Source organism: Mercenaria mercenaria, chromosome 16, assembly GCF_021730395.1.
Source record: "Mercenaria mercenaria strain notata chromosome 16, MADL_Memer_1, whole genome shotgun sequence".
Lineage (NCBI taxonomy): Eukaryota > Metazoa > Mollusca > Bivalvia > Venerida > Veneridae > Mercenaria > Mercenaria mercenaria.
In genome coordinates this window covers 16,253,552-16,325,640 of record NC_069376.1, presented here as the reverse complement: position 1 = coordinate 16,325,640, position 72,089 = coordinate 16,253,552, and the positions used below count along the sequence as shown (strand labels likewise).

General features: G+C 35.0%; 3 protein-coding genes across 5 annotated transcripts; all 3 read left to right on the top strand.

Moving 5' to 3' along the window:
• The first annotated feature begins 9,040 nt into the window (after window positions 1-9,040).
• Window positions 9,041-14,028, top strand: LOC123540951 (integrin alpha-7-like). The gene is made up of 4 exons (XM_053525779.1): window positions 9,041-9,826; window positions 10,394-10,515; window positions 11,283-11,374; window positions 13,825-14,028. The coding sequence occupies exons 1-4, from the start codon at window positions 9,642-9,644 to the stop codon at window positions 14,026-14,028; spliced, it is 603 nt and encodes a 200-aa protein (XP_053381754.1). The 5' UTR covers window positions 9,041-9,641.
• A 5,158-nt stretch (window positions 14,029-19,186) lies between these two features.
• On the top strand, window positions 19,187-29,594 carry LOC123540952 (integrin alpha-7-like). The gene is made up of 5 exons (XM_053526196.1): window positions 19,187-20,456; window positions 20,995-21,114; window positions 21,457-21,525; window positions 26,609-26,734; window positions 26,923-29,594. Exons 1-5 carry the CDS (start codon window positions 20,406-20,408, stop codon window positions 27,244-27,246), a joined length of 690 nt encoding a protein of 229 aa, XP_053382171.1. The 5' UTR covers window positions 19,187-20,405; the 3' UTR covers window positions 27,247-29,594.
• Window positions 29,595-35,177: 5,583 nt separating this feature from the next.
• Window positions 35,178-70,733, top strand: LOC123539799 (integrin alpha-9-like). 3 transcript variants are annotated; one of them, XM_045324573.2, is made up of 20 exons: window positions 35,179-35,620; window positions 36,690-36,814; window positions 40,759-40,883; window positions 41,759-41,983; window positions 43,443-43,575; window positions 51,512-51,597; window positions 52,407-52,487; window positions 53,581-53,751; window positions 54,186-54,294; window positions 57,797-57,982; window positions 59,213-59,404; window positions 60,334-60,479; window positions 62,125-62,271; window positions 62,875-63,383; window positions 63,660-63,831; window positions 64,221-64,361; window positions 65,124-65,243; window positions 65,552-65,623; window positions 67,771-67,896; window positions 68,611-70,733. In XM_045324573.2, the coding sequence occupies exons 1-20, from the start codon at window positions 35,442-35,444 to the stop codon at window positions 68,824-68,826; spliced, it is 3,261 nt and encodes a 1,086-aa protein (XP_045180508.2). In that variant the 5' UTR covers window positions 35,179-35,441; the 3' UTR covers window positions 68,827-70,733. The 3 variants fall into 3 exon arrangements, with proteins under 3 accessions (XP_045180509.2, XP_045180508.2, XP_045180510.2); XM_045324574.2 differs by lacking the exon at window positions 52,407-52,487 and having other exon boundaries at window positions 35,178-35,620; XM_045324575.2 differs by lacking the exon at window positions 59,213-59,404.
• Window positions 70,734-72,089: the final 1,356 nt, after the last annotated feature.

The following is a 72,089-nucleotide window of genomic DNA, read 5'->3' as shown; positions in this document are numbered from 1 at the left end:
CCTGAACATTGAAAACCATTTCCGATCAATAACTAGAGAACCACTTCACCCAGAATGTTGAAACTTCATAGGATGATTGGTCATAAAGAGTAGATGACCCCTATTGATTTTGGGGTCACTCCGTCAAAGGTCAAGGTCACAGGGGCCTGAATATTGAAAACCATTTCCGATCAATAACTAGAGAACCACTTGACCCAGAATGTTGAAACTTCATAGGATGATTGGTCATGAAGAGTAAATGACCCCTATTGATTTTGGGGTCACTCCGTCAAAGGTCGAGGTCACAGGGGCCTGAAAATTGAAAACCATTTCCGATCAATAACTAGAGAACCACTCGACCCAGAATGTTGAAACTTCATAGAATGATTGGTCATGAAGAGTAGATGACTTCTATTGATTTTAGGGTCACTCCGTCAAAGGTCAAGGTCACAGGGGCCTGAAAATTGAAAACCATTTCCGATCAATAACTAGAAAACCACTTGACCCAGAATGTTGAAACTTCATAGGATGATTGGTCATGAAGAGTAGATGAACCCTATTGATTTTAGGGTCACTCCGTCAAAGGTCAAGGTCACAGGGGCCTGAACATTGAAAACCATTTCCGATCAATAACTAGAGAACCACTTGACTCAGAATGTTGAAACTTCATAGGATGATTGGTCATGAAGAGTAGATGACCCCTATTGATTTTGGGTCACTCCGTCAAAGGTCAAGGTCACAGGGGCCTGAACATTGAAAACCATTTCCGATCAAAAACTAGAGAACCACTTGACCCAGAATGTTGAAACTTCATAGGATGATTGGTCATCAAGAGTAGATGACTCCTATTGATTTTGGGGTCACTCCATTAAAGGTCAAGGTCACAGGGGCCTGAACATTGAAAACCATTTCCGGTCAGTAACTTGAGAACCACTTGACCCAGAATATTGAAACTTAATAGGATGATTGGTCATGCAAAGTAAATGACCCCTAACGATTTTGGGGTCACTCTGTGAAAGGTCAAGGTCACAGGGGCCTGAACATTGAAAACCATTTCCGGTCGGTAACTTGAGAACCACTTGACCCAGAATGATGATACTTCATAGGATGATTGGTCATGCAGAGTAGATGATCCCTAACGATTTTAGGGTCACTTTGTTAAAGGTCAAGGCCACAGGGGCCTGAACATGGAAAACCATTTCCAATCAATAACTTGAGAACCTCTCGACCCAGAATGTTGAAACTTCATAGGATGATTGTTCATGCAGAGTAAATGACTCCTATTGTTTTTGGGGTCACTCTGTGAAAGGTCAAGGTCACAGGGGCCTGAACATTGATAACCAGTTCCAATCATTAACTTGAGAACCACTTGACCCAGAATGTTGAAACTTCATAGGATGATTGAACATGCAGAGTAGATGACCGCTATTGATTTTGGAGACAGTCTATGAAAGGTCAAGGTCACAGTGACCTGTTCATGTAAAATCATTTTTTGGAAATAACTTGAGAACCACTTGACCTACAATGTTGAAACTTAATAGGATGATTGGACATGCAGAGTAGATGACCCCTATTTATTTTGAGGTCACTTGATCAAAGGTCAAGGTCACAGGAGCCTGAACAGTGACTTGAGAACCACTAGGCCAAGAGTGTTGAAATTTAGCGGGATGACTGGACATGCCAAGTAGATGATCCCTATTGCAGCCAACCATCGGTGTCTCTTTGACTTTCGCTCCTGACCCCTATTGACTTCTTGCCTATAGGACTTTGCATTGGGGGAGACATGCGCTTTTTTACAAAAGCATTTTCTAGTTACAAACATAAAATTACCAATAATTGTTCACATCACTTCACAATTTGGTGCACTCGAGAGCACAATTTCAAGAATAATAACTTTACATTCGAGTTATATTGAGTACGGACACAGTTTTGAGTACGGATGAGTACGAACGTAGTGTCAAGCTTCCAAGCTGTTTATATAAATTCTTCGAGAAATTAGATAAAAACATACAGACTGATACTTACCAAAATCATAAATATGATTCCTAAAAACAAAGAATCGCACAGGTTACACGCGATTCTTTATAATTCACGGTTGTCTACAAAATCTGAATCGACGCTTAGTTCTAAAAGGGGAGTAAACAAGGGAAGAAACGAGTACGAACATTGTTGGGGGCAGCGCATTTGGCGATAGTTACTAATACAGCAAAACAATCTATGGTTTAGTTTGCATCTTTTATGCTTCAAGAAGAGGTTTTCATGAAATAAACAAGACACAGATACCAGATGTCAATCTGCGCAGAAATACATACATGTCCCCGGGAAAGCATTCAAAAATAAAAATTGGGTATTAACAGCACGTGAATTGCCTTGTTTGTACACGATTTTTCTCCCGTTTATACTTGGGCGGATCCAGTGAAAAAAAGTAGTTTTTATGCAAGAATGTTCTTAATTCAACTTCTCTTAAGCAGACACCTGCCTTTAACAACCAGACAGCGTGCCTCCCTTTATTCGCTGCTTAAGGCAGAGTTGATAATAATTCTGCATAAAGGTAGTATGTATGCAGTCTAGTGAACAGATGTTCCTATATAAGTACTTGATTATAAATGAGCCGCACCATGAGAAAACCAACATAGTGAATTTGCGACCAGCATGGATCAAGACCAGCCTGAGCAGTCTTCTCGGGATTCATGCTGTTTGCTTATAGTTTCTGTAATTGCAATAGACTTTGAAAGCGAACACCATAGATCCTGACCAGACTACGCGAATCTACAGGTTGGTCTGGATTCATGCTGGTCACAAACACCCTATCTTGGTTTTCTCATGGCGCGGCTCAATTACTGATAATGCTTGAAATCAATAGTAGTAAATTTTTAAAGAATAAGTTTGAAAATTGTATAATCAAGTTACTGCGAAGCCATTTTATTATTTTTGTTATTACACAGGAAAACACAGATATCTAAATGTTAGTGCTAATGCCTTTAAAACTGTGTAAAGACAGAATATATATACATTATTTGTCGTAAAATATCTCCAGGAAAGATGTAAAAGAATAGACTAAGCTCAAAATTTACATTTAATTTAATCTAATTCATAGATACTTTAAAAAGGTCTTACCATTTTTTGTGTGTAGAATTTGGTTTATCCGATTTCCTGAACACATTAAACTATATTCAGAGATATAGCTAACGTTTGGATTTCAATTAAACCGTCTATCATAATGCATGGCGTTGCATATCCATTTCAGCGTATTAATCTTAATAAGCTTACACATATTTTTGATAGCCTATTAACAACTGACCTCCGCGGTTTTGATAGGGATTACAAAAAAATATTATTACAAAGAATTATAATTTTAAGAGTTGTAAAATATATTAGTCAAATCATAAAGCTGTTTGTTTGTTTTGTTTTTGTTCTGTTAAATAAGACGGCGTTCTGTTAAATAAGTCTTTCTGTCATATGTGACGTTATGCGACTTTCCGTTATATCCGACGTTCTTTTAAATAAAATGTTCTGCTATATCCGACGTTCTGTTACAAGTGACGTTCTGTTATATATCATGGAATTGTGATATATGTGACGTTCCGCTTTGTCCGGCGTTCTTTTAAATCAGACGTTCTGTTATATGCGGCGTTCCTCTATATCCGACGTTCTTTTAAATTAGACGTTGTGTTATGAATATGCGACGTTCCGCTATATCCGACGTTAGATTAATACGACATTCTGTATGCTCATCTCCCTTCAGATTTGTTTTTCAAATGATTATAATATGTGACATGCTTTGGGTAAAATAACTTTTCTAAGGAAATAGATATTCAGACCTATTTCATATTTTGTAACTGCTTATTCTTGATGTCTGTTTCTTTTTCGGTGAATAGTTGGCATTCGCTGCATATATATATACAATTATGCTTTAAACCAAGTTCAATGAACATGTTACAAAGCAAAGTCATCGACAATTATTTAAAGAAGTCCATCTTTGCAGCCAATCGCTTTAAAAGTCTGCTCTTATAGTATTATATATACCTACAATGATTGCTTTCTCATATGTCCCAGTCATAATGTCGCGTTTTGGCCGCCGCATATAGCTACGTTGAGAAACGTAACTACAACGTGAGGCAACGTAAAACATTGTGATCAAACAAGACAAAACGCGAACTGGAAAGTTTATTTTCTGACATGTTAAAAATATCTGCCGTTTTCAAAAAGACTTACTACAACATGGCAACAACGTGGGAAGGTACTACAATGTGGCAAAAACGTGGCGAGAACGTAGAACAACGTAGTATAACGTAGCAAAAACGTAACATAACGTGATTATAGCGTATTCGGCTGGTTGATATTGCTCTAGTTTTGGTAGGGTTAATTCAGCCTAAAAAGTGCCCCTCCCCCACCATTTTTATAGGACACATGCATTCCTTTTATCTCTCTATTTTGTACGTAATGTAAATATGAGTACACCCTCTGTTGTAGAAAAAAGTACCAAAATACGTTCCATTCCAAAATCCTTAACATATCATTATGTAACCTTGCAAAACATTTTCTCGCTACCAAAACACGGCCGATTTTTGATAGTGACTACCCTACCAAAATGCGTTGCTACCATTTTGAGGTGCAACAATGCTTGTATACCTATGACATAAATGGACACAAAAAAAATCTGCAGCACGTACGAATGGACTAGAAAAACTATTTCCCCATTGATAGGAAGATGGAAAAGAAATTAAACATTTCATTTTTATAGGAACAATCAATAGAAACTTAATTTATATTTCATGGAAATAATGCAAGCCGTTATAAAATTAACTGAAGAAAAGTCGTGTGGGATAAACTGGTGAATTTCTGTTGGAAAAGCATTTGCGTTCATTAAATATGAATGAAATGACATATTCTGAATCATTATTATATTTCTCACATCTGAGCGGTGTTTAAATAAAGCATTATTCACGATACTGTAAAAAGAGGATAGTCGGATTAAATCTACGTCGTTCACATCTATTTCAAAACTGTGCCAGGTCATGCATATCAATGAAAGTAGTCCGGCAACACATAATACAAAAGATACAATACGGACTTTTTTTCTGCCTATCAAATACAAGCTGAATCTTTTGCAGAGTTTACATAGGTAAATGTATATATATATATATATATCGCTGTAAATGGACGAACAGTTATGAAACATCAGGGTAACATCATGATTTCTTTGGTAAGCGAAAGGGAATTGCGAAAAGCGGAATCATATGAACATTATTTTATAATTGAGCCGCGCCATGAGAAAACCAACATAGTGGCTTTCCGACCAGCATGGATCCAGACCAGCCTGCGCATCCGCGCAGTCTGGTCAGGATCAATGCTGTTCGCTAACAGGTTCTTCAATTCCTATACGCTTCAAAAGCGAACAGCATAAAACCTGGCCAGACTGCGCGGATGCGCAGGCTGGTCTGGATCTATGCTGGTCGCAAAGCCACTATGTGGTTTTCTCATGGCACGGCTCATTTTATATGTTATATTTGACAAGCTTATCTAAACATGCTAAATAAAATGACGGAATTATTCGATCAATCTTCTTAATCTAGATTCTTTTGCGTAAATATCAAGATATATAAATATAATTATAAAAATTTTAATATAATTGTTATTAATTTAAACTTCATAGAAATAAAACATGTTTAAAGGGATACAACAACGATATTACATCTCCTTAAATATTGCATTTTATTCATCTTGGTTATAAATCGAAGTAAAAAGCACGCAATATGTGTTAAGTGAAATGTACGTTATCCCTTACTTTTAGTCACCTTTTTCAAAAATCGTTGGCATACTCTTATGATATAAATCCTCGGAACGACTTTTGACTGTCAGCTACTGCGTAGCAAACAATACTTATATGTTATTCTAGAGAAATATGCACGCTCTGCAGTGGAAAAAATGCGCGACTCTAGAAGCGCAACGTTCTTCCGCTAAAGAACGAGTGTTTATTTCCTGATGCAAACATAATAATCTTTTAATTACAAACGGATATACACGAAAAAATGTAAATATTATATATTTGTTCATGAACCTGAATAAGATTGAAAATACTGAACTAAATGGAAGAATTAATGCAACGACATACGTTTAATTACGCAACAAACCCGATATAAAATTCAGGCGTCAGTGTATATGGAAATACTGACGTTTCCGGTACAATTGTAACTGAACTGGGAATAGAAACGAATATGTATTGCCCGTTAGTATTGACCTGGCACTCATTAATCTTCATCTCGACAGCATATTGATAGAACGCCCGCTTCAAGTGCGGGAGGTCGTAGATTCAATCCCCGGCTGCGTCATACCAAAGACGTGAAAAATAGCTCCTTTGCTTGGCGCTCAGCATTAAAAAGGGAATCTTGCCTCTTCTTAGTGCCGGTGGATTCCACCAGGAATGAAATGTCGAGAGTGTCTAATATAAGTTGTATAACTTCACAATCGATAATTTATGTATAAAGATACTCTTCGCCAATATTTTCGTTGTTTTCGCGATATTTGTATCCTGAAAAATATCTAGATTTATCAAATGATCAATTTAGATAACCATGGCCTAAGTAGTGTAGTGGTAAGCTCTCCGCCTTGGAACCAGGTTTTCATGATCATTTTATTTTGTCATTAACAACAGTTCTTTTAATTGTCCGTGGAATCACCGATCTTGAAGATTTTAAACAACATTTTGTAGAACGATTTTATGTACGTAGGAGAATGTTGATGGCTAGTAGGCTATTTCGTTGATAAATCATGATAAGTGTGACAGGTATTCCGTCTTTTAATTCTGCAGATAAAATAAACGTTATGAACGATTTGGTCAGACAGAGTACTAGAACACACAACCCTGTGATTAATGGCACAACGTTTTGTCCGCACTGCTATATCTGCACAGGATACATGATGGTATATAATTGGTTTTTCAATAGTTATATCGTTGTTTAGGTTCGGCCACCGAAAGTTTATTTACGGAAACATACGGAATATTCATTAGCGCCAGGTTAATACTTTCTGACAATAATCATACTTATTGAGTACTGTACAATTAATATAACAACATTCTGTGATTGTTTCTCACAAACTTCTAGTAGCACGTGTTTACTAACATCACAGGCTTATCTGTACTGGACCCGTAATGAAAATTAGAAATTGATTGCATATTTTCCGGGTCTTATTCCGAAAATTTTCCGACTGGCTTGCTTAAGCTTCAATAACTATACCGAAGGATCCCGAACAAGGATTCATGGTTACTGCTTTTATGTAGCAACCGGAAGTTGCCTTAATTGCGCTCGAAAAATACATAATCGAATGCTGGTCTGTCATGAAAATCAGCAACAATTTATTACTCTCTAGCTTTAAAATTTACGGAAAGCCATGTGCTGAGATATAACTGTATGTCTGAAGAATGCCGAATTCACTAACGAAAACACGGGTATACACGGAAATGGTCGATCATCATTACACGTATACTACAAGTTATATGGGTGGTTTTCAAAATAATGAAGCTTTTTCTTTTCTCTCACCTAACTTTAATTCAGTTAATAACACTCGAAGGAGAAGTAAAACGATCGGCAGGCATACTCATCTCTTGCCAAGTTGACAATTAGATTAGCCCTTGATGTGACACTGCTGTTATGAAACGTCGCGTATGTTCATATAATAGGTGTAGTATTGCGTAGCTTTAAAGGCAGAGGTAATCAGATTGACGCCCGGGTTGTCAATTTCAGCTAAATGGTTTGAGATGTTAGTGTTTTTGTCCATACATTTACACACCTGGGCCCTGTTGTGAAAATAAAGTTGTCTCATACTCCAGTAGCAATTAATATTAACGGCTTGTGCTTTATCGGGAAGGGAGATACTTCTGTTTACAATTTACAAATTTCCTAACTCATGGTTATCTTTCTTGATGTGTTACACCCTTAAAATTCATGTAAAAGGCAAAGCTTATTCATATACCCACCTTGCCTTCCCTTAATGACATCTACGTCCTTCCGCTACCCGTTTTATGCCTTATTTCAACTTAAACTGACGATACAAACATGTGGGTACATCCCTAAAAGATCTATATCTTTAAATTGTGCCAAATAACAAAAAAAAAAATCATAATCAATTATGAGAGAGAACAAAAATCTGACAAAAGTGCCGTTAAAATGAATGTACTAGTATGGTCCTATAAAATAGCGTCATTTTAAGTGAATAATTTACTAATTTAGTCCTGGTATCCTGTTTGAAAAATACACTGTAAAAATCATCAAAAATTGTGCCACTGATCACAGATGTTTTAATAACGATGACGACTTCAAGTATAAGATGAGCATTCCGACCTTTAAAAAATATTTAAGGAAAGCGTGTTTGACTTCGAGATAACCAAAATTCGACTTGAAAATTATATTTTGTGAACATGTTTTCGTGACGGAACTTGAAGTTATCTTCGGGATAGCCGGTGTAACATTAAATATCGGCACCTTTAAAAATTTACCCCATTGATCAAACTTTAATGTTGACATGTTGGCGGTGTCAATTCTCAACGTTGTAAAGGGACCCATGGGATCTATTTTCAACGGGGTCAGTATTTAATGGTACACAGGCATTTTTAGATTAAGCGAGTTGCAGATAGAGTTTCATCTGAATTTGGTTTTTCTCTTGAAAAGTGGGAAATACCTTGATATACTAGTTTAGTTTGTTTCATCGGGTGTATGTTTTCAACTCAGTCTTGGACTCACTATTGCATTTAATGTATCGGTATAAAACAATTAGGCTTACATAGCACTAATAGGGTTGAAATATTACCTAAATAAGGCAAGATACGTTGTAAATCATGCTGTTTTCCCTAATCGGCATATGAGTCTATAAATTGAACACTAATACGTCAAAATCAAACTATACATCAAATTGTCCTGTTTGCCTGTAAGTGGTAAATTAAGATCAGCCACGACTAATGGACAACATCCGCTTAATATTAATAAATATTTAGATATTCTTCAATGACTTGTCAAGTGCTTATCTTTATCGCACACATCATCACTGTGTATTGACCGAAACAATGAAATTGATAAAAACTGTTTAATTCAAAACATGGCCATTGAGTAGTTGACAACTGGAATAAATATTTCATTGTCGTTTAAAAAATGTACGTAACACGTATCCTGGTATCGGCATATGAAAGTCAATTCAAATAAGGATTTAATTATGTTCTCCACCGAAATTTTAATTGTATATTGTATGAATACATTGTATACATGATTTTCAAGTTCACCAGAAATTTGCTTGTATGAAATATTTACTAGGACTTTACATCTGCTGCAGGAATTTCAAATTGTATAAAATATTCACCAGGATTGTGTTTTTTGTACAAGGAATTTACATGTTGAATGAATTATTCACAAGGAGTTACATTTTCTTCTGGAATTTACATGTTTAATGAATTATTCACCAGAATTTGCATTTTATGCTGTGTGAAATATTCACCTAGATTTGCATTTACGCTACTAGGATTTTAGCAAGAAATTTACATCTTGCATGAAAGTTTCACCAGTAATGACAATTTCAAATGCAGCAATTTCAACGGCAATCGCTTTTCTTTAATATCTCTTCGGCTATCGTTTTTGACTTTACAAGATATGTGGTAGGGTAGGATAAAATCTATGAGAACATTGTTGTACGATAACATTATGATATTCCACTTGTATTTCTGTACAGTTATTACATTCATAGTTGGGTTTAATACAAATGTAAAACATGTTGTCAAGTTACACGGATTTAATGAGCCAGGAAGTTATTTTGGATTCTCAGTTGGAATAGGATACAACAAAAACACCGCAAAGAACGTGTAAGTCTTCAGCACAATATTTAGGGAGTTGGGGGAATGGGGGCGGGGTCTGCTTTTATTTTGTTCTTTGGTTGCATTCTTTTCTTCCAAAAGATATTCTAGACAATTTTTATACTACAGCATCCCAACAGCAGTCCATAAAGGCTGAATACACACTGTATTCATTGAATGAAGCTCCTGGCGACGGCGTTCTGGAAAGGCAATTCCAAAATATGCCAGTGACGCGCATAGTGACTCAGAAGCAGATAAAACTGTACAATCGAGACAGGCGGGGTGTGGCTTCTATTCACCAAAGCCGTCATTACATTTTGCATTTTAGTGAGTTTAGCATGATGTAATAACAATTTAGCATGATGTAATAACAGTTTAGCATGATGTAATAACAGTTTAGCATAATGTAATAACAATTTAGCATAATGTAATAACAGTTTAGCATAATGTAATGACAATTTAGCATAATGTAATAACAATTTCCCGTATCGTAACACACTTATGTAAAAATGCTGGTACAGACAGCTGTGGGGTCGTATGTAATAAGTCAAATATAAATTGAATATTTCGTTTTAGGATTTTAGTTGGCGCTCCACGGAGTAATGACCCTGCATTGCCAGATGTACCGAGGCCCGGTGTGATGTTTGCCTGCACAGCTTCTCAAAAGATTTGGAACTGCACCAAGCTGGATATATATAGTAAGCATTTGCCTGTATCTACTCGAACACAGTGGGTCGCACCGTGTAGCATGAGGGTGTTCCAAAAAGTGGGTTATTTAAACACATTATATTTACATACGACTGAAAATGGCTTCCGTCTTTTTTTAGCTTTAGTTTTATGTTTGGATAATACAAGCACCGTAAAATCAATAGAAAATATTTGGCAATTAGTTCCTATGATAAACCATTTTTAGCCGAACTTTGAACAAAGGAAGGAATATTTAAAAAAAAAAATCAACATTTTATACGTTCTTAAGGGTTTAAACCACACTGGGACTTCTTGCAAATGTAAGCATTGTCTAAACGCACAAAATAGTTTTAATTCTTACAATATTTTAACAGAAGTATGCTTTCATAGTATTTGCTTTACTTTTCCGTGAATCAAAAAAAAAAAAAAAAAAAAAAAAAGACCCGCCGACGTCAAATTGTATTTCGCCCTCCGATTACAATACATATGTTTTGTTTACTTAAAATATCTTAAATACATTGAACAATTAGAGTCGTGTTTGTGGATGGGCGTCAGAAGAACTACTTTATTGTTTAATGTTTTTTTTCCCTTAAATTTTGCAGTTCAATTGTGACAGGATTTTTCGAAAGGCACCATTTTGTTAATAGTCGTGTGAGCGCACGTAAAGATTTACCATGCATGTGACAACGCCAATAATTATATGAAAATAATTAATTTATTCTAAGTAAGTGCAATTGTCTAAGAATAACAGGTTCCTTTTCTATTTACAAAAAAATAGATGACGGTGATTTACACGAAGACGTCTTGGTAAGAAGAAATGAGTCCTGGCTGGGAGGAAGCATTTATGTATCGGCTTCTAACATAGTTGCTGTGAGTGACATTTAAAATATTTTTGGAAGGTGATTTACCTTTTTTATGTAACCGCGCAGAATTCAATCAGGAATAGAACAGTCTTGCAACTATTTTCGTATCTATACGCTGTACAATGTAGTTCAATGCGGAATAATTTTCCATCTCTGACGTCATTATCCTTACAGATCGGAAGATTCGGCCTACTCTATCATCACATTTAAGGCAGCCGTGGACTTGATCACAAACTTACAAGTACTCATTCTCAGCGAAAAATAGTTCAACTAAGTTTGATCTTTTACCAGTGGCGCAGTTATCAAAGCGCCATTAGCGCTTGTGCCATTTTTGAAATATGCCATTTTTGAAATAAATTATTCCCATACACGTACTTAATACATAAATCACCTTCCATTAGTATTGTACTATCTGTACTTTTATTGATAAAATTGTTGTGAATGATGTATTTAGAATTTTTCTTTGTCTTCGCCGTTCATATGGCCACAATGTGAACACGAGTTGGAAGGCGAGCAGTTTCGAATTACGGCCCGTCCGATTCTTAAATATTGGCCGTCTCTGCTCAAACTAGATCTATATAAATATTGTTGTTTAAACTCCTGTTTAAATTAATGAAAGTCAATTTTCTTATTCGAACGTGACGCATTCATTCCCTTTTATTTGTATTTCGCATTGACATTGATCTTGGAGAAAAACATAAATACATGAAACACTGTAAATCGATTCGTTTCATTCAGCTAATAAAGAAAATCAAATTTCCTGCCACTAATCATTAAGTTTCATTCAAACACGGTCCGATTTATTCCCTGTTTATTTTAACACGAGCGATTCATTTCCCTATTGGACAAAAAAGGCCGAAAAATGTGTGTTAATATACAACAATATATTTTTGACATTAGAAGTATTACGTCATAGCGCCAAACGGCACAACGGTACGCTGGAAAAGAAAACAACTTATTAATAATATCTGTCATGTGTGTACGAATCGGATAGAAATATCTGTCCCGAGGGCACCTGTGCATTTGGCAGTAATGAAGCTATCCGATTCGTAAACACGTGACTGATATTTTTACTTGAATATCGCATACATGCCATCATTTTATTCTGGCAAATTATTTTTCTTGCATACAATATTTTACAAATAACAGGTAGAAATACTTTCTTTGTAGCATTCTTTCTTAAACATGTTAAAGTAGTGCGCGGGAAATTAACGTCCATAAGCAGAAGTAACGTCATGATGTTTTGCGTTACGTACAATAACAAAATTCCACTTTAGTTTTATAGTTTGTAGCGAAACGTTATGTGCGTACTGTAAACTGACGTATTTTGAATCGAGAAATATACTGTAAGGAACATAAACATAATATTATCATTGCATAAGCCACTAGTTTTCATTAACAGCATGACAGTCATTTGGCATTGGCGGTGGGGGCGGTGCCAGACAGGTTTTGCTGGCATGGGTTAAATCACCGGAAATGCCAGTCTGGTGTGCAAGAAAACAGGAGATGTTTTCAAGGATGTACTTAAAATTCTTGGTAACGTAGAATCCAAATAATATATTTCATTTAGTAATTTGCTATTGATAAAACAATTGTCATACAGCGGCGGATTTATATAACATTCAGGCTGTGCCTTCGTGATAGAATTACTCGGCATCTTACATCTGTACCATTAACTGTTAAAATGGGTGCTTACCAAAAGACTAAATTGCGATCATTGCAGATCATGACCAGACTGCATGGCTATACTGGTCGCAAAGGCAGAATCAGTCGTGTCTAGCATGATAAGGGTTAAGAAGTCATAAACCACGATCATTACAGATGTTTAATATTCAATGAGGCTGAAAGTGTTTATCTTAGTAAGAATTAGCTCTTCTTGTTGCGATTCGCACGGTGTCAAACTGTAACAGAAGCGTGGGACATTAAATTGATTGTTAAGGCGAGATTATAATTTTCTTACCTGACAAAAATAAATTTCTTACACACGGGAGGACGCATGCAAAAACAAATATAAAGTGATTTATTGTATACCTATAGAGAAAATTCGGTCAAAATAGGGCTTGTATTTCACAAGTAAATATGAACAAGCAGAAAACAATCCGTATTGTACGGACTACTTTCATTTAATATGCATGTCCTGACACGGTTCTATAGATAACGCATCATTTCTATTTAACATAGACTTTCATTCGATAACAAATTGAGGTATGTAATAAATAAATCATTACAACAGTAGCTAGATTAGTGGGATTTTGTATTCGGCTCGAGTGGATTTTGCAAGGATGGAACACACTCGGCGCTTGGGCGTCTCATGAGATTTGATCTAGCTAAATCCATTCGAGCCGAATACAGCATTCCACATCGAGTTACTATTATAATAACCCTATCATATTTCTTACGCTTATTACGCTTTAACGTACGTCATAAAGAATATTTCTATTTATTTTTTTGAGACAGACGTGTGCCCACAAGTCGGATGACTGGAGAGACATGTATCTAGATGGTGAATGTTTCGAATTTCCGTTGGAAGATATTCCTGGTGTTTCGTTCTCTGTAAGGACATATCGGGGCATGTCACATCATTCAGCAAACTTTGGATTTGGTACTTCGGTCCATTACACAAAGGTTGGTAGAGTAATGACTTATATAATAATAGGATGACAAGGGTGATATGTTGACAATTTGCCTGTCATTCTTTCATAGCCACATTACCAACTTTTAGTAACATCTCGAAGCCGATAAAGCGAGACAGATCTACCTATCATAAAAATCAATAAAAAAAAAATCCAATATCATCGCTACCGGACGGATTCGTTGATTTCCGTAATAATTGTTGTTGTTGTAGTAACACGGGGGAAAATCGATAATTAACAGCTTTTGGTCATTATCTGATGCATTTAGGCTGAACACCACTAAATCCAGCTGTTCTTTATTTCATATAAAATCTACTCACAACATAACGGTTTTTCGACATTTTCTAGCATATCAGATTTCAGAGACTTATATTCCCATAAAGAACTAGATCGCTACTTTAGAAAAACAAGAAGAAAAGGGGGTGTTAACTTTTATATAAGAAAACTACAGTTCGTTAAATACAACCCGCTGAATTTACTACTTTTCGCTTCTTTCAATTTCTCTTTACTGGTCATTAAATTCTTACGCCGCCATTTTTACCTAGCATGCGATAGGAACATGTCGATTTCAATAGAATGTAAAGTGATACATACTGAAACGCGGTAGGGTAAAAGTAAGTACGTTGCTGCCGAGAAAATGCACTAGGAAAGGAAAAAAGATCAGTACTATTTATATTGGACTACTTGTGACTAGACCTGCGTAGGCTTACATTCTATTTGGTAGTGATCAGCCTATAAGAGAAAATTTTTATTTAGTCTTTCCATGAATTTGCATTCATTCTAAAGGTACACCTGTTTTACAATGATTCTGCTTAGTTTTGGTGCAAAATATTGAGAAAATCTAGAGAAATGACAATTCATTACAGGCCACCCCCATCCTCAAAATTACGCGCAATTTAGCCCTGTGCAAGCAATAATTCAATTTTTTTACCTTATTCGTGGAGTTTTCATTTAAGATTCATTTAATCATTACGATGTTTGTCATTTTCATTCAGAAACATGCTAATTTCAATAATATACAGACAACTGAAGTGCAAAAATGCGAGAAAAGACATTTACTAGGTTCTAAAACGAACCAAAATAGAACCACCTGGTCGAAAATTCGATCTAAATTCCAGAAACACAAGAAATTTAACAGTTTTCAGTCATTTGTTACCGTTTTACATCATAAAAAATAGATTAATTGCATTTCCAATCATTTTCGAGGAGTTTCAGAAAATACCATGTATTGCCCCTTATAACAGGCAGGCGGTTTGCTAAACGGTATACTTGAATTGAATGAAGATTTGATAATTATTAAAGTGAACATCGGAAGAAGTCGAAAATTTATATAATACTTTATTAATTGTCAAATAAAAGTAGTATTTAAGAATATGAATATGTTATCTAAAATATTTAGAAATCGTTACATTTTATATATCGAACACTGATGTACTTTCTTTTTAATACATGAAACATCATGCTGACGTATATCTATGTACAGAAAAGAAATATTAACGCACAAGACACTGTCTGTAAATAAAATAAATATTCAAGAATATGAATATGTTATATAAAATATTTAGAAAGCGTATATACTTCCTCTATATGCGCTTTCTTTCACATATTATGAACATTAGAATATGCGCTTTTGTTTCTAAACTATTTTCAAAATTCTGAATCACTAACGTTTTTCGATTTTCATCGTAAAAGGTAGTAAATACAGCAAATTCTCATGTATTTCCATAACATAAAGTTTGTCAGTAATTAGTTTTGAAGCCTTCATAAGAAATATAGCATTTTTTCAAGATATATAAAAAGTATATTTGTTGTCGAACGATCTAGAGGCCGGTCGCTTTAAAGAAAAAGAAGTATAGAAATAAGACTTATACTTTTAAAAGGAAATACTTAACCCTTACCATGCTGGACACGATTGGTTCTTCCTTTGCAATCAGTGTAGATCATGATCAGCCTGCACATCCGTGCAGACTGATCATGATCTGCACTGTCTGCTATTCAGCCAGTAACTGGTATGCACCCTTTTCATAATTAATGGTACTGTCTAAATTGAAAAACAGACAAGTTCATTATTGTAATTTAGCATGGTAAGGAATAAGTTTCTTATATCGTGCCTAACTAGAAATATCATATTTGCGTGACTTGAAATAAGTACTGCTGACAAATACTACTACCATAGTATACTTTAACTATAAATATTGTTACAGGAAAAAACAACAACAAAAAAACAAAAAAAAAACATTGAATAACAATAACTTCATCAATATCTCAATTAAAGAATAGCAGACTTAACTAAGTAATAACTTAAGATTTTTCGTGAACTTTGGGCCAGGATCTTTACTCAGTAGATATTTACGGAACAACTCCATTAACGATGTGAATTCTAAATTTGTACTGATTTTTCCTACTGTCATACGATTCATGAAATAAGGGTAAAAATCTTAAAAAATAAAATTCCTGAAAGAAAGGGAAAAGACCTTGTAAAGACAGAAGAAAGTGAAAGACATATATTACAACGCAAAAACCATAAAACCATAAAAATACCTATCACTTATAGTAAGTGGGGTAACATATCTTTTATGAACCGCTTTGAAACAACACTAACCGGATATTGTTTACCCCTAGGCAATATTGTAATACACAATAAAAGTCAAAGGGTAATTTTAAGATATTTGTTACAATTAAATCATTTTATGCTTAATGTGATTTTGTGCAATCTTGAGACTAAAACAAATAATAGATATCGCATTTTTTTAAAACGAATGATTAAAGAATGTACCAAAACATGTATTAATTTAAGAATACAGAATAATATATACAAAGTAGGTTCGGAAAGAAGCAGAATTATCGGTTCATCAAGGCTATCTTTCAAATTAAAGTTTGGTCATATTATGAATAATAGAAAATGATTTTTTTTTGTTTCAAAATTATTAAAAAATCCCATACGAAGAAAAAAAAGATGACCGCGTCGGAGATCGGACCCGGACCGTCGCGGCAATAAAAATGTCTCCAGATCGTTCGGCAAAAAATAATATAGGTATCTGGAAATTAATCATCGCTGTATTTCTTAAGAATGCTTTAAAACTCAATTACTGACAGACTATATTTTACGGAAACACATGAGAATTAGTTTCTTTAAGTATTTTTTTTGCGATAAAATTAAAAGCATTTGTATTTTTAATGCGAATTGAACACTAAATCCTCCATAGCGTTATTTTAAACGACAGCGGATCTAGGTTTCGGCGATTCTGAGTTCAACAATTAATTTGTTTCAATTTGTCTAATTACAATCTCAGTTGTTGTTTTTTTTTTTGTCAGTGTGAAGTTGTCTACAATTCATAGACTTTGAGCTATAACAATTTGTACCGATAAAGTCAGACTAGCAGACGACAATATTTTCCGTAACAGCTTCCGAGTACTTACGGACAACGGCGGAAAAAGCCGGAATTTTTTAAGAAATGTTCACTGTACACACTAAAATGCAAAAAGGACCAAACAAACCACTAAAAAATTTTATAACAAATTACACATAACGAAAACTGAATAATTTTTCTACATTTTTAGTGGTATCGAATTTTTGATTATTTGCGAAAATATCTCATTTTGTCTGTTATATTTGAAAACGTCAGTTTTTTTTACCCGTTTCCTAAAGAGTTTGTATGAACTGAGGTGGGTCTGTTTAAAGTCAAAAAAGACCAACCAAATATTAAAATATTTTTTGAAAAAAATATCCATCATATCCGGAATAAATTAAACTTTAATTTGTAGGGTATCGAATTTTTGATTTCAAAATATAACTTTTTCTATTTAAGTTTAAGTATTTTTTTCCTTCTTTGTTTATATATGCAAATTTATCGATTTTCCGATAGATCGATGTTACTAAAAGTTGGTAATGTCCACCATCTAGACAACATCATCATATCACTGTTTCACCATCATTCTGTCACAGCCATTATGTCGTCGTAACATTTTATCACTCTACCGTTGCTATCATATCCTAACGTTCTATCATCATTAGGCCGCCAAAAATGCTTCTGAGTATAGTTAGCAACTGCAGTCAAAACAACGCACAATACAAAATGACAGTAAAAACGCACAGAAAGACTTGTCGGCATAGGAATGTAGTTTATGGTCCTGTCATTATATAACATCTTAACACTCTCACCGGTACAGCTTTGTATTATATGTGAATAAAGTTTAAACATTATAGTAACGTGTCTTATATCTTTTGATTGGCGATCCGATTTCTGGTCTCTTTTTATACGAATTTAGTGCATAGCTATACATTTTTGGGCGGGCCTAGTTCTGGCATTGAAAGTTTATGTGACACCACTTAATATACATGATTATACAGGAATGTACATTTTTCGCCACGAAGATCTTTCTGAACAGCCCACATACATCATGAAAAGGAATTCGACACCATGGTATAGTATAATTTTGTATAAAGTTTCAAAATCAGAAATAGTAAATGCCACTATGGGCCCCTCAATTAACAAATTTATACACCAGCGCAATTGGCTTGATTTGACAGCAATACACAGGCTAAAGAGCCATAAAACCGTGTCCGGTAGTGGAAATTAGCCCCAGGCATGTCACAGGTAAAAGTTTATCTGTGCATGCTTCATTGATCGCTTGAGCGGTACTTGACTGGGTAGTGGAGAAACTATTATGTTTTTTACTCTTTGGAAGTGTTATAAAATGATCAGAACATTGTTGGTTTTGTTAAGTAAATCTTAAAATGAATCTGAAAATTGAAACATTATGATGGTTGTATTTTGTTTCTACATTAAGGCACATTCCCCAAATTTATTAAATTGATCTTTTTATTTTACAACAATTATGAATTTGAAACTACTGTATCAATTTTACTCTTTTGGGTCCAATAACCTTACTTAAAAACTCTCATAGTTTTAAAAGCAGTCTCTCAGTAAATCTCACAAAACGCATCTAAAACTCGTTACTTATGAGGGGTTTTATACATAAAAATATCAATTAATATGTGCTGTGATGTTATAGTTTGTACAGTCAAAGAAGTATAAAATACACATCTATTTATTTTTATAGATCTTTGGTACAGTTAAGAGTTCATTGTCATTTGAAATCTACGATGTAAATAGTAATTGTCATAATACTTCGTTTGTTTTGTTGGAAATCTAAAAACATTTGGCCATTTTGCAAATAGGATACCCTTAATAATTAGACTAGCCACTAGACTGATAATTACGACATTTCTATGATTTTTTTTCTTTTTTATGTTCATAGAGACAAAAGCCAGTCTATTCTAGAGATTTTCTAAGAGGACTGATGTTAAAATTGTAATATTGGACATAGTATATAGACTGGCTCAGTTCACTACATGAAATCATAAAAATGGGGGAAAAATTATCATAGTCTAGGAGCTAGTCTTCTTAATAACCATCATAAAACTTCAACATTTTTTTCAACTGGGTATCATACAGAAAAATAAGTCCATACACTGTGACTGTACAATCATACATACATTGAAAAAGGCTCGATGAAATGATTAAAAAGTAGACTTTTCCTTAAATATATGATACATTCATGCATCCTTAAAGGTGTTTCAGGTAGCAGGAAAATGCATCTATTCATGTGCCATATTAAAAAATAATCGCAACCCCAGGTTGGGCCCCCCCCCAGCAAAAAAATCCTGCACACGGGCCTGAAATGGTCGTATGAAAAACATACTTAATGAGAAATCATAAATAAATTTCGTGTTGCCATAGTCCCCTAGTCCACGAGATTCAATCCTAACAGTTAGGCGATCTTTCGTTTCCTCTTATCTCTAAAATTTGAAATTCACGAATTTATATCTGCATGAGAAAAGTTTGTTTTTGTTATTTTGACAAAACCTAAACCGCTTAAATGCCAATGAATTTAATTGATTTTAAAGTATAACTGCACCAGGCCAAACTTTATTATTCAAAACTGAATTCAAATTTGTTAATTTAAACTAGTGTAGTCATTTTAAATTACTTATTTGGTTCTTATGTTAAATACTTCTGAAAACGACGAAGAAAAAGTACATGAACCATCTGTTTTCTTGCATGTCATGTAACTATAAATAAATTGCTGAAAACAAAGTATACTTAGTGCAAATTTTTCAGTTAGATGACATGCGTGACATGTGGGACTTGTTTTTAAAGTAATTGTAATATTTCTCATGAAACTTTGCACAAACACATTAAGGTATGTATAATTGAATTAATCTGCATGATTGTATAAAATGGTTTACGTTAATTAATTCTGTAAATACTAGAGCGTATATGTTATATTCCTATAATATAATATATTTAGATTCATTGTGGCCAAACGTGTAACACGAACTGTCGTCTGGTAGAGCAGTACACGACACCAACAGTCTACTCTGACGTTAACGATCAACCGATGTCACAGGCAGAAACTCCTGTGACGTCACTATCGGATATTAAAAATAGTGTAGGTTGCCATTCTTATTTTGTTGAGAAGGAGAAGTCAAAGATTATTATAACTAATAATATTTCTTAGTGCTTTTTGTGTTATGTTCTATTGTTTTACACAATATTTCATTTTAAGTTAAATTGCTTTTTAAAGAAAAACACGAAACAAAACAGATATGTATCATTCAAAGGAAAACAAGTAAATATGTATTCATCTCACCTCAGATTATATAATTATGTGTCATGTATTCAATGCTTAAACCTTCTATACGTAGATATAAGTTTGTCGATGGGCAAGTGATTTGGGTCTTTGACTTCAAATTACTGGCCCCTCAATGATAGGAGTTCGAGCTTCACTCAGGACATTGAACTTTTTTTAGACTAGGAAACTATGGATGACGGAAGATCTTTGGTTCTACCAAAGTGCCCGTCCGTGCTGAAATAATGCACAGAGGTGCAACAGAGGTCTTCATCTCTAAAGCGGGAAAGTCGCCAAATGACCCTGCATTTGGGTTGGTGTGACGTTAAACCCAACAAAAATAAATTTGTTCTTTCAGGACTGTACGAAACAAACCTGCTCTCAATTGATCTGCACCCTGAGCAACATGCATCCTACAACTATGGCATATATACAAATGGAATTTGAAATAGATTCTGAAATCCAGACTGTATTCAAGGTATAACGACTTGTTACAATAGTTGCTTTAGCTGGTTTTCTACTACCCGCTCATTGTTACATTCGATAACGAATGCCATTGCATTGCTTCGTACTTTGGTGTGTTGACTGTTATGATATTAAACATCTAGCTTTAAGAAGAGTTTGTAATGATGGCTGTAATAAGTTATGAAATACATACATTGTATATGATTATAGCTTTAGAAAGAAACAACGTAAGTTATAAAGTAATTTTAATGAAATGAAAACGAAATATCTTTCTTACCAGTATGTACATGTATTTTATAATGTTTTCTATAAAATTTTGTTTTGAAATCAATGTCGGTTTGTCTCCTATATACAGGAAGAATCAGTTGAACTTATTTCGATTGCTAGTGTAGAGATGGGTCAAGGCAATATTCAAAGTAGGCAGGTATGTTACTATTTTTAATTTCATATTATATGTGAAATGCGCCCGCCCGCTTAGCACAGTAGGTAAGAGCGTTGGTCTACGGATGGTGAGGCCGCGAGTTCGATCCTCGTTCGGGGCGTATGTTCTCCGTGACTATTTGATAAACGACATTGTGTCTAAAACCATTAGTCTTCCACCTCTGATAATTCATGTGGGAAGTTGGCAGTTACTTGCGGAGAACAGGTTTGTACTGGACAGGTACAGAATTCCAGAACACTGGTTAGGTTAACTGCCCGCCGTTACATGACTGAAAAAACTGTTGAAAAACGGCGTCAAGCAAACTAACTATGTGTGAAATGTTTATTTAAAGAAGCTTCACGACGGCGAGAGAGTATTTTTGATATATTAAACATGCTTGTCAGCAGCAAGGTTTTATTTAAGACATGGCCAAAAGATAACTGAAAAGACGACGAGAATTAATTCTTAGGGAATCTTACTGACAAGTCTGCAGCAATTTTACTTTAAAACAGATGTAATAATGTCCATGTGGTATTTCTGCAACTGACCGTTCCAAGGCGATGCCCCACTGTGTTCCTTTATTTGTTTGTTTTCAACTGTTTGTTTTGTCTGTCTTGTATTGTCTGTTGCGTATGTTTTCTTGTTTGATGTAAGCGTTTTTCCTCCGCCTCACTTCCCTTATTGTCCGCTCCTTTCCCTTGTATTTACGCTACTTTTTGCATTCCCTCCCCCTTTACTTTTAGTAAGTTTTGTAGCTCACCTTTGTTTTGGCAGCCGAATCCTAAGTCGTTACTTGATTGTTTTTTTCCAACTTGTGTGGGTGCGTTTGTATACTTGTGAGTCTCTAACGGTGCTCTACTGTTTTCTTATGTGTTATTTGTTCGTTTCTCTATGTTATTCAGTTGATCGTAGTTGTACGTTTACCTTTGGTACATGAGTGTCTGCGCTATTGTGGTTTACGTTGTAGTGCGACTGTTTCTAAAGAACTTGGCATTCCCTTGTATATTTGTCCATGTTCAACTTCCCCTTCGGGTTCTTCCCCCCCCCCCCCCCTTCCCCCGACCCCATTTCGCCCTTTACTATTTCCTTCCCCTCCATCAATATTTAGCATGAATTAATATGTACTTGTTGGATGTTTGAAGCAACCTGTCTGAAATATTTTTCCATTACAGCTTTTTGTTGTTGGCAAATGCTTTGCGTGGCTCTTGGGCTGTGCTTTTGATTCTCTGTACTTCTGAGAAATCTACCCTTACCTATTATCTTTTGTCCTCGTCTACGTGCTGCGGGTTTCTTTTTGTGGAGGACGCGTTTTTGGAGCGTTGCATTCCCTGTTTGATATTTATCCTTTTTTAACGTGTTTAAGTAATACAGTAGTATCTCTGCTAGATATCAAAATGTTAAGACAAAGTTGACATTTTAACGTGACGTTTCCACTAATAATGATAACCCCCAGAAATAGTTAAAAATCAATTTGTTTTGTAAATTTCATTTCGTGGCAGAACAACAGTTGGTTTAGATATGTTCAGTTTAAGTGTATGCTGCCAAATACGTATGTTTTTGACATTAGACTATTTCAAAGCAGTGATCCCACCCATTCCAATATGCGTATAAACTAAGTTTATATAGAATTTGATTTAATGAAAGGTTTTTGTATATAACCCTTGTAATCTTTTTACAGTATCCTTTAATGTACAATGCCCAAATGTCTTCGTTATAATATTAAACTGAAATCTAGTGTTTCTCTGTAGTAGATGACAGGTCCTTAACTATCATGGAATGGGGCGAAGGTAATTTGACAGCAAGGCAAGGTCAAATGCGACTGTTTTCCTACAAAAATTTTACGATGGGCCAAAACATTTCACTGATATAATCTCTGATTAATGATCAAGTGTATTATGTACTGTACTTGTGATAGTGTTTGGAAATAAATGCGTTATTTCTAAGATTTGCTTGGTCCCAGAAGTATAAAGTATTTTAAATCGGAAATAGGTCTATTCGGAAATAGGGAAGCATGCATTTTCACTACCGTCCATGAACAGGCTCAATCAAACCGTGCCTGCAACATTTTCGTTTTTGTCGTGTTGAGCGACCTGTGAAGTTTTCACTTTTCTCTATTTCATTATCACAGCAGCGTTGTTTCTACCGTGTGGCGGCCGTAAATAGTCTCCCCGTACATTCAATCAGAGCTGTTATATTTTGATCTTTTCTGATCGTTCAGCACGACTTTCATGTCGTCTTATTGGTACTGTTTAGTTTCTCAACATGAACATTTCGGTCTGGGTGGTTCCAATACTCCCGCTTTCATAGCCTGGGTATTGTCATCACCCCTTGATTGGTGCCTGCTTTTAATTTGTCTTTGACAGTTCCTGTGATACGAGCGCCATAACTCAGTCCCTTCCAATTCGTTTTTTATCTCCCATTTTTTTTCTCGTTTGGGCAAACCCTTATTTTATCTGGGGACCAACCCGCTCTTTATGGGAAATTTCAAAAGCCACAACACGTGTAACCATTGAAGTTCCATGTTCACCGCGTTTTTTAATACACTTTCGGATATCTCTAAATTGCTTTTGTACTTTAGCATGTGTAAAATGTTGAGTTTCTGCTACCCGGGGCTAGAGGCGTTGGACGGTACATTGCATTCTCACTACCGTCCATGAACAGGCCCAACAATCGACCTGCAACATTTTCGTATTTGTCGTGTTGAGCGACCTGTCGAGTTTCCACTTTTCTCTATTTAAAACATAAAAATAAGAGTCAGGTTTAGGCCGTAGTAAACATATTTTTCCTCTTTATGAACTTTATTTAGAATTAAAAGTTGTACTTCATGCATCTTTGGCCATACTGAATATATGTCTCGATTTAAAAAAATTTCCCCAAAAAAGTGATTTGTCGTTGACAAAGTCATTTTTTGGAGTTCAAGGATGTTATAAAAACCCCGCATCTAAAAGTTATGTTTTCATTCAAATTAAAAATGATTGTTGGGATTTTTTTTTTTTGGTTCAACACGTAATCAAGAGTTAATTTTACATTTTTTGACGACACCCTTTAAACAATTTCCTGCTGTAGGGTTTTCTTTCCCAGCGAACCTTTTTGATTTTGACTTTTACGACTTTTTAAAATTGTGCATGCAAACGGGGAATTTTTGAAAAATACACAAAAACCCCAGTTTCTTTGTTTAATACGAAAACAAATCGGGTCACGTTAGGGTGAATATTAAAAAGACTATCAGGAGGGTTTATAATAAGTGAATGTTCTTCTAGCAATGATATCAAGTTACCTTACGGACAATAGTTAATACGGTAAACATTAGCAGCTTACTTGCTGTATCACATTTTCGTTTCTTGCGAAGAAAGTGAAACATTCTACTCAGATGGTTCTGTATTGTCTGTAATTGTTGTTTGCACTTCTAAGAAAGATAAAAAAAAAAGCGCCCAAAAAACCATTTTAAAACCTAAATGTAAGTTAAAATAATTTTTTTAAACTTTTCCAAGTTACAAATGTCTCTCGAGGGATGTTCAAAAAATTGCTTATTTCTACGGAAACTTAAAATTTTTTAATTAGCCCTAAAGGGCCTTTTCATGCCCCGAAGTACCCCCCGTGGCTGAAATGAAAATTTTAAAGCCGAGTATCCACTTCTTAAAGGCGTCCGGTACGCTGATTTGGACATAAAAGGTACTGAAAGGGCAATCCAGTGCCTGTCAGGAGGGTATTTCCCCCAAGAAATAAATATTTAAATTTCGGAACAAAAAAATCCAGGGGGAAAGTCTGGGGAATCGGGGGGTGAGGGGAAACGTTACTTTTTCTTTTTCAAAAACGCCCCTAAATATTGCGAAGGTATGAGCGTGGGGATTGTCATGTAGAAGACGAATGTAACCGTGGCAGGGCGTCGTTTCTGCTAATACTTTTTCAGTTTCTTCAGTACTACGTCTTTGAAGTACTTTCCCCGGGGAGCTTTTGCCCCTTTTTTCCCCGGGCCCTTTTTTGGACTCCTTCCCAGAGAAGAAATTTTTTACAAAACTTTTGCCTCAAAGAACGTTTGGCAAATTATTTTGGGGGTTTTTCTGGTTTGGGCCCAGATTTATTGCAACCTTTCTGACGGGGTCAAAAAAAGGACCCGGTTTTTGTCACCCGTGCGACATTGGGAAATGCTTTTTTAAATTTTTTTGGGAAAAATTTAAGCACTTTTTGGCACTTTAACCCCCTTTCCTCTTTTGCTCCAGTCAACAATGTGGCACCCTCTAGCAAAACTTTCGCTTTCAAATCCCTTTAGAAAAAGGTGAAACCCGGATAGTGATATGCCTACCTTTTGTGCGATATCACGAACTGTAAATCTGGCATCTCCTTCAAGATTTCCCTTTTTTTTGGAAACGATTTTTTTAGAGACAGTTTTGGCCTACCGATTTTTGGTGCTTTTTGGTGGACTTACACCGACCAGATTTCTTTTTCCAACCGCGGAACGTGTATAAGACACACAAGAAGGTCCATAACATAGAAAATTTTGCCATCAGCTGCTTCAAAAAAACAACCAAATTTTGAGCGAGCTTTGATGTAAACCCCCTATTTCTTTTTCTTGAGACGCTTTCCCAAACCCTTTTTCTACGTGGTCAAAAATTTCGTGTATTCAAAAGGAAATTTTATGTCTTACACTTTGTCTATCATGTACTTTATCACCTTGTGAGGTTTGAATAACCCCATTTGTGGGATTGTTTTTTTTCGTGCCCCCGTGGATATGAGCTAAGGGCAAAAAAAATTCATATCGAACCTCCCGTATTTTCATAAAAGATGCGCTGTTAAGCTTTTATGTTCCCGTGAAAATATGGAAAAAGTTTCCCAAATTTTAAAAATTTTGAAGAGCAAATTTTAATGGATAAATGTAAATAACTTATTAAAAGCTCTTATACTATTAAAATATTTTAAAATAGAAATCAAACAAAAATATTTTCTAAAAGGGAACAGTTTTTTCAAAGCTTACAGCTGCTTTTAAAATATTAACTAAAATTTTTCCTTTCGGCCCCCAAAAAATTTTACATCGGAATTAATATTGTCAGGCAACAACATTGAATGGGCAGTGATATTGTACTTGCAGGTCAGTACGACTTTAAAAAGAAAAGTGATATCATTCTTTAAAAAGGAAGTGCCATGGTGGATAGGGGTATTGAGCGTTCTTGGGGGAATCGTACTGTTGTCGCTGATAAGCCTTGTACTCTGGAAGGTAAATTCATTTTACCCTACACTGAAACAAGTAAAGACCTATACAATAAAGTTATAACTGATTTAAATCGTTTTATTTCGATTGCAACACCCCATGTCTAATCCATGTTTCACATATACACAAAGTTACTTCGTATAGGAGTATTTGATTCATATTTTCTATCAATATATTTTTGTATTACATTTAAGGTAGGCTTCTTTGAGCGAAAGTTGCGAGATGAGTTAGTAAAAAGAAAGGCACAGATACCATATTCAGGACAGGTAACTGGAAAAATGCCGACCTTATATTCCGGTCAGGTATCTGGAAAACGTGTTACTGATGAGTCGGGACAAGTGTCTGGGAGAAAACAAACTGATGACGCCGGACAGGTTTCAGGAAGATGTCTTACGGTTGATGGTGGACAAGTCACAGGAAAGAAGGATAGAGCAAAGAATTCCAAAAATCTAACAGGACAGAAACCAACGATTGATTTTTCAGATTGTGATGGATCTATTCCCCTAATGCAGCAATAAAATGTCATTTGACAATTCTAATTATATAATTGTGATATTAGGTAGCCGACATTGGAGTTGTTTCCTCAGTATCAATACAGCTGATGATAAAATGTGTTACCTTTTACAAAGGCAAGTAAATAGATAGATAGACAAATAGATTTACTTCTGTGTACTATGTACATGATGTACATAATTATTCATAACAATATATATAACAACGTTAACATACAGATAACAATGAACAAGTATGCATGTTAAAGAAAGCCATGTCATATACATTATAACACAAAGAATGACACAAAAAAGAAATAGAAATCATCTCTTATTTCCAGTGTGGTGGTTGTGTAGTATAATATGGTATGACATGGGAAGACATATCACAGAAAAAAGAGGAAGACTTACGACACAATTCTTAGATATAAAATCATAAAAGACCAACATTATCACTGTAGATGGATAAAAATAAGTATTATATATCATCTAATGTATTATTCTATATAACTGATATTGCTGAATAATGTGGTAAGGTAAGTTTACAAGTACGCTGCCTTGGCAGTCCAAGCGCGCAGTAATGTACCTAAAATTAAATCGTGAATGTATGGTATGAATCTTACTATGGTAAAATCATGCCATGAAACATCTTACAAAAAATATTCGTTTGTATTTATAGTATTTCTGTTTACAGTATTTTACATGTCACTGAGCTTTTCTCTGTTTTATATATCGAACAGTATGTTATCAATATGTGTGTAAGGGTTTCACCTAGCGGGAATTATGTTCATTTATACCGACTTGTAGCTTTGGAACATGGTGGGAATTTAGGGAATGTGCACATATATTATAATTAACCGGCTTATATAACCTTTGGTGTTAAGCCACTGGCTACACTTAAACGGTAGCCCGATGTATTCCTTTATTTGTTTGTCTCGGTCTTGTCGATACGTTTACTTTGTCTTGCCTTTTCGTGTGTTTGACTAATACATACTTACATACATACATACATACATACATATAGGCATAGGAAAAAGAGATCAATATAATTGCACCTTTACTAATCCTACCAGGTGTTCTGTATTACAAAAGTGCTAAAAAAATCTATTGTGACATTTTGATACAAGCAAAACTGTATTATCTGCACTATAAAATACTTACTGGTATTTAATTTTATTATCGGCTTGTTAAAAGTTAATTTTTGCCATAAGTAAGTTGACAAAATCATAGGAACCAGTGATTCAGGGGTAAATCAAACACATATTAATAAATCCTAAACGATTTTGTTGTGCAAAAATGTATAATATTGTGTCTTAAACCGTTTTCGTTTTCTACTCTATTGTGTAATTGCAAGGGAAGTAAACTGATAGATATATCTGCTTTAAAGTACTAGCCCAAGGCAAGAGTTGACATTCTTTGCAGATCACAACTTTGAATTAAATATTAAAATTTCTGTTATTGATATTAGCAAAACTATCATGCATTGCACATTTGTGAAATCATTTTTGTTAATTTCAAGGACTTGGAAATCAATTTCTAGACTTTATTTAATGTATTTCTATCAATGAAAGTGTTAGGGTCTATATCTAATACATACATACATACTGCTTAAGAGTAATCGATACGGTTTATGGGGGTGATTTTTATTTTGAGCCTGACTTTTCCTTTAATCATTTTATCTCTCACAGTTGTCTTTTTCTATAAAATGCAGAATTATTTTTTATAAAGATAAGTCCAAGACGAATGGCGTAGACCTAAACAGAGAGGGCTTCTAGTATGTAATGTATTTATTAACTTTATATCCACATAAGTGATATTATTTTGCATTTTAGTCAGGTGGTGCTGCTTCATAGATATTTATCTGACCTGTCTAAACACATACGAAAACAGTGGTTTATTCTGATTTGTCTAACAGAACACATACGAAACCAATGGTGTATTGATAGCTAAAAGTGGTCCGTTGTAGACACGTGGAACATCATTAAAACTGATGTTTGTTTGCGTTATGAAAACTGTCAAATGTTCACATGCCCTTAGAGGCCTTGCTTTACAGATTGTTGCTTTTGTTACCAATACCAATACGTACTTGGGCGGGATGACATTTTTACGCTGGTATGTAATTTTGGCAAATGTTATGGATTAAAAGTGCTAATTTGTGCTTAATTGACCTTTTAAAACTACCAAGTGACGCTTTTGCCGCTGGCCGTTTCAAAGCGGTGCACAACCATGTTCCCTATCCTTATTGTCTATTTTGTTTTCTTTTGTCTGTATTTTATTTGTGTTTGTCTATCATTTGCACATTCATTCACAAGTACTTAAATTTACTGCGGTATATATTTGTTTCATACAAACATACGTATATACACTACGGTAGATATTTGTTTTGAGACTTTTAATTATTTCATTATACAAGACTTATATAGCGCCCTTTCCATGATAAACACGTTCAAAGGCGCTTAACACAGCACAGACACAGTCACTCAGGACGCAGAACTCATCCTCTACTAGTACAGACAAAAAGCGATCTGACCAGAGGGACAGAGTGAGATACAACCCCCAGAGCATGCCTGTGAGGCCTGTGAGGCCTGTTGGATACAGGCCTGTGAGGCTAACTTCGCCTAGCTCTTTGCGAATAGACAGTCTGGTCATTTAACGTGCACATTGTATAGCATCGATACACACAAAGCCGTTTTTCCTGAGAAGACCCAGTACATGCCTCTTAAGTTAGGTGGGAGACACGCAAGAGCATCTCCCAAATTTCCTGTGCCGTCACACATTAATGCTGCCTTGTTTGAACGTAACTGTATCTGTATCCTTTTTTTACATGAAAAGGGTAACATATAATTACCTTCATAACTATGCTTGCCTTGGCAAATTTAAGTTTGACAGAACAGGGCGCAAACTATGCTTATAATATATTAATATGATCTATTTTGTTCGGCATGGGACAAACTTACCTAATAATCAAATTAAATGTAAATAGTTATTAGAGTTCCACTTTAGCCGGTGCCAAGGGGAATGAAGAGTGTTACAAGGTTCCTCACATTTTGATGAAATGCTCTGTAACAGGTTTTGTTACGGACCCACATTCAACTCGAAATATCATGTCCATATATAGAAACACACATTCAATATCATTACACACAAAACGTTCGGTTGGCCGTCCATGACACCAATAGTCTGGAAATAACAAAATACCCACCAGATAACAATAACATGTTACTTACTCCTTCAAAATGATTAACCAAAGAACTGATTAGCTGTAAAATGTTTTGAGGAGCCATTACCGACTGACGAGAAAACCGAAGTATAGTATTCAAGACGGTTTTGCAGAGGCTTAAGTCAAGCCTTAAGTCATTGAAGTTCTCACAAGGCCAGTTCGTTTCACTTATGCGGCGTACGCCGTTTCGCCATGGGAAACCGGCTGGCCGTTCATTTGGCATCCCGGTACTGCCCGAAAGGCGAGAAACTTTTAAAGGCAAAGCAGCAAGTCATATATTTTCGCGATATAAAATCAGGAAAACAGTTGGAAATGCTCTATTCCAATTTTTAGTTCAAGCTAAACACATACAGCAAACAAGGGTTCAGTTCTTTCAGAGTTGGAGGCTATGTTTTCCTTTGTCACGTTGTCTGCCGGAATAGGTGGAATATTCCATGATAAGTAGTGCCCAACTGGGACTCTGTTTTAATACTGGTTCCCTGGCCTGTTTCGTCAGTCCATTTAGGTTTTTCACCTTTTGCTCTCTATTCTTCAATAGCGTACACACATGCAAGTTTCTTCAGGTTAGTTTTATATATATTATGTATTACAAGAAAAAAACATTTTTGTTGTTTACATCTCCTGTCTTTTGTAATCATTATGTAACAGTGTTTGGGGGTAAGGGTGAGATATGACTGGCAGCATAAACCAGTTTAAATTTCCTATGGTGATTTTGCTACCGATCGTTCCAAAGTGTTGACCCACTGTGTCGATTTACTTTCAGCATTAGAAATGGTTTCACTATTATCTATAATGTCGTTATATTTTCGTCTACTCCTTCCAAGCCCAAACTTTTGTTGTGCATATTTCAAAAAGTAGTTGACCAACCTGCATTAAACATTATAGGACTATTATTCTTGAGAAAATTTGCACCTGGGGTTTATTTTAATTTCAAACTGTTTGGGCAGAGTTTTGGCCCTTGACATTCATGATTTGTTAAAGAATATTGCATATAGAGTCATGAAAGCATACTGGAATAATGTTCAGCACGTGAAGTTGTACACTAGCGGATTTATTTGATATTTCACTTTGTAAAACCAGATTTATTAGCCTTGGCGTAATAAAATATGTTTAATGGGCCTTATAATATGTATCTTAAAAAGTATTTGATCTAGGGTCATGAAACATTATAGGTATGTCATGTAGCATGTACACTTGTGCATCTGAGTTTTGGTTTGAAAATTACATAGCTAGACCTGTTAAAGTCATTGACGAATTAGCATGAAGGAGACGTAGGCATTGTATCGGGACTTTTATGCCCATTTATTATTCGAGTGAAATTTATGTAACTTTCGGTTGCTAAATAAAAGCAATTTTCTTTTATGTATCCTTGTTCGATATTCTTCAGCAGTTACTGTAGCTCAAGCAAGCCAGCCTGGAAATTCCGAAAATATGCAATCAGTCGAAAATTTCCAATTGTTATTAAAGGTCGACTACAGATCAGCCTGTGATGTTTGTAAATACATGAACACGTACTACTTTTACATGCAAAGTAGTTATCAGATCAATTTATGTGTAGAAACAGTCACCGAATGTATTTATATTTATAGTACTCGGTAGGTATGAAGTATGATTATAATACTATTCGCTGAGCAGTGGCTGGCAGTCAAAGGCCATTCGTATGAATATTATCGTTAGAGTATGCAAATCGTATAATTATTAAAAACTTGACAAAAGTAAGAGACAAAAAATGTTCACGAAATTATTATCTAATTTTGTATCTTATCAAACGATCTAAATTGAAGACAGAAAGCACATTGACGAAGTACTTGGAATTACCAAGGGTAAAATGTTATACGCACGTTATGTAAACTCAAGCAATGACTTTAATGTGCTATTTTTTAGCTCACCATAGCACGAAGTGCTCAAGGTCAGCTATTGTGACCGGTCATAGTCCGGCGTCCATCGGCATCCGCCGTGCGTCGTCCGTCATCCGTCGTGCTTCGTCCGTCAACATTTGCCTTGTGAACACTATAGAGGCCACATTTGTGACCCAGTCTATATGAAACTTTGTCAGAATGTTAGTTTTGATAATTTCTATGTCAAGTTTGAAACTGGGTTATGTGGGGTAAAAAAATAAGGTAAATAGGTCAGATCAAAGAAAGACTTTATGAAACATGGTCAGAATGTTAGTCTTGATGATCTTTAGATTAAGTTCGAAACTGGGTCACCTGAAAGCAATAGCTTGTGAACACTCTATAGACCACAATTGAACCTCAGTCTTTCTGAAACTTAATCGGAATGTTAATATTGATACTCTCTAGGTCAGGTTTGAATCTGTGTCATCTGGGATCAAAATAACGTCAGTAGGTCAGATCAGTGTAGAAGCTTGTGAACACTCAAGGGACAACACTTGTGACCCAATCTTGATGGTCTCTAGGTCAAGGTCGAAACTGGGTCATGTTGGATTAAAAACTAGGTCACCTGGTCAAATCAAAGGAAAAGTTTGTGAACACTTGAAGAGGTCTAAGTTGTTTATGAAACTGGGTCAAAATGTTTGTCTTAACCATTTCTAGGTCAACTTTGAATCTGGGTCATGTGGGGTCAAAAACTAGATCACTAGGCCAGGTCAAAGGAAAATCTTTTCAACACCCTTGAGACCACATTCTAAGTTTGAAACTCATGAGAATTAGTCAGAATGTTTGTTCTGATAATCTATAGGTCAAGTTTGAATCTGGGTCATGCGGGGTCAAAAGCTAGGTCAACTTTCAAACCAAAGGAAAAGCTTGTGAACATCAGAGGCCATAGTTGTAACCATATCTTTATGAAATTTAGTCAGAATGTTCTTGATGAACTTTAGGTCAAGTTAACTTCTTGGTCATGTTGGGTCAAAAACTAGGTCAGTAGGCCAGATCAACTCTTTTGAGCGATATATAGGGCCACATGGCCCTCTTATTTAATTTTACTCTTTGATGTATTTTTTCTTCTTTTTCTTTTTACTCTAATACATAAAGTTTGATCATGATGTCACGTTCTAAACCCAGTAAAAGCGTGTTTACTCTTTTCGCGTCAGTATGCAACATGGATTGAATTATCTCTCTTTAAACTATAGAATTGAGAACTAAATTATACTTCACGATATTAAAATATATCGGAATTACTACGTATCGTATTTATTCAGTTAAGGTAGTTCTGCACGTTTGATAAACACTAAAAGCAATGACGTAACATCATTTATCCGGGAAACGTAGAATTAAGCCTGGATTCGGTGTACTGAAATAAAAATCATTTTATGAATAAAGGACAACATGCGAGTACATTTATCAAAATGGCACTGTTACTACATTTCTTAACACAAAATATTATATTAAAACATATGTCACATGTCGTAATTCAAAATAATGTCTTGAAATATTCGGTTCACTTTAATCAGGGTCAAATATCTCAAATCTAAGCACACGGACCTATACATTTTATTTCATTATATTACGAGCCATATCTTTAGTTATAGCCGTGAGAAATTTCATAAAAATCTATATTATAGAAAAATTTCTATTCGCGAAAATGTGTTAAAATTTATGATTCTCCCATAGACTCCCATTATGAAAAAACGGATGAGGTCAAAACTTTCCAAATTCATCAAATTCTACATTGTAGAAAAAAAATCGATCCAAATGTGCAGAATTACCTTAAATTCTAAACTTGAAAACGTTTTCATGAAATTTATTACTGAAATCATTGTAGTCACTCAATAAATCGTTAAACGGCTTGCCATACACGGAAGGTCGTATGACACAATTCTCAGGATTAATTTTGAGAATGTATTATTGGCAACATACATTGGGCCTACACTGTAAGCATTTACTATTCTGATATAATTCCTCACCTACTTTTTCAAGCGGTCATACGATAGAGTTAAAAAATGCTTTACATTTGTATATTAAAACAGTTTAAACAGCTATACAAATGGATATTATCTGTAATTACGTGGTTAGAAAAACGGTACTTTAAATATTGCACATGAATAGTTAAGGTTAAAGGCCAAGAGGGGAGGGGGGGGGGGGGGGGGGGGGTAATTTAAACAGAATCAATAATATATTCTAGTATGTTCAGCAATATTCAAACTATCTACAAATGTTAAAAAGAGCATTTATTGGAAATAATAATTTACAAGAAATTAATTTATTTAATGTTCATAACAGAAAAAAAAAATACAATGTCACCATGAACCTTTGAGTATTTCATTTATTGATAATATCAGTATAGTCCGGTCATCATGAAAACGGAAGTATGTTGTTAATATTATCTATAAGTTACAATACACTTTTCAATCGGAAGTAAGTAAACAGGAGAATACATACATTTCCTTTTCCTAGTTAAAGGTAATGAACCTTATTTTACCCCACTTTTATTACTATTTTGTCTGTCCCATTAATGACAGTGCAAAGTATGAAATGGTACAAGTTAGACAAGCTAGAATTAGCAAACTACAGCACAATACAATTGTGATTGTGTAAAATTATCTTTAAAAAATTGCCGTAAGTAAAACAAGAATAAATATCGTATGGACTTTACTGTAAATGTTTTTACCCGAAATGACTTTAAAATGAACATTCAGAGAGATTTGTTTAATTAATCAATTAATTGATTGATTGAGTAAAGTTGTATCCTGTCTATCAGGTAAAATATTGCATATTCAAATGCATAACTATCATTATCGACTTACTGTTACCTATCCGCTAGTACCTTTAAAGCCGTTTTGTCCCAACAGTAGCGGTTGTTGCTGCACAAGCGCATCTTCACGTTACAGTGTGAAGAAATATTCATAAAAAAAAAAGTGAGAAAAAATGCGAGTGGTTTGTTCTGATGGATAATCTACATTTGATAGATTCACTTTTATGCTTGCTCTATATAATTCAACCTTTAAGGACAAATATATGTGCTACTTGTTACCATAAGTCACTGTTCCATTTAGTTAACTCAATGTTGACAAAAAAAGGGTAAAATATTCGATTAGGTAAACATGTTTTTATCACTAAATAAAGTATTATTTATATTTCTTTGGAGCGTTTTTGTCTGTCTTAGTGTTGGATTTAATATAGATGTGATAAATACAGTAACATTGCGTGGATTTTCGGATCCTGGAAGTTATTTTGGATACTCTGTGGGGATAGCAGTAAATGATAACACAGGAAACAAATGGTAAGCGAGTTTTCACTACATTACTAAGTATTCATTTTCTTTTCATTCAAATTGCGTTTACCTTTTCCTTTAAAGTCAAATGATGCTTTAAATTCTATGCAGCACATGAATGTTGATCATTATGCAAACTTCGACCAAAATTTAAAAAAAAATCAATTATTGGAAATAGGATTACTAGTAAACAAAAAATTAATATATTTATAATCATAACAAAATTTCTGCATCCACATTATAAACAAAGGTATTATGGGCCTTAAAACCAGCTATGTCATTAGCGAAAATTTCGTGCCCTCGAAATAAAATAATAACAGAGCATTCAAATTGTTTATCTTAATTTTTTTTTTCGGGGGGGGGGGGGGGGGGGGTTTTTTTTAACAATCGTTACAAGAATGAGACATATTTGTAACAACAATCACAACAACAACAACAACCTCAGTGTTGCCATTATTTTAAACGTAGGCCCTAGCTGGCAACGTGATATTTCTTTACGGCCTCCTTTTCTGTTTCGTGATTTCGTTTTGTTTATATTAATAGCAGTGGCCATGTTTATAACAGAAAACTTCTTGCTCTGTATTGATCGTTTGCAAAAGCTACTATGTTGATAGTGATATTATATAAAAGTTTTGTCGATTCATATGATAATATAATGGGGACAGGACTGGGAATTTCACCATGATAGGTCACATTACCAAAACGGCGAGCTAAAGAGATGATATTTGTTAGGTACTATGGATAATTGGTAAAAGTAAATTCTATTCATTCCATACTGCTTTTAGGGTACGTTGGTACTTTCTGTCGGTTGATGGGTACTTTATATGATACCTATTAAATGTCTTTCGAAAGAACGTCTGGGCAGTTAACTTTACCTTTCCAGTGTACAGTACTAACCTATTCCACGCAAATTACTGCAAACTTCTTCACATAATTCAGGTGGGCGGACACAATGTCTTTTACCGCAATCGTTATGGATAACATGGTCCTCGCCCTGGGATCGAACTTACGACCTCATTGATCTGCGCTCTTCCAACCGAGCTTAGTTTGTGAGATTGAATCAATTTTGTCACTACAGGATCTTAGTGGGTGCTCCTCGAAGTAATGATCCAGCCTTTCCAAATGTACCGAGACCTGGTGCTGTGTTTGCCTGCACGCTCCCTTCACAAGGGAATTCAACGTGTACCAAGTTGAACATTGATGGTAAACATTTTATATTCTAATTATCAGCTTTTAATCATACCTCACGCAGCTTCACTCTAAATAAAATATACGATCCCAGATCTTGGGTTTCGGGTTTTAGTCCTCGCTGCGATTATCTCTTATAAGCTTGTAGTACCATATTCGTAACAGATCGCATTTGTAACAGATTTCGTACGTATGCTATAACATTCGTAACAGGTAAAATGTGTTACGAATGTGTTTGTCAAACATTGGGGTTGACATGAGAAACATGGGTTGACATGAGGAACATATATGTATCATGTTGAGTTTTATACTGCAAATGTTCAATCGGTTTGTTGTCATCGCAACATCATTAAATGACTGCCATAAGCACCATCACAAGTTAGCGTCCCCGTAGCCGACGTCAATGACGTCATAAAAGTATTTGAGGCGCATCATGAGAAAATGGGCCTTCGGGAATCTTCGAGGCTTTGCGACCAGTGTGGACCCAGATCAGCCTGCGCATCCGCGCAGTCTGATCAGGGCCCACACCGTTCGCTGTTATTTCCAAGAAGGCTTATTCTACCTGAATATGAAATTTTCTGACCCTAATTCAGATGCATAAATGCACAGGTCAGCCTAAATATACACTTTCCTGAAATTCACGAAAATGTCCGAATGTCAATTTTCCTGTGACGTGGCACAATTTTTATTATCATTTCTGCATCCACTACTATAATATGAGTACAACTTCAGCTACTTCTACTGTTACCTCGACTAGCTGAAATATAGACCCACCTGCTCAGGTCACTGGTTCGAACCCGGTGGCGACATACATTTGTAGCTATCTTTCGTCATCCAGAGCTGTTTCAAGTTGTATGACAAACGGGAAGTTGCCATGGCATTGGACAGATTATATACAACTTGTCATGAACGGAGCCGTTAGCCTTTAGTCTAGGAGGGCCCGACCTTGTGCTGCGAACTAGTGTCTATGAGACTTTAAGAAAGTACACCTTATTTTTAATTACCCTCACCCCACTGAGCCCACCTGTGAGGTAATAGGCCTTCTTTTATTATAGTCCCGCAGTGAAATAGCGGAATTTGTGTGTTCGTGCAGTTATATATAGGCTCTTGTCCTTGGTATAACTTGCCCAATAAAGTTCACGTCAGGGTTTTAAATGGGACATATTCATTTGATGTATCCATTGTCGTCAGTATAAGTTTATTTGATGTTTAAAGCAATGCAAACTGACAAAGATAAACAAAACGGAAACGAAAAACCTATCTTGCAGCGAACCCGCGGACGCCGACGACATCAAGATCAGAACAATAGCCATGAGCAGTATTCGAATAGTCAAGCTAGTCACTATTTCAAAGTTTACATAAATGTATATATGTGCCCGGTGTTCTACGGAAACAAGCTTTTACAAGACTCTCTATGTTATTTGAGACTGCCTTGATCTTGATTTTTGTGCATTTTATTTGTTGTTGAAGCGATACAACCAGCGCCTTGCCGACTGGGATAGCATGTGGTGTGCATCTTCCCTTTTAATCATATATATTCATATATTCATGCATTTAGTAAAAATGAAATATTACAAATCAAAACCGATATGAGTGACATGTACATGTAGTACCATGCTACTGTGAATAGACCAGTCATGATAACGGTATTCTTGCCAAGTTTAATTGCCAGATTACCAACCAGTGCCAAGATATTAACCTGACCGGCAATATCCCTCTAATTAAAAAGAGGGCCTTCATGGACCACTATCGCTTACATGAGTGATATTACACTATACAATCACGTTACTAAATCTGGGATTTTTGCCATTTTAGGGGCCATACCTCTAAGACAAATAGCGTGATATAGCTACTTTTCGAACAAAAAAGCAAGATCTTAATGATACATAACTTAAATGCAAGTTTGGTCAAAATCAAATAATAAATGTGATTTCTGTCATGTTTACAATGCTAAAATCAGCAAATATTGACATTTTAGGGGCCATAACTCAGGACAAATGGTGCTATTTAGCTGGTTTTTGCAAGGAACCGATATGTTATAGATGTATAAGTTCTATACAAGTCTGGTCAAAATGAAATAATAAATATGGTCTCTATTGTGTTCACAAAATGTTGCCATTTCAGCCATAACTCCGAGACAAATGTCCTTTTAAAAAGGAAGTGAGATCCCATATAAATTTAATAAAAATCAAATAATAAACGTAGTCTCCATTGTGTTGACAAGGATAAAATCAGCATTTTTTGCCTATTCAGGGGCCGTAACTCCAAGTCAAATGGTCCAATACGGTTGTTTTGAAAGGAACCGAGATCTTTTAGATATACATGTGTATAAGTTGTGTGAAAGTTTGGTCAAAATAAACAAAAAATGTGGTCTCTATCGCATTCACAAGGCTAAAATCAGTAATTATTGCCATATCAGGGGCCAACTTCAAGACGAATAAGGTGATATGGCTGGTTTTTGAAAGTAACCGAGATATCATAAATATATGTAAGTTTTTTTTTGCAAGTTTTGTCAAAATCAAATAATAAATGTTGTCTCTGTCGTATTCACAAGAAAATGTGAACGGACGGGCGGTCGGACGACGGACGACGTACAAAGGGTGCAAATAGCTTACTTTGACACTTCGTACAAGTGAGCTAAAACATGTTACAAATGTGTTTCAGATGTAAAAATGCACTTTTTAGCTCACCTGACACATGTTACAAATGTGATCTGATAAGAATGGGGACCAACATCGCTGGCATGGCGGGATAAATTCGTTTGATAAATCATTTTTCTATGCACATAAAATGAAACTTGATTTCTGTTACATATGCGATCTCATTTGTAACACCTGTTATATATGCGATCGCATTTGTAACAGCTGTTACAAATGCGATCTGTTACGAATGTGGTCTTACCTAAAGGCTGGTGTTAACTTTTATATAAGAAAACTACAGTTCGTTAAAGGCACTGACCTCCAGATTTTGGCTAAAAATGATAATTATTTCAAATTGAAGTTCGGTCAATAAATATTAGAATATGAGTTTTTGTTTCTAAACTATTTTAAAAATGCCAGATCAAGAAAAAAGGATGACCGCGTCGGGAATCGAACCCGGACCGCCGAAGCAATAAAGAAGTTTTCCACTGTCGTTACAAATAACGCTATAGAGGACACCCTGTTCAAAGCGCGTTAGATATAGTAAGATATATTTAATCGGGGCAATTTACCTCGCATAAAGCGTTACAAACGCTTTTCGATTTTCGTGGTAAAAAGTAGTAAAACAACTAAATCTCATGTGTTTCTGGAACATATAGTCTCTCAGTAATTAAGTTTCAAAGCATTCTTAACAAATACAGCATTAATTTCTAAATATCTAAAAAACTTATTTTTTCCTGTTGTTTTTTTTTCGAACGATCTGGAGGCCAATGCCTTTAAATACAACCCGCTGAATTTACACCTTTTCGCTTCTTTCAATTTCTCCTTTCGAGACATTAAATTCTTACGGTGTCATTTTAACCAAGCATGCGATAGGTACATGCCTATTTCAATAGAATGCTGAGTGATACATACTGAAACGCGGTAGAGTAAAAGAAAACACGATGCTATTGAGACCGGGCACGAGGAAAAAGAGAAAGATCAGTACTATGTATATTTGGGCTACTTGTGAGTAAGCCTGCGGAGGCTTACATTTGATTTTGTAGTGATCTGCCTTTAGCGCTACATTACTCCTTATTCAAAGGGAGAACACTGTGTAGGAGATTGATTAAAATAATGCTTCAGCTTTTATTTAAAATATATAAAATACTATTATAAATGATATTCATTAGTATAATAATCACGTATTTGCGATACATTTAAAACAATGACATAGAATGAGTGAGTCTTCAGTCTGTACCTCCATAAGGTATGAGTTACCCCTTCACCCTTTGTATCACATTGCATGACTTTAAATTTACATTTTTAGTTTACTTTTAGAAACAAAGGGACTTGATTCCGTTAACATTGGTGGACGTACAATTACTTTTAAGCATGGTAGAAATGATTCCTGGCTTGGAGGATCCATTGATGTTTTCACGTCAGGTTCCTCTAACGTATTTGCTGTAAGTATTATTACGTCACAAACCAACCACGTGTGTAACAATGCAAATTAACTGTGTAAGAAAAGTACTAAGCTAAATTTAATTTACTGATCCATTATTTTGCTTTTATTTCAGAACGGTAAAGAATAACATTTGCCTGGAAGTTTAGTATTATAATCTTTATTATGAATGCGTTCTATATTTCATAAAAATTTTCTTGTGAATTTCATAAGATCGGTGGTCAAAGGGCTGATCTTAGATTGCATATGGTTTTTCTCCGTCCAGGAAATGTAGTTTCCGACAGGGTTTGAACAAATCCAGGTGATACGCGTTAAACTCGACCATGTGGATGATATTAGGGAAACACTAATGTTGCTATGAGACAGTTACTTTGACGATTAACGTATCATGCGATTAATATTTCTAAACCTGACCCTACATGCTGGGAATAAACACACGCCTTAAGGCAGTTAACACTGCAACACTATTTATAAGTACTGGACGTAACAACTTTTGTCGAGATTTTTACTGATGACAATATCAGTCACAGTAATGTTGCATTTCTCCATATTCAATTCAGTATAATATTTCAGTTTTTTTAGAGGAAACTAAACTTATATTAGTTCTGCACCCTTGATAAACCGGAAGTAATGGCGTAACGTCATTTTATCCGGAAAACTAAGATTAAATCCTGGACACGTCATATGGAAACGAATATCGTCCTAGAAATTAAGGTCAGTTGCAAACTGCAATTGCAGTAATATTCTCTTCTAATAAGTTGTAACTACGAAAATCTGAGTATCAGTCTACTTTAACCTATTTGTTGTTCACTTTTTTCGAGTAAATGCCTAACCAGTATGATGAACTTGGCATAAATGCAATCACAATCGTTTCAGACATGCGCACACAAATGGTATAACACGTATTTTTATGAAGTAAGAGATTATGTCTACATGCAAGGTTTGTGTTATGAAGTTCCTCTGGATTTAAATATGACAAATGTGAAGAAGATACCTGCTATGACGAACGATGTTTTGCGGACAATTTACATACCTGAAACTGACCAAACGGTGTGGCTCTATGGATTTGCTGGGCTTGGAATATCCGTTCACTATACTAAGGTAAAATAGCATGTAAGCATTCGTTAAAAACAGAGTAACGGCCCGTTTCTAACCAGTACTGGTAACAGATTTAAATAATGTTTAAGTATGAGTGGGTAAAGTACGAGATAGGTACTCTCGTTTTGAATGTTTGACATCGGACATCATATCTATTCTGATGACAAACAGTTGGCACTGTGCATAATGTCTTTTACGTAAATGGAAATACATTTCACATTTAAACATCATGTCTTTTCCACGGAAATGAAAAAAAATGACTTTGAGCATCATCCCTTTAAATTTACGTAATCGGAAATTTAGTGACTTCATAACAAGTCAGTTAACGCAAATGGAGAAGTTGGCATTGAACATTATGCCTATAAAGGTGAATGGAAAACTTACTTTGCTATTAATGCAAGCGAAAATTGACACAAAACATCAATTTTGTTAATGCAAATGACACAAACATCAGGGTTATAAGTAAACGAACATTTGTTGTAAACTAAAATGTCTTTACTTTGTGTAAATTATATAAAGGGAAACATTGAAACTGTTACTAAAATTTTGGCAAAAAGTACGACAGTTACATATATGCCACACACATGAACGTATTTATTGTCACTTGGGTGACTGCAGTACATTTCTTTTGTTTTCATACGCCAGAAGATTTGCATTGTATAATGTTACAGGCCTTCATTTAATAACTTCGTTTCTGCTCAGAATTTAAGAATGATCTGACACGCACATAGCTCTGTGATCAAATGTCAAGGTCATGGTCACAGTGACTTATAGTTAAAAAAAAACATTCAATATTTTAAGAATCTTTTAACGGAATGGCCTCATGAGACATGACTGACAGAGGATGTCATATGGTAAAGAATCATGTAAGGACATGGTATATATATATTTGTCTTAGTTATTGCTTATTGTCTTGAGAAAAGATCTAGACCAGTTTGTTTTCTGAATATCTAGGTTTTAATCTTATTCAGTGAGAAAATATCTACAAAAGCGTGAAAGCACAACAGCAAATTTCAATGGAACATGGAGCTGTTTTTGAAACAGACTAATTTTCATATGCATCATAACATCTCGATACTTTTTAAATAGACTATTTTCAAAGAACTGTGACATCTCTTCGTTTTGATGCATTTGCAATAACGTTCCTGTGCCGAATTTTCTCTTAACTAGGTAGAACATAGTTTCCAGCAATATTTCATTTCTATTTCTTTACAAAGGGCATTTTTAATTATCGGGGTGTGTGTTGGGGGAAGGGGTGGGGGTGGGGGTGGAGTTGGGGGGAGGGAGGGAGAAGCAACTTCTTCAAGTATCAAGTATCCACGGCAGAACATATAATGGTAAGGTAGATTGTTGGTAAAATGTTGTTCGTTTATCAAATAATTCTGGTTTTTGATGATATAAAAGTAAACATTTAGCACCATTCATATATATATACCTGTGCAGTGTATGTATCTGTTTTCAGAACGCAAATCACCTGTTGTTGGGGGCTGCAGGTATTTTTGACTGGATTGGTGGTTTCGTGGATCTGGAAGGTCAGCAAGTAAAAATCATGCGGAATGCAATAAACAACACTGACATTATTAAACCAAACACAGGTAAACATGTCATTAAACTACAGTGAAACATGTAAATTAGTAACAAACAATAGTCGTACTTCGTAGCTGGTAGCTCCAAAACTTGAAATGCAAATGAAAAATTGACATCAGAAGAAAAAATACAGGAACCGTAAAATCATAACATTTGATGTATTTCGTGGCCTCTGAACAAAATGGCTGTTTCCTGGGGATATAAATACGTTGATTTTACCTTTAAACATAAAATGACAGGGAATTTTAATGTTTCGTTGCGGTTAAATTTTGTATATTGACTGACTTGAAAATTCCACGAAAATGAGACCCCCACGAAAATTTATGGTTTCATAGTATGGTGGTTAGAGTCATGTTGTCTTTTCTTTGTTCACAGTTGGTTTTCATCTCAGGGTTGACTGTGTTTCGGAGGAAATATGAATTCATATTATTGATTGAGCCTTGTAACCAAAGCGTTCTCAATTTCTGCATTCACGGTTAAATAGAAACTATATCCTTTCATAAGATCACAAAAATGTTCCATTCGCTTTAAGGATTGAAATCTTGAAATCTTTTAACCTCATAAATAACTCGATCGTGGTTGAAATACTAGAATTGCATCTTTGGAAGAATTCGCGTTTTAATATTCAGTCAGTTACATTAAATAGATCTAGTAATATAACTGTATCAAACAGAATTATTTATTCTACCACAACCCGACTTTATACCCTATAAAACATAAAAAACTGAAATTGTGTTCTTACACATCAAACGTCACAATTATAACGTCATAGTGTCAAAAGTCATAGCTGCGCGCTTAGAAACATACAGTCAAAAGGCAATAACAAACATCTGGGTTGCTTTTCATAAAGAATCCTAAGTCTTATTCCTAAGTGTAAAGTTAGGATTGGAATAAGATTGCACTTATGTGCGTTTCAAGAAACACTCGTATCTCTCGTACATACTATATTAGGAATAATCCTATCTTTTGACTTATGACAGTTTCAGCACAGTAACACAATCTGCGCGTGACGCGCACCTACTTGGAAACGTAAATAACAACAAAATTTAACCGCCGAATAATCTTGAAACTTTGCGATTATCCAGCCTTCTTGTTTCTGACTTGCAACAAATCTTATTCATAATCGTACAGAATTTATCCTAGTTTAATTGTTTTTACAAAAATAGTCGTGAAAAACACGATTTCTATATAGATCTACCGGCTATAGATATGGCTTAAAAGTGTCATAGTTTCCGCCTACTGTTTAATCGATCGAACTTTTTCCGCGCATAATTTATTCAAAGGTATAATCTGTTCTAAAATTGATAATTTTTTGTTCTTAATGCTTGCGGAGATGTGTCGCCATTGTAGAACTATGTTGTGTGCGGTAAACAGCTTTATATTATATACATTTTGACTGAAAATGAGTGACACGGAATATATTAGCGCCAAATGTGTGGTTTAGACAACCCTTAGCAGTTATCAGTGCAACCCTACCCCTCTTGTAAGAAAACGGTACTGCATAAAAATTACATTCGATTCTAATATTCATTCGCTGATCAATTATTATATTTTCATAACTCAAACTGCGGTGTTTTTTCTAGGGTTTTATGTGACACGTGAGAGTCTATACTACTGTTGAAAACTGAATTAAAGGGTTTCATTTCCAACAGAATAACTACTAACACCTGAATTTAGTGAAATATGACCTATTACCACATATCTAAATGTATTTAAATTTATTTCAGAAATGATTCTAAAATCAGTTAGCATGACAAAAAAATCTATTTTTAGTTTTATTTTTAAATTTTGGACTTTATATCTTAATATAAATGATGAATAATATGGACTGGTGGTTAAATAGTACAAACCATAATACTATGGACTAGCGTTTTATATTTAAGGAGTTATTAACATTGAAAACTATTGTCCTGGGCCTATAGGAACTAGAGCAAACACTTTTGACTTTATTGTCAAGCAAGCCCTTCTGTTAGTGTCTATAAGAAATATTACTACAAGCATTAAAAACAAATTTTCAGAACTTTTTCACACTCTGATTTTAGCCCTTGAAATAGAACAGTTGCGAAATAATGTGCGTGGGTTCGAAATGAATTTATAAATCAAGAATGCAATTTTGTTCGAATTGACATACAGACTGACATCATCGCCAACTTGTCCATGTGAACTTGTCCAAAAGATTAGACTGCGGAGCATGTACTTCGGAGAAAAAGACGTGACCAGGAGCGAGCTGCGACTTGGTAGATAGATACCTCAATCCACCAGAAACTGTATGGAGGCATTGAGGATCATGGGCAAACCACAAGTTCCGTCGAGGCTACTGGTCTGACAGTGTAGATGCGAACGACAAGAAGAAGTTCGAATTGACATAATATACCTGGGAACTAAATCATAGTAAATAATGTTCCATCAATGTATGCTCCTTTCTTGTCCAGAATGTGGACAGCCATTTCTTGCCCTGCCTTCTTTATCTGAAATATCCGATCTTTATGAATAAAGCGACATGCCTCCAGATCGCTAACAACAAAACAATTTGTTTTTTAGATATTTTGAAATAAATGCTATATTTCTTAAGAAGGCTTTAAAACTTAATTACTGACAAACTTTATGTTACGGAAACAAATGAGAATTTGCTGTTTTTACTACTTTTTAAGATGAAAACTGAAAAACGTTTGGCACGCTTTTACTCTGGGTAAACTCAATAATAAATATCTGTATTTTGAAATCATTATTCACTACTTCAGCTACAGGCTACGATGACTGTAAAATGCTTTTATTGCCGCGGCGGGTCAGGGTTTGATTCCTGACGAGGTCATCCTTCTTGATTTAGAATTTTTAGAATATTTTAGAAACAAAATTCTATATTCTAATGTTCATAATATGACCAAAGCTTCAATTTGAAAGGATTTTTTTTTAGCCAAATCTGGAGGCATCATGTTGCATTAAACTAAAAAAGAATAAATTACATGTTTTTGGACATTGCGGTTTATATATTTTGTACCCTGTTACCAAGGTTATCTAACAAGGTGGCAGAAAAGATTGAAAAGATTCTGCGTACATGCCGCTGATGCACTTTGTGATAAATGGAAGACCGCTGTATTTATTGTATTTTCAAGCCTTTTGAAAAAAATACAAATTTTTACTGCTCCTCAAAACATTGGAACGGCAGCCCCACCACAGCTCCCATGCCCATGCAAAGAGTCTATCATCAACAGTAATTAAAATTACTAAACTGGTTGGAGCAAACATAAATAACCTTAGGCAAATCATTTTAGTGGGCAAGGCACTTTATCACGATTGCCTCAGTCGACACAGCTGTAAATGGGTACCAGCAAATTGCTGGAGGAGGTATAATTAGTTTACACTGTTCTTAATATAGGGTCACTGACAAGCTCTATAGAGCTTAATATGTTAATTGTTTCACCAGGCCACGGTAAATAAAACTTACCTTTACCTTTTACCTTGATACAGTATCTATATTTATGTTCAAACACACGTCACACTCTGTGACACGAGGTAGAGCTATATTTACCAATAAATTTCGAAGGTGATATGCACCCGAATCCAATTAAAAACTCCGCACCCCACTACCTCACTGAATCCACCCATGCTGGTCGCTCTTGCATTTCTGGGTGAGTGGAGAGTGATTAATTTCGAGCCCCGATAACACAAGGGATAAATGATGCAATAATCAAATAAAACAAGTAACTGTAGCGTAGACGAAACATACCTCGAGATGTAATTTGTTAAATTTCCAGTGGTGAAACTGAATACGAGGGATGTTCGAAATGAATTGCTTATTTCTATCTGGAGACTTCAAATTTCAAGTTAGCCCAAAAGGGCTCATTTCATGCACTCGAAGTACTCCCCGTGGCTAGAAATGCAAAGTTTCAGCCGATGTATCCACTTCTTGAAGGCGTCACGGTACGCTGATTTGGGCACAGTAATAAGGTACTAATGAATGGCAGATCCAAGTGCCTGTCGGGACTGGTATTTCCGCCCAGCAAGGAATGATTTCAATTTCGGAAACAAAAAAAAATCACATGGGGCAAGGTTTGGGGAATACGGGGGTGAGGCAAAACAGTTACTTTTTCTTTCTTCAAAAACGCCGAAACTATTGCGGAGGTATGAGCGGGGGCATTGTCATGTAGAAGACGGACATGTTTAAAACTAGTGGCAGGGCGTCGTTTCTGATAATACCTTTTCAGTTTCTTCAGTACTACGTCTTTGTAGTACTTTCCGGTGATGCTTGTGCCCTTTTTCACCGGCACTTTTATTGCGACTCCTTCACCAGAGAAGAAGATTGCATACAAAACCTTCTTTGCACTCAAAGAACGTTTGGCAATTATTGGGCGTTTGCTGTGTTTAGTGGCCCAGAACTTATTGCTAACCTTTCTGACGGGCTCAAAATAATGGACCCAGGTTTCATCACCTGTGACGACATTGGCAAACTGCTTTTTGTCATATTTTGGAAACATTTGAAGCAGCTTTTTGGCCACTTTAACCCGTTGCCTCTTTTGCTCATCAGTCAACAGATGTGGCACCCATCTAGCAGAAATCTTTCTGACTTTCAAATGCTTCTTCAAAATAAGGTGAACCGTTGATAGTGATATGCTTACCTTTCGTGCAATATCACGAACTGTAAATCTGCATCTCCTTCAATGATTTCCTTTATTTTGGAAACGATTTCTTTACGAGATGCAGATTTTGGCCTACCTGATTTCGGTGCATTTTTGATGGACTCTTCACCAGACTCAAATTTCTTTTTCAACCGCCGAACTGTGTCATAAGACACACAAGAAGGTCCATAAGCAGTAGAAAGTTCAGTCATCAGCTGCTTCAAAGAACAACCAAGTTTTGAGCGAGCTTTGATGTAAGCCCGTATTTCATCTTTCTTGTCGACGCTTCTACCAACCATTTTTACTACAGTGGTCAATGATTGCGTGTATTCAAATGGCAAATTTTATGTCTTACACTTAGTCTAACATGTACATTTTTACACCGTTGTGTAGGTATTGAATAACCCTATACATGTAGATATTGGTTTTTATCGTGCCCCACGTGGATATCGAGCTAGAGGACAATAAGCAATTCATATCGAACACTCCTCGTAGATCTTTATGTCTGCTGACTTAACTATACATACCTGTTTGGAGTTTTTCTTAGTTTAATTCCAAAATAAAACAAACACGTAACTGAATTTGAATACATGTCATTTAATAATAAATGACGGATTGTGTTTAAGTAAACACATAGTAGTGGCATTAAGAACAGAACGTACAGTTATCAATCAAAATATTATGCAATTAAATGCAGCATACTGATCTATGTAAATAACATATATATCAAATATATATTCAAAACATCTATTATGTATGTGACACAATTAATGAAATTAAATGTTGGCTAACAATAATCCGCCCAGAATGGATGCAAATACAGTTTGCAATTACCGACAACAAACAAACTACAAACAAGTGAATATTCGAGTATAGTTTGATCTGTGTGTACATTTTGTTTGACGCTGTCGATAAACAATACCATCTCCGACCCATTGTTAAACAGTCTATGATTGGACGATGTAGCTTATATTGCGTCACCAATAAATTCAGAGTTATTGGAATTTGTATTACAAAATCACGTATCAGTTGGGCTAAGAAGTTCTTAATTTATAGCGGAAAATCACAAAATACATGGGCGCCGCCATTTTATTTTTGCACGTAGTTTTTGTCTTTAGACAGAAGTTAAATGTTAGGGGTGCCCTGAGGCACCCGTAGAAATAGGCGTAATTTTAGTCTTAAAGGTCCACTACTAAAACCCAAACGAGTATTATATGAAAACCAGAGTTTGTAACTGAGACTTCCTAGTTACTGAAAATATGACCCACTGCATCGGATCTAACCAAATAGTCATGAATATGTTCAAGAATAACTAACAAATAAATAAAAAATGTTGCCTTTGTTAAACCGAAAGTATGTTTTCCGACTGCTTACGAATCCATCGCGCATTTTCGGATTTTATTCGGAAGAATCCATCGAAACGAGGCTATGATTTATAAATAGATGCAAAATATATTATATGACCAAACGATAGTGATTTTTACAAACTTAGCACAGGGAATTCAACATTTGCGTACTTCACAAAAACTTCACGAAAATCTAACAATACAGGTAATATAATAGGGTTATTATAACAGTAGCTTGATCTGGGATGCAGAATTCGGCTCGAGTGGATTTTGCCAGATCGGATCTCACGAGGCGCGCAAGCGCCGAGTGTGGTCCGTCCTTGCAAAATCCACGACAGCCGAATACAAAGTCCCAGATCTAGCTACTGTTATAATGACCCTTTCATTACATATCTTTACCATTTTGATTCTTGTTTTGTTCTTTAACGAAATCTTCAATGTTTATTGATATTAAATGGAACTTAGTGAAGTTTTAATGTGCGCTATTTATAGAAATGTGTTAGGTCATGCATATTGGTGGAAATAGTCCGGCAGCATACAATACGGAAGGTACAATACGGAATATTTGTCTGTCTGTTCATATTTAATTGTGAAATACAAGCCGATTTTTACAGAATTTATATAGGTATATAATAAACAGCTATACTACAAGTTTTCGGGAAGACAATTCAGGCCCTTCGCAAATAAAAGTGTTTTCACAACTCCGTCTCCAAACTTTTTCAATTAATTTCTTTTCAGCATAGTTTTAAGAATATAAATAAATAACTATCTGACACTGCAGAAACCAAATGTACACTGATTTATGAGCGTATGGCTACATTAATTTAATAAGATTTAAGAAATTAAACACATTGTCTTGACCTAATACATGTATATGTCACTGTCAATTTTAAACTTAAATTTTGTACATCTCATAATTTTCGTGCAAGTCATGTATAATTACCATCATGGAAATACAGTTATTTGTCGCGCGTCTTTAAACGGATATTCGTTTGAAACAATTTTAAAATCACGTGATCCCGAAAGAATTTCCGACCGATTACGGAAAAGCGATAAACACGAAAGTAGGACAAAATGACCACCCATGTCAGTCTAAGAAAATACAGAAACAATCATTTGTTTCTCTGTACATGTGTTATTTTCAAGGGAATATTGCACGGCTATCGTAATGTTTAGTGGTATATTTCAAAATGTGTAGTCTTTTTTAAAGATTAGTGTCTATTCATTTGTCTTTATTTTGCACCTTTAATTTCACTAATAATGTACATTAAGATTTTTCTGAAACGCAGTTTTCACCTAGTTTTCCACTTAAGAGTAAAAACAGACTTAAGATTCTTCATGAAACGCACCCAAGATGAATATTTTTAAAGACATAAATAAAAAACAGTGAACTGTTCTTAAATAAAATCATTGTTCGTCGTTCAGATGCGTAGATTCTCTGTTATTATATCGATGCTGTGATAAAATTCCTTCGTATTTCAACTCAAAACGGTGGTTTATTTCAACGTCAAATCAATGATTGGGATTTATAATTTATTTATTAACACCTTTATTATACGTGATTCATGAAATGAATATGCAGACGCTTCAAGTGTCGACCGGATCTATTGATAAATATATACAATCATAATCATCTTAGGCCATACTTAACTAAATCTTAGATTATCATAGCATTCTCGGACCGCAGGGTTTCTGACAGTTTGATGCATATTTTGCATAAACACTTTTGTAAGCGCGATTTATAAAAAAGTGCAAACAAAATATTTCTTTTTCAGTAGAGGTTTTACCTTTCTGTTAGACAGTATTTGTATTTTATGAATAGAACCAACATTTGTTTCAGACATATGCATAAATACAGCGTCCTATCTATATGCAAAACATAAAAGATAACATTTGCGGAGGATTGGACACATTCTGTCAGTTTTTCCTCTTCCAAATGATACATGTACGTTCTGGACAATGATGATACCTGTTTTGTTTAGGTTATTCCTCCACAAGTGGTATGTATTTTGCCGATGATCAGACATATCTCGTCTTTGGAGCACCGAGAGTCGAATTGATGGGCATGGTTAGTTGTGAACATAGCAAAGTATTAAATCTATAAACTGTTATCCGCTTGTTTGAATTATTCAATAAGCCAGTAAGCATCTGCACCTTTTCCACCAAAGATGCATATCTGTTGTGTACTATATCATTCTATACAGGTTTATATTTGGACAAATTGCACTTTTCACGTACTGGTACATTTACATATATGCTACGTTTCTTTAGCTCATCTCTTGATAACATACTTCTAATTAGTGACAATCACATTTTCCGTCTACCAACACTGTCAGATTAGCATTTACAAACCTTTCCGTAGGTCTCCTCTACTCTAATGTGTTTTGTGTTCTATATTTTATGATTCTATCCATACACCTTCTGCACGTACCAATGTTCCATCCCTCCAATTCTTTTTTGTCTCATATACAAGTAAACATATTTATCTTGCAAGCAATAAACATCGTGTATCAAATATTCAGGTATACAAGTGTGACAATAAATGGAAACAAATCCGAGTAGGCTTTAAAACAAATTAATGATTTTGTATACTATTTTGTTTATTTTACCTAAAAAACAAACAGTTCCTTGCGAAATTTCGATGCAGACAGATTTTGGCATAACCTTTGTGTAAAGTAAGCATTTCTTCGGCGGATTGTTGCAGCACAAATTTGAAAATTACACCACCGTATAGGTTTCAACGAGCCTATTATCTTAAATTAAAAATAAAACAAAAACGTTTTGAATTAAATGGATGACCCGTATCTATTTCGGGCATACTGCAGTATATTAGTTCCATTATTGATGAATATATTTATTTTGTGAACAATATTGTAGGTACTATTCTTCAAAGCTGGACAGAGTCAGTATACATTTCAAGATGTTTTCATGGTCTTAAAAGGTAGCGAGAACGGCAAGGTAACAGATAACGTACAGCTATCTGATGAATATAAGATATAAACGAAATTACTGTTTTCTTCTAAGCATGTCACCGAGTACATGGAATTAATGTTATTAATTGTATCTTGAAATATATTTCGAAAATACAACAGGTATATAATAACTTGATATGATCAAGTGGTAGCTCTTCTTACTAATAATGCTACGTATCAATGCACGCAGATGATACTGTTAGGAAGTTGTGCATATAGCTGATACTCATAGATAGCAATGCGGTCGGGCAATACTGCTGTGTTATGACATACTCAGCTTTAGAGATTGCTTTTCCTGAAAAGTGGAACTCCCATATGAAAATTCTGGATGTTCATATTATTTTAGGAAAAAAAAACAAATTTGATATGAAATACTTGGCATCCCCACCCCTTAACAAGTAAGTGATCGTGCCAATCTTAATTTTGGCTGCCGGAATCATAAGGTGGTGCTTGGTTGTTGTTTGTTATGTCTTACTGTTTATCTAAAACTGTAAGTTGAATAGTTTTGTGTGTGTCTGTGTGTGTCTGTGCGTGCTCGTGTGCGTGCCCGCGCGCGGGCGCGTGTGTGTGTTTTTATTTTGTACTTGAGTGTCTGCGCTGCTGTGGTTCACGTTGTAGTATAACTGTGATTAAGAACGTAGCATTCCCTTTTGAATGTTCACTCTTATTTCATTTTCCCCTTTAAACGCGCCCCAACTTGTAATCCCTACCCCCATCTTTTTTTTCTATATTTTGCATAAAATTAAGACGTTCTTTTTCGATTTTTGAAGCAACCCGTCTACAACATATCTTAGTTACAGCTTCTTTTTGTTGTGGGCCTACTTTGCAAATGCGTGGTTCTGAGGTCGATTTGTGATGCCCTGTGCTTTCGAGAAATCTACCCTTACCTACTGTTTTGAGTGCTTCGCACATCGCTATGACAGAAAATAAGACAATTTGATAATGAAGCCATAGATAACATTTGAATAATGTTGTGGGTATGTTTCAGAGGCGTGTAATAAATTGCAAAAAAAAAAAAAAATGTTTTTACTAAACATTTAGCTATATATCATCCATTTCATGCGTATTGTACTTTTCAGAGTTTACCAGTGAACTCGTATTATGGAGCAACACTATGCACGATGGACATTAACAATGACAAGAATGATGACCTGTTTGTAGGAGCTCCGATGTACAGTCCTTTGAAAAATAACCATTTTACACAGGAGCTGGAAATAGGAATGGTGTTTGTGTATCTTGGCTCAAGATTGGTACAAAAGCCAAAGCTCATTATCGGGTTTTACATAGAATAATTAAAACCAAAAAGTGACATCTACTATTTGTTTTGAGATATCATCTGTTTGTTACAATATTGAATTGCATTATTGTCTGTCAATCTGAGTCTCCTTCCGTTGACTTCTACCAACAATGGTCCATGCAAAAGAGTTGCTTAGATCTATAAATACTAGATTACGTAACAACATTTGTATAACAAAATGAATAGAGCAAGCGAAACCTTGATCGATGTTTTTGTTGATACGAGGTGAGAATGAATTCTAATCTTGACTTCACAACAATAACATTTATAAAAATACATATAAAACAGGAGCCTTTAAAACAAAAGACGCAAATCTGTCAATCAGGTTTTTCTGGACTTCTTTCCGTTCAATTTGATCGACATACCCATAATTTCTATTGATTTCAGACAATGAAATTTAAATCACCACCAGAAACCCTAAAAGGAACTTTTCCAAAGGGAAGATTTGGTAGTGCGATTGCTAGCTTAGGGGACATAAACTCCGATAACTTTGATGGTACATATATATATTACATTTATTCACGAGTCTACTCGTACGCTTACATCCAACAACAATTTACTATTAATATTAACAGCCTTTAAGTTAATGCCTTTAATTGATTGCAGCGATATACACGTTTCAGATATCAATTTCTAATTTCATATAATGCCGAATATGACAAGGTAACCACATTCAAATGAACACGTTTGTTCCAAAGCGCCATATCGCGATATGTGATATATCATTTAAAACGACATTACAAAAAGAAATTATGCATCGCGAAACGTCGTTAAAGCCGTCTGTTCTTCTTCTTGCAACCGCCATAAAGTTATTGGCGATTTGTTTTCTCAGGTATATGAATGAGTTTTGAACACTCGATAAAATAAAAAGTGGTGTTAACTCTACAAACAATTTCTCATTTCCTAAAAAAGCCTTATTTCAGTTTTAAAACGAACACAATGGTTCATTAGAAATGCATCAGAATAACTTGGAATATCCGTTCATTATACTCTTGTAAAATATCATGTAAGTATTTGTTAGAAAAAGAGCAGCGGCTCGTTTCTAATCAGTTCGGGTAAAATATTTAAAATATGTTTAAGTACGAGTGGGTAATGTACGAGATATGTACTTCCGTTTTGATCGTTTGATATCGGACATCATGTCTGTTCTGATAACGAAAAATTGGCACTGTGTATAATGTCTCTTATAAAAGATTTATCTTTAAAGCAGCCCAGCTTCTCATGTCAGCTCATCGATGGAATTGTAAACCAGGCAGTCAGTTATGGATAGTAAAAGGGTTGCAGGTACTGGGTAGAAGTATTGACGTTGCTAAAGATACTTTTTAGTCCATGTATCATTTTGTATGGACAGCAAAAGGAAAGGCGCAAATGTTACGTCATCGCTACTCAAAGATAACGGACCGCTGTATTTCCTTATATGATGTCGCAGTTGTTGGGGGAAAATATTTCATAATGGACCTGTGAATTCTTTACTTGTGGGTGAAACAGGTCTCATAAGCGTAAATACGACTAGCTTCTACTGATTATAAAACATACTGTACGATTTGTTGTGAATTAACTGTTGTTGTACTTTTAGTAGTTCAACCGCCATCCTTGTTTAAGAGCAACATTTAAAAAACACGTTTTTTTTTTCATCCTCAAGTAATAGGTAAGTAGACTCGCCCAGTTTAATCAATCTAGACGCATACATAGAGCGCTTACTTCACCAGATTTACATTCGGAACATTTTCACGCGTTTCGGGCTTTATCGTATGTTTAACATGGGATTTTTGAACCGTCCAAAGATGTTGGAAATGTTTGTCTGATTGTTTATTGTTTTTTAATAAAAATGTTACTGCTTTCATTTTCTACCACTTTTTTTCCACCCTTGCCTGAAAAAACAGTAATGAGTTTGTACACTGTTCAGACAATTGTGCTCTGTTGAACCAAACACAAGTTTACCTGCATAAACAGAAAGCGTGATATGTCACCATGCGCGGATCCAGAGGGTGTGGGGGGGGGGGGCGGGGGCGGAACCGGGGTTCCGGACCCCCTCTGGAAATTCTTTAAAAAAGGAAAGAAGACAAGAAGAAAAGAAAATGTTTTTCGAAAAAGGCAACATTAGGACTGCATGTAAAGTATATGCGGCTGCTGCTACATACGACCCCGACACAATTCATATTATTTATCTAAAAGAAACTAAGAATTTTACCTTCAAGAAAGCTTGATTTTATCAATTTTCCCAAATTTAACAGGTTGGTCCATAAAACTGCCCCAGAATGCAAAAAATGAAGTGCTAAATTTCAAAATTTCCTGAGGGGGGGGGGGGGGGGGGGGGGGGGGGGGGGGGGGGGGGGGGGGTGACATTACTGGACATTATGGTAAACGCTTCTTTCCTGCACAAATGACAATTTCGCAACTTCTGTCCGGTTTGTACAAATTTCTGGCCGCGATAAACCATTTGACTTTTTCCGTCTGGTTTAAGTTATATGAAATGGACACAGTTGTTACGGACGGACATAGACCATTCCTATAACCCCCATCACTGTGGCGGAGGATCAATTAACAGAGTTAAAATTCTAATAAGCCTTTCAAAATTTAAACAAATTTTAGTTCCATATTGTTTGTAAATGGAAAAAAAAGCAATGTATTAAAGTTGATGACATTGCTGACTTTCAAACAAAATATTTATGAACTGACCAAGCTGAGCAGACCTGAAAGACAACACAATATGATTATTTTCCGATATGTGTGCAAAACAAGAGGCTCGCCTGCTTATCTCAGTAGGAAGAGCGTTGGTCTACGGATCACGAGGTCAACAGTTTGAGCCCGGGGGCGGGACGTATTTCTCCGTGACGATTTGATAGAAGACATTGTGTCTGAAATTATTCGTCCTCCATCTCTGATAATTCATGCGGGAAAGTTGGCAGTTATTTGCAAAGAACAGGTTTATAACGTACAGAATCTAGGAACACTGGTAATATGTTAACTGCTTGCCGTTACATGACTGAAATACTGTTGAAAAATGGCGTTAAACCCAAACAAACAAACAAACAAACAAAACAAGAGGGTCATGATGGCCCTAAATCGATCACCTTCGTTAGTTGCTTGTGGGGTTGGTGGGTTGGGGGGGGGGGGGGGGAATGATGTGATATATGACAATCTCAAACATGAACATGATTACTATTTTTTTTAAGTTTCTAATATATAAATAAGGGGTAAAGTGACCACATCTAATGGCAATGCTTTTTGATTAAACGGAATAATTTGTGCAATCTTCGTAAAAGTTCACCAAAGAAACATTTGTTCTCTTTCAGTTGTTTCCAATATACAAATTTATACATATAGGGAAAAGGCGGCCATGTTTACATCAAAATAATTTTAACAGTCTTAGTAGATGGTTACACAAGGCCCATGTACGTGAAATTATTTTGACATCAGGTCAGCAGTTTCGTACAAGAAGATTTTTTAAGTTTCCACCATATACATATTTATCAACTTCCACCAAAAAGGTATCAGAGAAAATGTTCTTTAAAAAGAGTGTGGACGGACGGATGGACGTCGGACGTTGAGCTTAAAATGCTAGTAGGAATTAAAGACTTAACCAATTATTGCTAAGCGTCATAACTTTGCCAAACACCGTCTGCATGAAACATTTGTAGTGCGCATCATTTTATTACATCGAACAACTTTGTGAAGTTTCAATATATTCTAGCTAGTTGTTAATTGGCAAAAAAGAAAATAAAAAAGTCACTTAATCATGATGCTGATGTGGATGCCAACAAATGGGCATCCAGATTGACAGTCCTTGTGTCAAGTAATTCTTACTTGTTTTTACAATATATTCTAGAAAACGTCTTAAAACATTTTTAAGGAGAAGAAACTGTTATCTAAAGATTTATGGAATAGATAAGAAACAGACAATGTTATCCTTTGACTTTTAAGCGTGACCTTGACCTCGGAGCTAGGGATCTTGGTATTGTAACTATATTCATCAACGAATGCTTTATTGATTGCAGATGTTGCAGTAGGTGCACCTTATGAGGACAACTTCAAAGGGGCAGTGTATATCTACAATGGATATACAGGCGGAGTCTGGCCGAAGTATTCACAGCGGATCTATGCTGCAGACATTGATACTGGGTTACGAGGATTTGGCATATCAATTGCATCTGGAAAAGATGTCAACATAGATAATATAAATGGTAAGAAGTTTTGTTGAATGTATCCTGGTACATTGTACTCAAATCTTTATCAATGAATAATGTCTTATATTCGTGGTCGTTTTGTTTTCATAATGATTATAAGGTAAGTAGTCTTGGGACTTGGACCCAATTTTGTAATATTTCCTAAGATCAATGAGAGAAATTCATTTTATTTAAATCTATATCTTTGATCTTCTGTAATAAAAAAATTTTTCAATGCGTATTAGCTTGCACTTATATTCTTGCACACCGGACTGGCGTTTCCGGTGATTTTACCCATGCCGGCAAAACCCTTCTGGCACCCCCATGACTCTCGTGCTGTTAATGGCAACAAATGGTTCAGGCACTGATAATATATTGTTTATGTAAAAATACGGAAAAAGCAGTTACCTTGATCGTTTCTCTGATTCTCTCCGTTCCTTATAGTATATTTCTCGATTGAAAATACGTTAGTTTACCATAAGAAAATAATGTTACGCTACAAACGATAAAACTTAAGTGGAACTTTGTTATTGTGCGTAACGCAAAACATCATGACGTCACTTCTGCTTACGGACGTTAATTTCCCGCGCTCTACTATAAGAAAGAGTGCTACAAAGAAAATATTTCTACCTGTTATTTGTAAAATACGGTATCCAAGAAAATATTTATTTATTTATTTATTTTGTTGGATTTAACGTCGCACCGACACATGATAGGTCATATGGCGACTTTCCAGCTTTAATGGTGGAGGAAGACCCCAGGTGCCCCTCCGTGCATTATTTCAACACGAGCGGGCACCTGGGTAGAACCACCGACCTTCCGTAAGCCAGCTGGATGGCTTCCTCACATCCAAGAAAATAATCTCCCAGAATAAAATGCTAACATGTAGACGATATGCAAGAGAAAATATCAGTCACTGTTTACGAATAGGATGGAAATATCCGTCCCTCGGCCACCTGCGCATGGGCGGTAATTCGGCAAGCCTCATTACCGCCCAATGCGCAGGTGCCCTTGGGACAGATATTACTATCCTATTCGAAACACATGACAGATATTATTAATCAAGAAAATGAATAAAGAAAACGAAACTCGAATTCATTCCTTATATGTGCTTTTAATAAATTAATTGTATATTAGATATTGTACTGGTCTTTCGGAATAATGCTGCGGCAGTTACATATTTATTACCATGTCGTGTAAGAAAGTTTGCATTTTAAAAGTTCTGATACTGTGATACTACAATAACAGATACGGTAGTTGGCTCTTATCTGTCGGACAAAGCCGTAGTTATGTTCGGACAACACGTGATAGAGTTAGACGCAGACCTGAAAGTACTGAATATTACAGGAGACCCGACTGTCTTAATTGACATGGACGGAGATAAACATGAAACAGTAAATGTCTGTTTCCGTTTTCATTATCATCGATGTGATTATTTACGTAAGTGCGCATTTACAAAACTTTGAAATTGAACATTTACACATAAGCAATTGACAAATAGAGAAATGCTAGCAGGAAGTAAATATGTCTTAAATATCTTAATGATTATTTCAATTATCTCTGCCGCCGTTTAAATAGTTTGATACATAATCTGTCATAGATAAGAGAATTAATTAATAAATCAACATGAATGCAGAATAAAATGCGAGGCTCTCTCTCGAGCATTTTATCATTGTTATTCAACTACATGTAGTTTAATACGTTCACAAACAGTTCATTAACAGCTCAGATTTCAAATATTGAAGCTCGCAATGCATTAGACCTTTCTCCCCACTTATGTCGTTTGTGCGTTTCTGCTCCTCTCCGGTATTGATTCGAGCTTTACTCGTGGTGAATTCTTCATGTAAGGTCAGTGGTTCTACTAAAGAGCCAATTCTGGATTAAATTATGCCTGGAGGGGCACCATTGGTCTTTCTCTAAAATTAACAGCATGAATGCGCCATATGACCTTTACTTTTGAGATGTTAAACTAAACGAAAAGTAACAAACATGTGTGTATCGATAATAGATACATGGATATAATAAGCCACACTATGATTTATCTAAATATTCAATGTACTTTTACTATTATCAGACATATTTATTTCTTTCGCCTTATTTACATTTTTATGCAATTTGTATGAATTATATATCAAAAAGTAAATGTTAGTATTTATAAATTGTTAGTAGAGAATAAATAGAGTTTTCATTATGTATGTTCATTGGAATTACTTCCCTAGTTACAAATATGTAGACGATAGTTACTGTAGTTATATTTTTGATGGTGTTTGATACAAAATTTTAATTTAAATCACAACTTTTGAATTCGCTATATCCAAAAATCCTAGAATATTACGATTTAAAGCACTTGTTTGTTTGTTTGTTTGTAGGACTTAACCTCAGCATTACCCTTGATGCAGAGAAAGGTGATCTGAGGAGAATCAAATTTGTCAAGAATAACGAATCTTCGATAAAAAATGTGTTGCATGTTGCTAGAAATAGTCTGGTGTGTGCAAGGGAACAACTAACAAAGAAGGTAATACCCTTGTATTTTGCTGATGTTTGCAATAAATACTTCGTAAAGAAGCGTGTGATCAATAAATAAATGTTATTTAAATAAATGATATTTAAAATATATTTAAATAAATGATATTTAAAATATCTAAAGTGTGTCATGGATATACAGCGTAATTTCTGTGAAACATATTGCGTAAACTTAACGGACATTTTTTCTGTATCATAATATTTATTTTTATTCGGAGAGACAATCACTTCTTATAGATTTTAGCAAACACTTGCAGGACATGTGTACGTATGATTTACTGAAATAAAGTTCAGCCATTTTTTTATATAAACAAGAGGGCCAAGATGTCCCTGGGCAACTCACCTGAGTAATACATAATAATAGTGTAAACATGTTGTAGCTAGTGTTTTCATAAAGACAAATATTCTGACCAAGTTTCATTCAGATTGGACCAAAAAGGTGGCCTCTTATTCTTTGATTTGACCTGGTGACCTATTTTTTGACCCAACATGATCCAGATAAAAATTCATCACATATTGCATGCAGGCAAACATTCTGACCAAGTTTCATGCACAACAAATGAATAAGAATGTTAACATGTTTATCCTTTAGTTTGACCGGGTGACCTTGTGTTTGACCCCACCTAACCCAGTTAACCATTGGAATCATCAAGATAAACGTTCTGACCAAGTTTCATCCGTCAGGGTCAATCAGGTGCCGTAAGTCTGAAACCTATTATTGGGCCAGAAATATGGCTTCTAGTGTGTTAACAAGCATTTTTTTTATACGAATTGGCCTAGAAATCATAAAGATAAACATTCTGACCAGTTTCATGAAGATAAGGTCGTAAATATGGCCTCTGGGTTGAGGTTGTTAACAAGCTTTTCCTTTGATTTGATCTGATTACCTAGTTTTAGACCCGACAAGACCCAGTTTCAATCCAGGCCAAGAGATAATCAAGATAATCATTATGTGCAAGTTTGTATCAAATCGAAGCATAAGTGAAACCTCTTTATGGCTGAAAGGGCAAGAATAGAACACTTTGCCACATTTAGGGGCAGTAGCATATTTTAGCTCCGTCAGGGTCAATCAGGAGCCGTAAGTCCGGAACCTATTATTGGATCTGATAGATTCATCATGTAATCCAAGACTTATTGTTGTTGAAGATATTTTGCAAATTTGTATCAAATCAAACCATAAAAGAAGTCTCTGTATGGCTGCGAATGCCATTATAGCAAATTCTGGCCCTTTAAAGGGCGATAACTCTAGAACCATGAAGGGATCGGGCCAGTTTTCGAAAGGATCTGAGATATTATGCCAATACAAATGGTGTGCAAGTTTGATTAAAGTTGATTGCAAAATGTGGTCTCTTTTGTGTTCACAAGCCAAAAATAGCAAATTTTGGCCCTTTAAGGGGCCATTACTCTGAAACCCATGGCGGGATCTGGCCAATTTTCGAAAAGAAGCGAGATATAATGCAAGTACAAGTTGTATGCAAGTTTGATTAAAATCAATTGAAAAATATGGTCTCTATCGTGTTCACAAGAAATTGTGGATAGACGACGACGGACGAAGGGTGATCACAAAAGCTCACCCTGTCACTTTGTGACAGGTAAGCTAAAATAGCATTTCTGATCATATAGTTTTAAACTTGCAGTCAACGAATGACATTGTTAGCGAGATAGTGATTCAGGCGGACTACGACATTGCTGAGATAAACTGTTCAGGTATCGATAATAGCGTAACCATCAGACTCTTCCATGGTTTATACCCTGATGATCCAGTTCTTCAGCTGAGAGAAAAGGTTACTTCTTACTCTTTGATACCGTACAAAATTAGACACGGATATAGAAGTAATAATATCAAACTATCAAAATTAAAACTTAAAACAGGATTTCAGACACATGGTTCCCGAACAGAATACCATCAAAATTATCTCCAGGAGGATCTTTTATTTTATTGTATACAGTTTATAGAATAGTGTCGCTGAAGAAACGTATAAACAGTTTTATATAATACTTTTTTAAACCATCGGACCCGTTTTAATCACATTTAGAAATTCGATTCGATTACATATCTTCCGTACGTAATTTCGTCATTGAGTAATTTCTCCGATTGTATTCGAAATCATTGCTTGAATTAGCTACATTAAGTCCGAATGATGCCAAAATAATAAAGGAGAATAAGACACATTACGGGTCCTTTACGTGTTCTACTATTCTCCTTCTTCATAAATAATTGAAACTGTATAAATCATGTAAATAGTCCTTATTAAATATGTTAAAGGAGATTTCATAGCATTTTGAGCAAGATAAACTTGTTTATTTTTTGTCCTTTGTATATACCAAAATGACCATATTTACGATTCAAATACAGATATATGCTTGAAATTGTTTTGCCTTTTTAGTTTCAGTTTCGGAAAAACTGCAAACAAGTCATGTGCAAAACGGACTTAACACTTTTAGCTGTGGCTGAATTCGCTAACATTAGTGAACACTTCCTATCAAGGAAATCAGAACTTGCTGTAGATATATCAATAACAAAATTCGGTGATACGGCATATGCAACAGTCTTTGATATGGTCTATCCTAAATATCTTAGCTATATACATATGGAATATTTACTCGAGGACTTGCAGATATCGTGCTATCTAGCGGATCCTAGTTATAATAACTCAAGAATAGTTTACAGTGAAGACCGATCGGCATTAACCTGCTCACTTGGGAACATTATTTCAAATGTGACCAGTGTTAACTTTAGGCTTGTTTTAGAACTTATGACATCTGGTGTTGATATAGATTCAGTAACTGAGCTTCAAATGCTTGTAACGACGATAAGCACAGATATAAACCCGACGGACAACAATGAAACTTTGCCAATCAACTTGCAACGTTATCCAGTGATTAACTTCGATGCGTGAGTCCAACAAACTGTTCGCAGGATATATTATATTTCAATTATTTTTAATATTCAGTAATCAAAGCTATTCGTCCACAGCTTGGGTACTTTTTTCAACATGTATATTTATACCAAGATTGGCATAGAATGTCTAAATGATAGTTTTTTGGTAAAAATGCAAGAAGAATGTAAATTTTATGCATGGTTGCAAAAGAATTGCAACGATTTACTTCTGCACAATATTTTTGGTTATTTACAAGAATATTTTGCAAAAATTTCAACATCTGATTTCAGGATTGCAATGCCCCAAGTAGTAACGTTAGTGGGATACCAACAGAGATATAGAATGAAGAATATATACAAAGTATATAACACAGAAGGAAAACATATTTCAGCTACGGTGAATATATCATATCCACAAATACAGCGAGTGGATAAAGCTCTTCTGTTCCTAAATCAGACCAAGGTAAACCACAGTTTTAAGTTGCAGATATAGAACTCCCGAAAATTTTATCAATTGTGACGTTCAAAACAACAAAAACAACAAAGCAACAACACATATTTACATTGATTGGATCATACTGTATGATCTAAATAAAGATGTTTAAAACTCATCTAGGAATTCGAGACCTTTTAAATTTTATACCTGTGCTAGATACTAACAAAGAATGAATACTGATATGAGCCTTCCTTTTTAAACATTAAAGGATAATATCATTTTTGCTCATAATACTGCAGTTAGAAATAAAATGTTTAGTTTAATGCGTTAATGTGCAAGTTTGCATAAACACATAAATTTTTGAACGTCTGTCTGCATCATCATAAATTTAAATCATATCATTGTAAACAATTTAGATACGCTGTGGCCAGACGTGTGAGGCAGAGTGTCAGTTGGCGCTGACATATACGACACCAATTGTTTACTCGTACTTCAATGGTCAACATGTGTCAAGTACTGAAAAACCAGTGACGTCACTATCAGATATTCAAAATGCTGTAGGTTGGCATATGTTTTTCGTGTGTCAGTAGTATTTCTAACTTAAAGATAAAAATGAGTTATCTTTCCTGCTCAGAACATTTACCATATTCACTGTTTTATAATTCTTAGGTAGTCAGTCGAATTTTGGACATGTCTCGTATTAGGAGTGAACATGTATAAATGTAATTAGCTGTTAGAACTCTCCAAGCATTTGAACATTGTAAGATATCAACTGAAAGGAAGTCTTATCAATTTGACCAACCGAGTAAGACGTTATGAACGCAGCAGTTAGTGCTTTGCTAAATTCAAATTACCTTTTATACAAATTTGAAAGTGTTCACACATTAAAACCTATCGTTAATAACAAATAACTTACAGGACATTCAAATGAGTGAACCATTATGGAACGGCTATAAAACTGACTCTTACGTTTTTACAAAACTATCATAAGATAAGCTTACTTTTGTTTCTAGCTATGGTAACACAATATTATCATTGTTATAGTATATATGTGTTGAATTTAATTTTAGAATGTTTAATGACTGCAAGTGTCCTTTTGCAAATTGGAGCACAATTACAAGATGGCTTTGACAGAATTTCCTGTGCGTCAGAATTTATAAAGAATATAACTAAACAGCTTCTGACCATCTGTTAATAAAATATTATTAAAGAAATAAAAAAATCTCATTTCTGAAGCAGACCTCCATAGGATGTAATAACGTACCGTGTATAATAATTGTTTTAACCAGTTCGCATTAAATATCAGTTGTTTCTTACAGGACTGTTTAAAGCAAATATGTTCCATATTTACGTGTACCTTGAGAAATTTACAGCCGAAAAGTACTGCATACATATACACGGAATTTGTAATCGACTCTGAAATCGAGACCATTATTAAGGTAAGACGACTTTATGAAATCATGCCTGTAGGTTTTGTGTAATGTTAGTTATAAGTTGGTAATGGATGATAATGTATTGTTTCGTATTTGAATATTAAGTAAGTCATCAAATGAAAAAGTTTTTCTATATATCAATGAAGTACAGAACATAAAACATTAATATAAGTTTAACATGAAATACAGTTATACAATTACATAGCTTAAAAAGGAAACAATTTCCTGATTTTAAGTTATTGCACTCTATGAAAATGGACAACCTTTTGAATTCTGTTTTGAACCATTAATGTCTGTTTGTCATCTATATTCAGGAAGGTGAATCAGTTGAACTGATTTCTATTGGTAGTGTAGAGATAGGTCAAGGCAATATTCAAAACATGCAGGTACGTTATTTATTGGGTTCTAATTTCTAATAATTAATGGATAATGTAGCGGGCTTTCAAAAAATATCACAAGCGAGAGAGTATTTGTAACATGTTAGGTTTTATCATCACTAGGCACGTCCGTATTTGGCAGAAGATGTTTTTATTTCTTTGGCATATGCACAAAATGTTAGCAGTAATTTTGTCCATGACATATGCCACTTAAACATTTTATTGGCACGCATCAGTTGTGTTTAAGAAATTAATTATTTCGTATCACTGCAAGGTGTCAGAATATGCAGAAAAAGATTATTTGTAAACGTGAATTTTTGCCAGCTCTGTCTAATAACAAAAACTTAAATTTACACAATTTAGTTGCTGAGATGCGACTAGATTAAATTTGTTGTTGATAGTCAGACACCCTCTTGCGTTGATATTCCGATACATCCATGCATATGCTCTTACCTTTAAAAGTCCATCCATACGCCTTTAAACGAAGCCGAGCTTGTTATTATTTTCTTTGTTTGATTTATATGGTATCAAAGGATTTTCGTACATATTTAATTAAGTAATTTGTTGATCGCGGCCGATGAGGCCGCGATCATTTTGAATAGGACAAGTATATACGCGATGGGGAAAATATTTCATGATAGACCTGTGAATTCTTTACTTATGGGTGAAACAGGTCTCATAAGCGTAAATACGACTAGCTTCTACTGATTATAAAACATACCGTACGATTTGTTGTTGTACTTTTAGTAGTTCAACCGCCACCCTTGTTTAAGAGCAACATTTGAAAAACACGTTTTTTTCATCCTCAAGTAATAAGTAAGTAGACTCGCCCAGCTTAATCAATCTAGACGCACAATCTAATTTTATACATAGAGCGCGTACTTCACCCGATTTACATTCGGAACATTTTCACGCGTTTCGGGCTTTATCGTATGTTTAACATGGGATTTTTGAACCGTCCAAAGATGTTGGAAATGTTTGTCTCATTGTTTATTTTTTCAATAAAAATGTTACTGCTTTCATTGTCTACCACTTTTTTTCCATCCTTTCCTGAAAAAACAGTAATGAGTTTGTACACTGTCCAGACAATTGTGCTCTGTTGAAATTTAACCAAACACAAGTTTACCTGCATAAACAGAAAGCATGATATGTCACCATGCGCGGATCCAGAAGGGGGGACCGGGGGTCCGGCCCCCCTCTGGAAAATCTTTAAAAAAGGAAAGAAGACAAGAAGGAAAGAAAATGTTTTTCGAAAAAGGCAACATTAGGACTGCATGTAAAGTATATGCGGCTGCTGCTACATACGACCCCGACATAATTCATATTATTTATCTAAAAGAAACTAAGAATTTTACCTTCAAGAAAGCTTGACTTGATCATTTTCCCAAATTTAACAGGTTAGTCCATAAAACTGTCCCAGAATGCAAAAAAATGAAGTGCTAAATTTCAAAATTTCCAGGTGGGGTGGGGACGTGGGGGTCAGGGGATTGGACCCCCTCTGAGAAAATTGGCTGTGTCCGTGCATGGTCACTATACCTGTCCAGTACTGGACATTATGGTAAACGCTTCTTTCCTGCACAAATGACAATTTCGCAACTTCTGTCCGGTTTCTACAAATTTCTGGCCGCGATAAACCATTTGACTTGTATCATATTTGGAAAGCAACTTTTTTTAACACATGCAGTGTAAGATAAAATTATTTCATATCTGGATGTTTTAGCGCAAAACCACAAAAGCTTTACCATTTAACTGTAATAACACTCTTTTGTTATAGTATTTAGAGGCAAGGAATGCATTGATATGTCTGTTTTCTCGATTTTACTCTATATTGGTTATTTATTCTTCTTGTTTTTGAAAATCGCACAAAAATGATAACTGAATATCCTTCTAACGGTCATACATGTGTGACGTTAGGCAGTCAAAATTATAAAATGAATGACTTTCTTTTTATATTTTGTGTTTTCGTCATAATAATTTTCGAGGACGGATGCATACACTTTTAATGAACCATTTGAAATAGTTTATATATATCTTATAACCATGATAACAGACAAACTGTACGTTACCTATTCCAAATTTTAAATGTCCTTTAAATTAAGTGAAATATATCTTTATGCTTTTAGAACACTTAATGATAAGCTATATTGTGTTTGCAGGTCAGTGCAACTTTAAGAAAGAGAATTATAAAACCCTTGGTGAAAGAATTGTCATGGTGGGCAATCCCCCTTAGCGTTCTTTGTGGTAATCTGCTATTGTCGTTGATAATCGTTCTACTGTGGAAGGTAAATATATCTGCTTCCAACAGAGAATAGGAAATAACTACAACAAAACCAAAGTATTACAATAAGGACGGATATAAATTATGTTATGTTCATTGTAAGTCCGTATGTTGCATTGAAGTGGAACCAGTGCAGCCAAACAATAGCCTTTGCCGCATTTTTTCGTGAATAGTTTGGCCAATTATCATTTTGATTGAAACAGTTACTCTATAGTATAAATTGTCACGATACGGTATTTGTGATACAACACATTTGCCACTTTGTAGGCTAATGTCACTATATGCTTAGATGTTATTAGCTCTGTATTGGGAAATATGCAGGAAATCTGTAGCGGAAATATTGCGCGACTTTAGGAGCTCAGTATTCTTCCGTTAAAGAACGAGTGCATATTTGCCGATGTAAAGGAAAGAACTTATGTATTACATATGTATCTGCACTTTTACATGTAATGTAAATATCATGAATTTTTAAATAGTACGAACTTAATAAAAGAACTAATGCAACGAAACACATTAAATTACATCACACACCCTATATGAAATTAAGGCCTCAGTGTATGGAAAAAAATATTCACGTTTTAGGTTCCATTATAATTTAACGCGTAATAGAAACGAGTATGAAGTTATAATTAATATTATGCATTCATTTTTTGTTTGTTTCTCGTATACGAAAGGCACTAAGGGTATGTGTTTCATATTATCTATCAATGCTTTTTAGGTAGGTTTCTTTGAGCGAAAGTTGCGGGATGAGTTAATAAGAAGAAAGGCACACATATCAAATGCAGGACAGGTGACTGGAAAAATGCCGACTTCATATGCCGGGCAAGTATCTGGCAAGCGTGTAACTGATGATTCGGGACAAGTGTCTGGGAGAAAGCCGACAGCTGATGCCGGACAGGTGGCAGGAAGCTGCCCTACAATTGACAATTCTTAGAATTGAACGATAAAACAAATAATTCTTGATAAGTAGCATAATGGCAGAAACCGGTGTTTGATAGAACAGAGGATGCCTCAATTCCTTTAATGCAACAGAAAAATTTAATGTAAGGTGTAAAATTTCTTATTCTATATACTAGGTGATATTGTCAGATGCTTATATAAGTGATATTACTAGACATATAGCCGATAACCGGACATGTAGTCGATACTGCTTAAAATATAGTTGGCATTATTGACATATAGTTGGACAGAATTTCCCCAGTGTATTAGATCAATTAATTCGTTCAGAATGGAAATAATGTCTTTCCTCAAATATAGATAATTTTATGAAATTTGTACATCAGGCCGATACTTGTGTATTTTATTTTTGCTATTTTGTAAATGATTGGGAATCGAGGAATCAGTTCAAAGTCCTCAAGTATTTTAACTGATAGATTAAAGGCAGTACTACGCTGTATTCCTATTCCTCCTATTTACTTTATTTTGTATTATTTTTTTTCTATATATTTGTTTGTTTATAGTTATTATGTGCATTTCCATACATACATTGGTTAAGAGTTTCTTAGAGTAGTATGAAATGATTATCAATGCTTACAGGTTTGTTTCAATGTTTTCGTAATCTTTTGCTAATTAGGTTAAATGTTTTCAAACGGTGTCAAGCGAATTGTATAAAAAATACGTTCGTAATGTACAGCATGAAAGGATAAAAGTACAAGCACAAACGGAAAATGACAATAACTTATATCCCTGGGTATTTGCGTTATTATAATGATGTAATGATCATAGGCCCTTTTTGTCACCAATATGTACATGTATCTAAAGCATTTAATTTGCGTGGATACCTTTTAATTACACTGTCCCGTACATGTGGATCCTGTTAGTGATAGTTTGTTTACAATTAACTGGTTCGGACTTTGGGTGTAGAAGTGTAGTGGTTGTTTATCATAGTGTCCCACCTACTGAAATCACCAGAAATGATTGCTTTTTGAGACACATACAGGCATTGAGCAATATTACTTACCGATTCCTATTTAATATCAAGGAGAATGCATGTAGACAATTGATAACCATTATGTAACTAGCTAGCGGCTAACCAACCTGTCTCACTTCTGTAACAAAAGCCGTCTCTGGCGGGACAAGAATCTTCGGGCACTCGATTGCGGACCATGTGCCTTATTCATAAGGCACACGCTGTTGTATATGTACGTATAGGTCTATCCTTTACACACCTAAACTTATGTAAGCTTCAGGTTCATACGTGACTTTTTTCTGGAGCGTTTCCCTTGTTTGTTTTTACATGAGAATAACATTACGTATTACTACTTTCCCATTGCTTGTGTTTTACATGAGAATGACGATAGTTTTTTTTTTTACTTCTGTGCCCTTGTTTGTTGTTTACATGAGAATAACAATTCATATTTCCACTTACTCCTTGTTCGTTTTACATGAGAATTACATTAAACAATACTACTTTTAATTCGTCACTAATCTGACCACGGTAAATAAAATTTCTGTAGAAAAAGGTAAAAACTATGCTAGTATTAAAATGAGAGCTGGAATGTAACAAAGTAACAGGAATCGAATAGAGAATTTAATATAATCTTCTCTGCAAAAACTATAACAATGCGTACGGTATAGCCACTATCGTCAGATCTTATTTCAAATAGAAAAGAATATTAATTTTGTATATATTTTCAACATTCATTTTGTACAAACACAAACAATATTACTTGATGAAAATTATTCTCGGGAAATAACTCATGTTGTACTTTATGTAGAAAGTAAAAATTGTCTAGGGTCCCTTGCAACACGTAACAATAATATCTCTTAAACATAGAGATGTAATTTTGTATGTATATATGTTATGCAATCTTATCAATATAAATTTGTATGTTATTGTTATATTACAATTGTTGTTATTAGCTATCGCCATCACTGTCATTAACATGATATTTTTGTAGATCGAATAAGACGGAATCAACGTTTCAATGTGTTCTGTTCATAGTCTGTTATTTACGTCATAACATTTTCCTCAAAGTAAACAAGGAATGACAACGTATAAACCGTAACTGAATGTTTCTTTCGAAGACAGTAATTCTGCAAATCTAACATATCATTTGCTTTTTATCAAAGCAGTTGTTTACAAGTTGCTATCGTCGGAGATACAAAAATATTGCATTTATGGACGAGGCAAACAAGGGTATACTTGTATTGACAACAAAACATGTTGTTTTTCAAATGTTTCTGTAAAAATAATGTAAAAAATAGAAACTGAAAAATTGTTTGAGTTTTGAAATATTATTTAAAGAGATTATTTATCTCTAAACACTTTTGAGTTCAGTTTAAAATAGTGTTCTTTGGAACATTTAATTCTTTTTACATATTTGCGGAGTTTTATTAGAATGTTTAGCGTTGCCAATGGTATACATACTGACTGCGCATTTGAATGTAATTTGTTATATAATCCATATTAATTTCCGACTATAATACCATAAGATGTCGCAAAATGACAAGGCATAATGCGTATATCTAAAGGTCAGTGCCTTGTAAATAGTTTTATGCAATGTCCGGTTGGATAGCATAACTGTCATACATCAATGTACCGTAACTTGGACTTGTGATATAAACAACAAACAGGAAAAGACCAGGAAATTATGTTATTTTTCCGAACGTGGTACTATGGAAAAAGAGTGAAAATCCCTTTTGGCATTGACTACATAAGACGCAGTTTTTCTTGTTTCCGACATAAAATCTCCCTTTATGTCAATCGTTAAGCACGTCTAAAGATTGTCGATTTGTTATTTATGCCAGGATGAGTAATGCTGTTTATTTCAGTTTTCTGTCAATGCGACTTTTATTGTTCAGGAATTTTAGTCTGTTTATTTACATGCAACAATGCAACTATATCAATGCTTGTTTACCATTACAATACTCATCTACAGGTGAATTGATATGCAGAATAATGTTACATGTTTAATTGAGAATTTATTTACCGAAGAAAATATTTCAGTTAAATATGTGCCGACCAAACACGAAAGTACATTTTTACAAAGAAAAATAATCATAATTCTGTTTTAGATCTTTATCTTTTTGCTTTGTTCTTACATTTAGTTGATCACATTTTTGTATAGACAAATGAAGAGATGCAATGATACTTCATACTTACTCACGAATGAGTCAGCCCATATTTCAAAAACTTTGATTCACTGTGTTCTATAGTTATAAGGGTTTTGCCATGATAATAAAACCGTATAAAGT

Bases quoted from the DNA above. Each gene is read 5' to 3' on its own strand.
- LOC123540951 (XM_053525779.1), top strand. From the start codon at position 9,642: ATGAGAACATTGTTGTACGATAACATTATGATATTCCACTTGTATTTC. The intron at 9,827-10,393 runs GTAAGTCTTCAG...ATTTCGTTTTAG, and splicing joins AAAAACACCGCAAAGAACGT to GATTTTAGTTGGCGCTCCAC. The intron at 10,516-11,282 runs GTAAGCATTTGC...ACAAAAAAATAG, and splicing joins CACCAAGCTGGATATATATA to ATGACGGTGATTTACACGAA.
- LOC123540952 (XM_053526196.1), top strand. From the start codon at position 20,406: ATGTCACAGGCAGAAACTCCTGTGACGTCACTATCGGATATTAAAAAT. The intron at 21,115-21,456 runs GTATAACGACTT...TCCTATATACAG, and splicing joins AAATCCAGACTGTATTCAAG to GAAGAATCAGTTGAACTTAT. The intron at 21,526-26,608 runs GTATGTTACTAT...TTGTACTTGCAG, and splicing joins GCAATATTCAAAGTAGGCAG to GTCAGTACGACTTTAAAAAG.
- LOC123539799 (XM_045324573.2), top strand. From the start codon at position 35,442: ATGTTTTTATCACTAAATAAAGTATTATTTATATTTCTTTGGAGCGTT. The intron at 36,815-40,758 runs GTAAACATTTTA...GTTTACTTTTAG, and splicing joins TACCAAGTTGAACATTGATG to AAACAAAGGGACTTGATTCC. The intron at 41,984-43,442 runs GTAAAATAGCAT...ATCTGTTTTCAG, and splicing joins TATCCGTTCACTATACTAAG to AACGCAAATCACCTGTTGTT.